This window comes from Tenrec ecaudatus, chromosome 13, assembly GCF_050624435.1.
Source record: "Tenrec ecaudatus isolate mTenEca1 chromosome 13, mTenEca1.hap1, whole genome shotgun sequence".
Lineage (NCBI taxonomy): Eukaryota > Metazoa > Chordata > Mammalia > Afrosoricida > Tenrecidae > Tenrec > Tenrec ecaudatus.
This window is the reverse complement of record NC_134542.1, coordinates 10057362-10129450: the sequence shown is the minus strand read 5'-3', so window position 1 is coordinate 10129450 and position 72089 is coordinate 10057362.

Genomic DNA, 72089 nt, shown 5'->3' with positions numbered 1-72089 from the left:
TAGTTTGTGGTCTTTCTTTATGACAACTCTAGCAAAGCTACGCACCCCATGAACAGCTTTTACTTCCTCCCACCAGCCATTTGTGTGACTCCTCCTTCTAGACTTTTTAGCTCAGGCTCCTTGTATTACATGTGGAAACCCGGCATCCTGCGTTCTGGAAAACGCTTGGCCAGTGCTCTCGAAGCTATTGTCCAGACCACATCAATAGTTGTTAACCTTGCCCCACAGCAGCCACCCACGGAAAGGCTCCTGCTTGCGTGAGCTGAGCTTCTACGGACTATGGAGCTGGCCCTCTGGTTCTAACGCAGCGGTTCTCAACATGTGGCTGACAATCCCTTTGGGGGTTGAAGGACCCTTTCACAGGGGTCGCCTAAGACTATATTTCCAATGGTCTTAGGAACCGAGACACCGCTCCTCTATCCATCTCCAGGTGAGTCCACCCACATGCATAGATGCCCACATATGGGGTCCCACGCCAGAGGAACTGTATTAAAGGGTCGCGGCATTAGGAAGGTGAGAACCATTGTTCTAAGGGGAGCAGCGGCTGTCACAGTCAATGCCAGCTCTCACTCCAACTTACTGGGCAAACTGCTGGCTGCCTGGCAGTTCTGTTTCATATCTATGGTATTTGTGCACTCTAATAATCTAACATAACTTTGGTAGTTATATAATCTGTTGTCTAATTAATAGTAAATGGACAGTATCTAGTCTGTCAATCAGGTCATAGCCAATCAGACCTCTGTGTGGGTATGGCCATCTCCTGAGGATTCTGGGAACTCCTGTATTAGTCCCTTGAGGTGAGAGACACAGTCCCCGTCTCTCTCTGCTGATGCCCTGAGAAACATTGCACCTGACATGACACACAGAGCTAACCTAGTGCCCTGAGCTGGAGCAGCTATGTGCAGACCCACACCAGTGCTGAGATGATCACAACACCACTGGATCCACAAGACTTCCACCCACTGGCCTGTGATTTTCCTGCATTTTGTGTCTTTGCATGTGTTTTGTGAGTCTGAAGAGGACTTTATAGATTGTTATCAGACATATGGGCTAATATCGGACTTATGGACTTGATCTGGACTGGGCTGAGGTGTTTTCTTAATGTATAATTATTCTTTTTATAAAGTTCTTTCTTATATACATATTAGTGTCTATGAATTTGTTTCTCTAGTCTGCCCAGATGAACACAATAATGATCATGGGATTCATGCTACATGTCTACCTTGGCTCTATTACTCATCATCATATCTTTACTTTTAGGGACTGGGAGGAACTCATTGAAGAACCTCCTACATAAGAGTTATGAGGCACCACTTTGAACTCTTACCCATCCACTTTCCTTGCTCAGAATACTGTTACCTCAGCCCCACAAGGTAGTTTTATTTTCAATTGGATGTTTTGTTTTTCTTCTCTAAATCATTACTAGGCTTCACCAATCCCTTAGGGATTTCTCCCCAAGTCTTTGTCAGTAAAAATGTTCTTTTCTGTAGCAAATGTTGTTTCTTTTGTACTTTAGTGTATTTCTAATTATGAAAGTTGACTTTGCCTGGAAAGGAACTTACCTCTCAGAAAATGTCTCTAACCTAGAACAGGGATGCAACTGAAGACTTTAGGAAGGCAAGGGCTAACTGGAAACACAGCTGTCTGGTTCTGCTTTATCCAGAATGAACCATCAGCATGATGGAGCCCTGGGAGTGTAGTGATCACATGATGGGCTGAGATCCACATAATCGGCAGTTCAAAACCCCCAGGAGTAACACAGGTGAAAGAATGGGCTCTTCACTCCCGTAAACAATTACAGACCGGGAAACCCACAGGGAATCACTATGAGTCAATGGCAGTGAGAAGAAACACGAACTATTCTTTTGACCCCCCGCCCCTTCCAGAAGTGCCTGGGCCTCCATCACTAGCAACTGGCTGATCTGAAGAACACCTGTAGAGTGGACAACAGAACCCTAGGAGCACTTGGCTGTGGAGGAAGGAGCCTATAGACTCTATGCTGTGTCCTGCGCTTATTCCTCTTTCCTTGTCTTATGACCTGTGCTTGTAAAATCAGAATCTGGCACTGCAGATTGCTCTGATGCTCTGAGATTCGGCAAATCTCTGATTGTGACTTCTGCTACCGATCTTGGTTATTGTTGTTGTTTTGTTTTTTTTAAACTATGTGTATAATTAATTGCTTCTCAAAAAAAATAATTAGACATACACAGGGCAGAAATGTTCATATGCTTAAGTGTAGAGCTTGGCAAATTTTTACAAGCTGAACAATGCCACATACCAGGCACCTGGATAAAGAAACGGAAAATTTCATCAACCCAGAGCTCCTCTGCTGGGTTCTTCTAGCCAACACCTCCCTCCCCAAAAGGCACTGTAATAATACCAGCCAAAGTACTACTCTCTGCCATTGATTTGATGCCAACTCATAGTAACCCTGTAGGAGAGAGTAGAACTTCCCCATAGGTTACCCAAGGCTTGAAATATTGTACAGAAGCCGATTGCTATTTCTTCTTGACTTGGAGAACAGGAGTGGGGGCATAGCTAAGTACTTAAGGACTGCTCTATGCTGCAGCAGGGGAGGAAAAACAGCCCCTAAAATGTTACTAGGGGGCTTTATTCAAGAAAAAAAGTGGGTGAAAGTACATTTGAATGAAGTGATACAGCAGGCTGCATAAATGAAAACTAATGACTTCATGACTAATGAGTCCGTGAAGCTCAATGTCGGGTTGTCATCTATGGGATAACTAACAAGTTCAACTCCCGTGTGGTTGGCAAGGGTCCAAAGATTAGCCTTGCTCACATCCATGCACACAGCTGCCAAGAGGTAAATGGCAGGTTTATTAAAGCATAGGATCACTTCAAAACAGACCACGCAGGCTCCCTGTCTCAAGTTGAGAAGGGACTTTGCCTAGGGGAATGCTTGCAGTTTTAAGTGGCACTTCCAAAGAGGAGGGAGGGGTTACTGCTCTGCAGATGGTCAAGCAACTTTCTATCTAATTAGTTGCTTGGTCCGTCCTTGAGTCTCATGTGTAGTTTCATTTTATGTCAACTCTGGCTCAGCTCCAGCTCAGTGTGTTTGGATTTACCTCCAGCGACATTCCTATAGCTGGATGTTCACCAGGGCCTAGCTTCAAGTTTAAGGTGTTTACCCAGCCTGTTCTCAGAGTTTTTTGTTTATAGCTTGTTCTCAAGGGGTCCTTGGTTTATAGCTTGTTTCTACGAGGTCCTTTTTTCATTGCTTTGGCTGCAGGGCAGAAGCCCCTGTTCTGTCCATCACTATCAAAGACAGATATAATGCTGGGAACAAAGAAATTATAATACAGTCATTTGAGTGGTTAATCTTTGGATGTAGGTCACAAGGAGGATGGGCTAGAGATGGTGTGATAGTCTGGGTACTTTGGAGAAACAAATCCACGGAAGTAAGTAGCAGTGCACATCAAGAAAACATTCCAACCCAAAGCTGCCCAAGCCCACAAATCCAAATATTAGCCCATATGTCCAACACCAATCACAAATTTCTCCTCCATCTCACAAAATATACACTGTGATGCCAACTGCAGGAGGAAATATGAAATAGTGAGTGTGTAAGCATCTCAGCGTTGGCAGGGGTCTTCACACGGGCTGCTCCAGCACCCAGGGCTGCATCAGGGTAGGTCCATGTGGCTTCTCCTCAGGGATGTCTTGCAGGAAGTGAGCCTTGCCAGCTGAAGCAGGGAACTGGCTAAGGCAGCTGCACCCTGCTCTGACCATCAGAAAGCAAGAGACCCAAGAACTAGAAAGGTGAGACTCACCAAGCCATCTATCTCTCTGTCCTTCAGTTAACTCCACATGTGTTTATTGGCCAGGTTGGCACAATAAACTAACTACCTCCTATGGGTACAGACCCTTACAATAATTTATGTCACTATTTACAAAGGTTTTCGATCATAAGTCCTTCAGGAAGGACAATAAAAGCACCACTGGTTAGTGTGTAAACAGCTTTAACCAGATGTTTCAGGACCTTATGATAAGCATTTGGTAACAGGAGCTCATTTTTCAGCAACAGCTGGCTAAAAGAAAATTCTTTAATTTGTCTGGAAGCTTTCTATATCATTGGCTCTAGAGTCTTCCCCCCACCGTCTGTGTATTACAGCATTGTCTTGGGCATTGTCATACAGAAATATCCCCTAGAGCCACCTTTTATAGAAGAGTGGCCAAGATCCTCTTCCTCACAGTGTCCCTTCACACCTAGCCTGAGCACAGAGCTCCACTCTCTCAATCCTAAAGGCCTCCAGCAGGTACAGAGAGCTGATTGTCAGGTGTGTGCAAAGTCACCAAGGGCTCTGTGGAATGCGGCTCAGCAAGGGATTTAAGAAGACCAGCTGGATTCAGCAAAAACGGAGTTTAATTCATTTTGTTCTGGTCACAAAGATTTCATGAACTTATCAGTGATGGCCACCATGGCTCCTTCAAAGTCCCTCCCACTGTCAATAAGTCTATTCTAAAACATAGGGCTCTAGAGGGCAAAGAAAAAACATGCTCATGGTGTTTCCAAGAGTAAATTGGTATGGGATCTGATAGTCTCATCCCAGCCCCCCACCGCCACCCCCAGGGAACAGCTGATGAGTTTGAGCTGCCAACCTAAGGATTAACAATCTGATTTTTTTTTCAATCATTTTATTGGGGGCTCGTACAACTCTTATCACAATCCATGCATACATCCATTGTGTCAAGCACATTCATACATTTGTTGCCATAATTATTCTCAAATTTTTTGCTTTCTACTTGAGCCCTTGGTATCAGCTCCTCATTTTTTTCTCCTCCCTCCCCGCTACCCCTCCCTCATGAATCCTTGATAATTTATAAATTATTATTATTTTGTCACATCTTACACTGTCTGACGTCTCCTTTCACCCACTTTTCTGTTGTCTGTCCCCCAGGGAGGAGGTTAGATGTAGATCCTTGTAATCGGTTCCCCCTTTCCACCCCACCTATCCTCCACCCTCCTGGTATTGCTACTCTCACCACTGGTCCTGAAGGGATCATCTGTCCTGGATTCCCTGTGTTTCCAATTCTTATCTGTACCTATGTCCATCCTCTGGTCTAGCCAGATTTGTAAGGTAGAATTGGGATCATGATAGTAGGGGAGGGGTGTATTTAAGAAGTAGAGGAAAATTGTATGTTTCATCCTTGACACACTGCACCTTGACTGGTTTGTCTCCTCCTCGAGACCCTTCTGTTAGGGGATGTCCCTTTACCTACAGAAGGGCTTTGGGTCCCCAATCTGCACTCCCCCTCATTCACAATTATATGATTTTTTGTTCTTTGATGCCTGATACCTGATCCCTTTGACACCTGGTGATCATGCAGGAACGGTCTGATTCTTAACTCACCATACTAACAAGGATCTTCAGTGTTCCATAAAATATGTATTGACAGAGGGAGAAAAGTAGAGGCCATTTTATGATGATAAAGGGGTCCATGTGTCAGCAATGGGCAGTCGTAAATTGGCACCCTTTGTAATGGAGCTTTGTAGTGCAAAGAATACCAAAACTCTGTCCTGTTCTCCAAGTAGAAGAAACAGAGAATCCTTTGCTGGAGGGTTAGCCACCCTGAGGGTTGGGCACTGCAGCCTCCCAGCCAATGCAATGCATTAAACATATAAAACAGGTACCAGGCCATGCCTGTCTTCCTCATGGTGACTTTCCTTTACATTGTGTTTATTTTTGTTCCACCCACATGAAAAGAAGTCAAGGTCTCAGCACTGTGGACTCCTGGGGAGGGCTCTAAGGGAGGCAATGCCCATGCCTCTCTCCCAGCCTCCAATGACCACAGGCAATCCTTTCATTGCTGCTTGTAGATGTGTCTTCATTTGGCATCACCATCTATGTCCCTCTGCTCCTCTTTACGAGGCACCCGTCATTTAAGATTAGGACCCACCTACTCCAGTATGATTTCATGTAGGTGAAAATATAGTCAAAGAAAGACCCCTATTCCTTCACTAACACATTACCTTCACAAATTGTAGGGCTATGAATTCAAGTTATCTTTTGGGGAGGACACAATTTAATACACAACAACCGAAGAACACAGAGCTTGAATAATGAGTCAGTCGCTTTTGAAAGGTTTTCAAACCTTATCATCCATGAATGGGGAAGGGCGACCAAGAACTTCAACCCCAAACAACATGACACATTAAATGCTAGAAATACATACCTTCATTTTTAAGCAGCTAAACATATTTGAAGAATTAAAATACAACAAGGGAGCATGTAAGTGTATCATCCATGAGTGTTAGAATATTTGTCTATTTCCCCCTAGAATCTCCATGCCCATTGCCAAATCTGAACACATCTGGAGGGGCTGTCTACCTTCTAAAGACATGTAGAAGGAAAGGCGTTGTGTTGGGGAGATGTCCGGAACTGGAGACATTATCACCAGGTATAATTTGTGTGTTTTCATACAGATCTTCCTCTTGCCTCTGTGCAATGGTCTGGAGCTTTTTGATAAGCACCAGATACAGGCACACCTCGTTGTATTCTGTACCACAGCGAAGATTTGTCTAACAAGTTGATGGGCACCATTTTCCTAACAGAATGCATCTTGATGTTACAGTCTGGTCCTTCTCACAGTATTTCAAATTGTCCAGAATGTTATGATACATTTCACAGACCACAGTCAGGCATCATAGCTGTCATATGCACGAAGAACCCAAAACACTCGTGTGCATGTGGCTTGTTGGATTGCACTAAGCTCTGTATTGCACTGCTCTGGAATCCAATCTGCAGTATCTGTGAGGCCTGCACGCACAGAGTGGGATGTACACCCAATAAATGAGCTGACAGTTGCCTTTACCAGATTTTAGTACTCGCTTCAATTTCAAGAATTTCTTAAAGAACTCCAGTGAAGAGAAATGGGCTTGGTTTTATTTTCTGGATTTCTAAATATATTTTCAACAGCTCAACACTTCAAAATGCTAGTTTGCAATTGGAACTGACAGAACTGTGGAACCTGAGCCAAGTCAGTTACTGTTCAAACAGGGAGCAAAGCCATCACACTGTTGAAACAAAACATCTCCCCAAACTCAAGGACATTTCTTCCCCCATCCCCTCATGTGTGGTCTCTCTGTTTTCCTTTTGGGGTGAATATGACTAATATTTATTGTCCTGAAACCAACAAACAAAAACAAGCAGTCAATCTGCTCAAGCAATCTAAGACTAACCAATCTATCCTCAATACTTTTTTAGATACTTTTACATATACAGTATATACTTGAATATAAGCCAACCCGAGGATAAGCCAAGGTACCTAATTATTACCTGGGAAACCAGAAAAACTGAATGACTCGAGTATAAGCCTAAGGTGGAAAATGCAGAAGTAATTGGTAAGTTTCAATAATCAAAACAAATGGAAATCTAAAATTGAGACATCAGTGGGGTAATAATGTATTTAAGTATTTATTTTAAATAAAAAACATAAATAAAATGACAACAAGTCATTTATCATTAGTAAACCAGCACAGTAAGTGGAAAATAGGTTCAACAAAAACAATAAGGTATCAACCATGATACCTTAAGTGTACTATTCCCTGAGCTCAATCAGCAACCAAGCTAAAATGGAAAGAGCTAAAATCCTTCAAAACTGGATTCCTCATCATCATCCATATTCCAATGCAGAGCTTCAGCTTGTGTGAGGTCATCATAGACGCTGTCCTCACTGAGATCACCGTCATCACCATCACTGCTGTCATTTTCATACAAAGCGCAGTCTTCACTGCCATCCATAGCGTTACTAATACTACATTTCTGGAAGGCACGTCACACCACATCTTCTGGAATGTCTTCCCATGCATCTTGAACCCACTTTGCTATTAACTCTACGTCAGGCGTCATGAGATTTCCTCCTTTAGTTAGTCGGGCTTGATCAGATGACATCCATTCATGCCACTGACCCATGTATAAGTCAAACCCCAGTTTTCAGCACATTTTTTTGTCCTGAAAAACTTGGTTTATACGCGAGTATATACGGTATCTCCTATTTGTAAGTTTGGGGGTGGATTTTTTTTTTAATTCATGAGAACTCATTTCTTGTCATAAAATAAAAGCTGTAAAAGCTGTAGATAAAGAAACCTTCCTTGGGTTGTGAGCAGTATAGTTGGATAGTGCTTAGTTCTTAACAACGTTGCCCTTTATGATTGGTTAGACGATTTGCTTGTGCATTTTCATCATGATGCTGATTTTGCATGATGCCTATGGCAACACTTGATACAAAAGAGAAAAGTGCAACAGTGAGACCCCCACGGAATCCTCTGCAGAGTGTTAGATGGGTTCTGGGTGAAATAAGAAAATCCACTTCAGGAGATTTGTTTCATTTCCAGACTCCCAAGGGAGAAGGGGAGGTTCTAAATTGAATCCTTTCTTAGTAGTGACACATAGCAAGGGCAAACAAGAACGTAGAGACTCGTACACTGGAGGATGAGCCCATTCAAAGGGTCATGTCTATGTCAAAGAAGGCCAAGGAGCTCTCAGGGTTACCAGCAAGAAGAGAGCCCGACAGCCCTGCCCTGACTTTGGACCTCTAGCCTATGAGATAATATGTGCATCAACCACCCACTTAAGGCATTTTTGCTACAGCAGCATGAGGTAATTAAGGTAGTGGCTGATTATGGTCCTTAAACTATGGAGATTGTCTTGGTTATTTGAGTAGGCTCAACTAAATCACAATAAAAAATCCCCCCCAGATGGTCAGAGAAGAGGAATCTAGAGTCAGAATGTAGAGGAGAGATCAAAAAGATGTGAAACATGGGAAAGATTCCACTTGTTGTCGCTAGCTTTGAACACAGAGAGAGGGGTTATAAGCTAAAGGATGCGAGAAGACTCTGGAAGGTGAAAATGATACCAAGACAACAACTAACAGGGAAACACAGACTTCAATCCTGAAATTCCAGAGAACTGAATTCTGGAACAACCTGATGGTGTTAAGCCAGGATGACTAGAGAAACAAATCCAGGGAGACTCGCGTGTGTAAGAGACAGGTTTATATCAAAGAGCAATTGTATATTGAGAAAACATCCCAGCCCTGTTCAGATCAAATACGTAGTCTGAGATTAGCCCATCAGTCTGATACTAGTCCATAAATCCCTCTTAGGACTCACATAGTCACATGTAATTATTCAAAATGCAGGAAGATTACAGGATAGTGGGTGAAAATTCTTGTGGATCCAATATCCTCCAGTGGATCCAGCCTCCAGTTCTCTGAGTGTGGCTCTTCAACAGGAAGGTGCAGCAGAGGTACAGGGAGGCTGGTCTCCAGAGAGCCATTTATCTCAATCGCCCTCCATTCAATCTGTGACCCGATTGACAGGCTAACCTCCACCCCTTCAATCTCCCTCAAGTTGATTGAGCTTACAAGCAGATTCATCTCCAGAGCCAACCAGAAAGGGAAACAGGCCTGCCAGAACCTTGAATTTGGCCTTGAGAGATCCTGAGTAGAGGACCAACTGAGCCAACTTAAAGAACTGTGCAAGAATAAAGGAGTTTTGTTTTCAACCACCGAATCAATGAAAATATATAATGGCAGAGCTAGAAAACGAACATGGGCAACGACATGAACAATCCCATGGGAAAGGAAAAGGAGAGACGGCAAAATAAAGGTGATCTGATCATAGGTCCTGAGGTGACGAAGACGAACAATACTAAATTCGACTTAACCAATAACTAGTCACCATCAAGTCCATTCCCACTCGTGGTCCCCCCACGTGTACCAGAGCCAACTGTGATCCAGGAGCCTTCCAAGACCCGGACCTTTCAGAAGCAGATCACTGGTCCCGTCTTCTAAGGTGCTTCTGGGTGTGTCCCAGCCACCAACTTTTCAGCACATGGTTGAGTGCTCAGCCATTGGCACCACCTGGGGACTCCAGAGTTTGGTTTATTGGTGGTAATTCAGATTTGTTAATACAAGGAGGTAAGATAAAAACACTGCTTGAGAATCTGACAAGGGTTAAGGAAGCAAAATGAGACCTTTCTCCACCACCTACTGGACAGCAGAAAACCCAGCACGAACAAGATCTTGGGGAATGAAATAGGCTGAGAAGTTCCAGATTCCCAGGCACAGCCATCTCATGCTTGGCTGTCTACAATCAGTAGAAGAAGAGTCTGTGTTCTGTCTCCTGAGGGGGTCAGAGGGAGTGTGCTTTCTGCTCCTGTCTGTCTTCTCTGTGACCTTTCCGCACCACGGTAAATGACAAGACACAAGTTCTCCTTTATGCCCTTCTGTAAAATTGAACCTTTATATTTTTCATTACCAACCAGAGCAATAGGGTGGGTTTGTATTGCGGAAAGAAAGGTAAATGTTATCAGAAATATAAAAGTAAACAAAAGCAGAAGTAACAGCCAGTGGTGTAAGGTTCACCTGAATTGGGAATTGAGAAAAAGGGGTGGGGAAGGCAGAAAAGCCACTAAAATGCTAACATGACTGTACTTAAAAAAGGGCTTGTTAAGTTCAACTAAATATGGAACGAAGCAAAACTAGCAAAACAAAGTCTGTGGCTCTGTGTTCTGTCACACACAATTATAAGGATTTTAATTTGTCTTCTGTCACACATAATTATATGGGTTTTAATTTGTTTATGATATTAATTTATTTATAGAGAAGAAATTTATACTCTCCTAGATTGAAAGCCCACACCTGATCTGTCTGTCATGCTCTGGTTACTGACATGTTGCTGTAATGCTGGAAGTGATGTTCCCATGATTCTAAATACCAGCAAGGTCACCTGTGGTGGACAGGTTTCCACAGAACTTCTAGGCGTAAATCAGGAAGAGAGTCCTGGCTCTCAACTTCTGAAAATGAGCTAATAAAAACTATCTGGATCTCAACAAAACATTTCCCAATGCACTTGTTTTAGACACGTCATCAGGATGGGTCAATTGCTGGAGGAGGGCCTCATATTTTGCAATGTATAAGGAACCCTGGTGATGTAGTGGTTATTTATTCAGCTGTTAACCATAAGGTAGGCAGTTTGAATCACTGGGAGCTCTGTGGAAGAAAAAAGAGTTTCTACTCACATATAGAATTACAGTCTTGGAAGTTCAAGAATTACAGAGGAATTTCTACCCTGTCCTATAGGATTGCTATATGTTGGAATTGACTCATGGCCATGAATGTCATTTTGAAAGGAACAACAAGGTCAAGGAGACACAGAGAGATGGATTGACCGGATAGTCTTAACAGCAAACTTGCACATATTGATGATACAAGACCAGGCAACATATTATTCTGCTGTCCAAAAGGTTACCAGGAGTCTGAGTTGACTTGTGACAGTAATCATCATCATAAGATTAAAAAATAGACAATAAGATGGGCAGTAAGCAAGCAACCTCGCGGTCTACACTTGTTCAATGTTAAGAGAGCGAGAATACCCAGAGTACATAAACATTCGCAATGAATTTGAGTTTCAAAACACTTCTGTCACCAGGGTTCTGAAGTGTAAAGGAAATGTTTGCCAAGCTTCCTGTGCTTTCTCTCACTGTCATGGAGTCTATTCCCATGACGTCACTGCTTTCATGACCCTCTAGGACAGAGTAGAGCTAACCTTGTGAGTTTCTCAGAGGATAACTATTTACAGAAGTAGAAAGTCTCATATTTATCATCTGGAGAAACTGGTAGTTTCAAATTATAGACCTTGCTGTTAGCAGCCAAATACACAGTCACCCCAAAAGTAAACTCACCTCTGTTGAGCCAATGCAACTCACAGCAACCTAATAGGACAGAATAGAACTGTCCTTTTTGGGTTTCTGTGCCTGTAAGTCTTTATAGAAACAGACAACCTTACCTTTCTTCCTTGGGGCATTCGGTGGATTCAAATTGCTAGCCTTGAACTTAGCAGTCCAATGTGCATCTCAGTATGACAGAGGGCTCCTTCTATGCCTATTCTACTTGCTACATAAATATGTAGGGTGGTGGAGAGGTAGGTAAATGGAGAAAGAAACAGCAGCCTGACCATTATCTCAACACTCCACAAAAGATAAATGGCTCATTAAGACAAAAGCCAAGTGTGACACAAGTTGAGCTCCACAAAGGTCAGAGTTGGCTTTCATTAGCAGAGGATAACACAATTTCTCTTTCCCTGAAATGCTTTGCAGTTTTCTTTCAATATTTGCAATTGTCCTCCAAGCTCTTGTTCTCAGCTCAGTCTCCAGGTTATTGTGGAAGGTTTTTGGAATGTAAGATGCCCTTGGGCAGGAATTAAGCCAACCCCCAATGTCCCAATATGGGTACTAATTCATTACAATCTTATCAGCAGAGTGCAGAAGCTCTAACTAATTGAAAAGTCTTTCTCTTTTTTAGCAAAGGGGAGATCTGAGGAGATGAGTCAGTTTCAGGGAGGGAAACTATGGGCAAGGTCTTAGAGTTACAGGATTGAAAAAATTTTAATTATTTCTGTCAACAACAAAAAAGTAAAATTGAGTTTTTAGAGAAAAAGTACTAAATTATTCCAAGGTCAAGCAAGGTTCATGTTTGAGTATAGTTGGATGAGCATAATTGGGTTTTTAAATAAAGGTTAAGATAATGGAATTTAGAGACAGAAAAACCTGGTTATAATTCAAACTTCACTGCTTGGTAAAAGTTTGACTTTGGGGAAGTTACTTAATTGTCCTAAACCTTGTTTGCCATCCATGGGATGGACATATTGACATCCAAATCATTAAACTTTTAAATATTAGATCTTATGTATGCAGAGAATTCAGCAAAATGTCCTGTTAGAACAGGCTGCCTTCTGCCTTGAGACAAGAGAGTATGTGGCTACCATTCCTTAATGTCCTGATTGTTAGGATCAGCCACAAGTCTGTATGACCCATCCCAAACTATTTTACATGATAATGAGGTATGCAAGGCGTGGATTATGAGACCAATCATTGTGCTGACAACATTGTGTGACTGATCAGATGCAAGAATAAGAGCCAATAAGAAAGCACTACAGGGACCGAGGTGAGTCAATGGGGGGGTCCCACCAGCAACCACTATAAATTCCAATGTTGCACCCCCTTGACAAGATCTTCTTCAAGTCGGGAGGCAACCATGTTTGTGATTTCAGCCACTTTGCTCATTAAATATTTGCTTCTCTGCTGTGTTGCCCTGCTGTCTTGAGTGTGGGGAAAAGCCTGGATACATCTGCTTTGGGCACAAACAAAGATCAAGGTACCAGTAGATATATCCTGATAGAATGGGAGAAAAATATGGAACAGAACTTCATATTTTCCAATAAGGCTGATTTATTGGAATCTTTGAGGTGAGCAATCCTGAGACTACTGGTCTGAGTTACATTTTTAAACAAAAGTGCAGATGAGCTCAAAGCCAAGAATATCACCCACCCTGAGAACTCACAACTGCTATTATTCAACATAAACTTTGTGAGATCAAGTGGTCAACAAGCGGTCACTCTTACTGGTTTGGGGACTATGAGACTAAGTTAACTAGTGGAACAGCTGGACTGGAAGGAATGAGTACAGAACAGTGAGCGGATATTAGGATGTAGCTGATGGTGCTGAACAGTTTGTGTGAAAACGGTTGAAAGGAGTCTTGTTTCCACTGTGCCCACGTTCACTGAAAATATAATAGAATCCTTTTTTGAAAGATCACCCTTCATATCTAAAACCGAACTTATCCCACAGCTCAATTTTGAGCCAAACAATCAACAGGTCTATTAGGTGGATCAGGATTACTTGAGCCTATTATTATCAACCCATCTTGTTAAGGTCTTCCTCTTTCTGCTGACCTTCTACTCTATCAGAATGTCCTTCTCCAGGAACTGCTCTCTCTTGGGAACATGCCCAAAGTCCACGCGATAAAACGTGGACGTGTTATTATCAGTTCTAAAGAGTATTCTGATTGTAGAAGATTTATTTATTCATTCTTTTGACTGTTCACAGTATATTCAATATTATTTGTCAACATCATAATTCAAAGACATCAGTTCTTCTATGGTCTTCCCTATTCAATGTCCAGCTTTCATATATATATATATATATGGAAGCTAAAAACACCATGGCTTCTGTTAAGTGCTCCTTAGTCCTCATATTCTAAAATCAATCCAACAACAACATATGCATTCAACAACATTATCACTGTCAGCATAATATAAGGGGGTACCCCCACCCCCCTTTGGGTTTTTTTTAATGTGAAAGGGAGAGTGCATTTGGAGTTCATTCTACCAGGTTAGATTGTTAACCAAGATTTCTATTGAGAGGTTCTGAAAAGATTGTGTAATAGTGTGTGACACAAAAGGCCTGATTTGTGGCAGACAGGAGACTGGTTTTGCCACCATGATAATGCACCTGCTCATGCAGCCATCTCAATGTGCAGTTTTGGGCAAAAAACAAAACAAAAACCAAGCTTTCCCCACACACTTTACTCACCTGACCTCACTCCATGTGACTTCTTTTTGTTTCCTCGAATAAAGAGGGACATGAAAGGACAGCTATTTGATGACACAGACAAGGTGAAAGGGGGGGGGCAGTGCTGTCAGCTATCCAAACAAGAGTTTGAAAACTGTTTCCAAGAATGGAATTGCATATTTGACAAATATGTTAAGTGTAATGGAGAGTACTTTGATGATGATAAATTTGTTGTTTTTTTAAAAATGTATATGCATAGCTTTTTTTAAAAATTCCAGTTTGGTGTGTGTGTGTGGGGGGGGTACCCTCTCGTATGTCTATAAGTGTTGGGCTGGTATTTCTAGCCTGCTTTTAAAGCTCATTTTCTATTGAATAAAACCATAGAACTAATGTGGTCTTCTTTAAATCTTATTTTTCAAACAGTTCCAAAAGATCTCATCCAGATATGTTTATAATTAATTAAATGAGAAACTTAATTAGGGTTTAGAGTGTACTTTTAGAAGACAGAACTCAAAACTTCCATATACAGAATATTTCCCTTGCTCTATGTAAATAAAATGCTTAATTGTTTTCTATATTCTTTCTGACCTATACTTTTTTGGGAGAAAGAAGAAGCTTTCTACTCCCATAGAGACCTGCAGTCTCAGAAACGCACAGGGGCAGTTCTATTCTGCCCTGTGTGGCCATGGTCACTATCACTCTAGGCTTTGCGGGGAGGAGGCTTATGCTTCTTTAATAAATTCTTAGAACACTTAAAGAAAATTTAAAATATATCCATTTATCTATTAAATCATTTTATTAGGGTCTCATACATCTCTCATCACAATCCATACATACATCAATTGTGTAAAGCACATTTGTAAATTCCTTGCCCTCATCATTCTCAAAACATTTGCTCTCCACCTAAGCCCCTAGCATCAGGTCCTCATTTTCCCCCCTCCCTCATGAACCCTTGATAATTTAGAAATTATTATTTTGTCATATCTTGCCCTGTCCAACGTCTCCTTTCACCCACTTTTCTGTTATCTCTCCCCCAGGGAGGAGGTCACATGTAGATCCTTGTAATCGGTTTCCCCTTTCCAATCCATTCTCCCTCTACCCTCCCAGTAAGGCCACTCATATCCATTTAATGGGAAGAATATAATCTGAAAAGTAGTTGCTTAGTGACCTTGATTCTCTGATATTGAAGAAAAGGGCTAGTAAAATAATATCTGTTAACTGTGGCTGGGGAGGCTTGTATAGGACTTAATAGGCTGGGTACTCTAGAGAAGTAATGCCAGTGATGCTTACATATGTATGTATATAGAAAGAGATGAGTCAGGTGGCAAACTGGAGGCTTCTCCTGACTTGTGTAGCTACAGCTGCCGATGAGCCAGGAAACAGGAAGATCACAGACCTAATGGATTCAAATCAAAGGAATCCAACTTTAGCAGTCCACTGATGCCTCCTAGGATTGACGAGCAGTATAATAAGAGGTCAGCAAACCAGATGCAGGATCTAAATCTAGCAGAAGTGAAGATCTTTTGCAGTCTCCTTAAAAGAGGAGCAGGGCACATTCCTGAGGAGTCTTTTTTGCATAAAGGCTGTAAAGTAATCAAGAAGGCTGCATTCCAAAATAGCAGCTGGCCACTCCAGTTTCTCTGATATGAAAAAGAATGTGGCATCAGGCTTGGAGGAAGGGTGATCAACAACTTGCAGTATGCAGATGAGTGAGGAGGACTTGCTGATGAAGATCAAGGATCTTCAGTGTGGATTAAAATTTGATGTAAAGAAGATGGAAATCCTCACAACTGGACCAATAGGTAACATCATGGTAAATGGAGAAAGATTGAACTTGTCAGTGATTAGGTCTTCCTTGGCTCCACAATCAATGTTCATAGAAGCAACAGTTTCATTACGGTAAATGTGTTGCACAAAACGTCTTGAAAGTGTTGAAAACCAAGGATGTTGCTTTGGAGGACCTGACCTAAGCAATGGTCTGTTCAATTGTTTCACGGCCATGGGAAAGTGACTCACTGCCGTCCAGTTGATGCCAACTCACAGCAACCCTGTAGGCCAGGGGAGAACTGCCCCTGGGGGTTTCCAAGGTTGTAAGCATTTTTAGAAGTGGACAGCCCTTCCCTCACCCACAGAGCAGCTAGCATTTTCCAGCTGCTGCCCTTTCATATCACAGCCCAACTCAGAACCACCCCACCACCAAGGCTCCGCGAGAAGCTGAACACTGAACAGTAAAGCAGACTGAAGAAGAATGGGTGCATTTGAATTGTGATGCTGGCGAAGAACACTGAAATTACCACAGACTGCCAAAAAGACAGATAAATCGGTCTTGGAAGAAGTCCACACAGAGTATTCCTTGGAGGCAAGAACGGTGAGACTGAGTTTCACATACTTTGGACATGTTTTTAGGAGAGGCCAGTCCCTGGGAAAGAACTTCATATTTGGTAAAGTTAAGGGACAGTGACCCAGAGGAAGGCCCTCGGACAGACGGACAGAGTGGCTGCAACAAGGAGCTCAAGCGCAGGAACAGTTGCAAGGATGGTGCAGAAGCAGGCAGCGTGCCCTTCTGTTGTGCACAGGGTCACGTGGACCTGAACTGACTCCATGACGCAAACAACAACAACAAGAGCTGGCTGCTCACAGAATTGATTGTGTTATGTTACATCCCATCGTGGAATGGATGACATTGTCTTAGATCGTACCAAGAGAGATTACTGCTAAACTAATGAGAACCCAGGTTCAGCCACATTGACACAACGCCTGTCACAGATCATATTAAAGGAGGGCTGAGTTGTCATCTGCCTAAGATTTATAAGGCCCTCTAAAAGGGACAAGCAGCCAATTCAATGAAAGTCCCTCCTGTGCAACATGTGGGATATAGTCCTTTATTTTGAATGTATCTATTTGCCAAACATACTGCTGTTGTTCTGGTTCTTACTTGGTTGTTAGTTGTGGTGGAGTCTGAGTCTACTCATAGGGACCCAAGTGCAACAGAATGAAGTTCTGGTCCTGCACCATCTTCACAATTGGTTTCATGTTTGAGCCATGTTGGCAAGCACTGTGTAATTTCATCTTGTCCTGTTTTTATTCATTTATCCTACCCCTCTATTTTGTTAAGTGTGATTTCCTTTTTCCACAGACTGGCCTCTCCTGATAACATGTCCAAAGCATGTGAGGTGAAGTCTTGCCATCCTTACTTCTAAGGAACACTTTGGCTATGTTTTTCCAAGGCAGATTGTTTTGGGGGTTTTGGCTGCCTATAGTACTTTCAATAGGAGACCTGGTAGCTTACTGGTTATGTGTTGGGTTAATAACTACAAGGTCAACAGTTCGAAACCACCAGCTGCTCCTCAGAAAAAGACAAAGCTTTCTACTTCCATTAAGAATTACAATCTCAGCAACCCACAGAGCAGTATTACCCTGTCCTCTAGGATCACTAGGAAGAGCCCTGGTGTGTACTGGTTAAGCATTGGGCTGTGAGCTGCATGGCCAGCAGTTTGAAACCACCAGCAGCATTACAAGAGAAAGACTGAGTTCTCTCCTCCCATACACAGGCAGTCCCAGAAGCCCATAGGGGTCACTGTGAGTGAGCATTGACTTACTGGTAGTGAGTCAGTTTATGGAACATTCTATATTCTTTGCCAGCATCAAAATTCAAGTGCATCTGAATTTCTGTGGTCTTCCTTATTCAATGTCCAACTTTCACATGCCTGTGAAGCAATAAAAAATATCATGACTTGAGCGAGGTATGATGTAGTCCTCAAATAGCATCCTTGCTTTTCAACACTCTAAAGAGACCCTGTGCAGCAGATTTACCCAATGCAATGCATCCTTCCCTAAGCTTGGATTGTGGATCCAAGAAAGATGAAATTCTTGACAACTTTAATCATTCTGTTCACACTTATCATGATGCTACTTATTAGTTCAGTTGTGAAGATTTGGGTCCTCTGTACATTAAGTTGTAATCCATACAAACAACTGTAACCCCTGATCTTTTTCAGCATGTGCTTCAGGTCCTCCTTACTGTCAGAAAGCACGGCTGTGTTGTCTGAATACTGCAGGTTGTTAATAAGCCTTCCTCCGATGCTGATGCTACATTTTTCTTCATATTGTCCAGCCTCTCTGATGATTTTATTATCATACAGATTGAATAAGAATGGTGAGAGGATACAACCCTGACTCACACATTTCCTGATTTTAAAGCATGCAGTGTTCTCTTGTTTTGCTTGCCTATTGATCCAGGGGCAGGTTGTACATAAGCACAATGGAATTCCCACTCCTCTCAAGTCTACCCATAGTTCATTGATCCACATAGTCAAATGCCTTATCATAGTCAATAAAATCCAAGTAAACACCTTTATGGTTTACGCTGCTTTCAGCCAAGATTCATCTGACATCAGCAATGATATCCCTTATTCCATGTCCTCTTTTGAATCCGGCCTAAATCTCTGACATCTCCTTGTCAATGTCTTGTTTTAACTGTTGTTGAGCGATCTTCAGCAAAATTTTACTTGCATGTGATAGTATAGATATTATTCTGTAGCTTCAGCATCCTTTTGAGTCACCTTTCTTTGGAATGCGTTCTTGAGACATTCAAAATCCAAATGGGATTGCTCAAGGTCATATGTTGGCTCTCATGGACTTGTTTTAATTTTATACCATTTCAACCTAATTAGCATATCAGTAATTTATGGTCTTTTCCACAGTCAAACCCTGGTCTCCTTTTAACTGCTGATTTTGGGTTTCTTTAACATCTCTTCTCACAGATGTAATCAATTTGATTTCTATGTATTCTCACTGGAGAAATCCACTTGTATAGTTGCAATTTGTGCTGTTTTAGAAAGGTATTTGCTATGAAGAAGTCCTTGATCTTACAACATTCTACCATGTGATCTCCAACTTCATTTATGTTACCAAGGCCATATTTCCCATTTATGGTTCCTTCCCCCTCGTTGCCAATTCTTGCACACCAATCATCAATAGTTGTCAATGCAACTTGATTGCATGTTGTATCAATTTCAACCGAGGACGCTGCTGGATTTCTTCAATTTCTTTATCACTAGCTTTTTGTAGTTGGTGCATAAATTAGAAAAATAGTCATATGACCGGATTTTCTTGTGTAGGAATAGATACCTTACATCCCAGAGAGCATTGCATTGGAAGATAGATCTTGAAATAGCCTTTTGATGATGAATACATTGCCATTCCTCCCGAATCCAGGCAGAGTAAACTACCATATATACTCATGTATAAGCCGAGTTTTCAGTACAAAAAATGTGCTGAAAAACTGGGGTTCAGCTTATACACGGGTCAGTGGCATGAATGGATGTCATCTGGTCAAGCCCGACTAACAAAAGGAGGACATCTCATGAAGCCTGACATAGAGTTAATAGCAAAGTGGGTTCGAGATGCATGGGAAGACATTCCAGAAGACATGGTGCGATGTGCCTTCCAGAAATGTAGTATTAGTAATGCTATGGATGGCAGTGAAGACTGCGCTTTGTATGAAAATGACAGTAGTGATGGTGATGATGGCAATCTCAGTGAGGACAGCGTCTATGATGACCTCACACCCGCTGAAGCTCTGCATTGGGATATGGATGATGATGAGGAATCCAGTTTTGAAGGATTTGAACTCTTTACATTTTAGCTTGGTTGCTGATTGAGCTCAGGGAATAGTACTCAAGGTATCGTTGTTGATACCTTATTGTTTTTGTTGAACCTATTTTCCACTTACTTTGCTGGTTTACTAATGACTTGTCTTTCATTTATGTTTTTTTATTTAAAATAAATAGTTAAATACATTGCCCCACTGATGTCTCAATTTTTAGTAATTTTATTTTCATTTGTTTTGATTATTGAAACTCAACAATAGCTTCTGCATTTTCCACCTAGGCTTATACTCGAGGCAATTAGTTTTTCTGGTTTCCCAGGTAGTAATTAGGTACCTCAGCTTATACTAGGGTTGGCTTATATTTGAGTATACACGGTATATTATTTTCTGCTTCAAAATGCCAATATGAATCCATCTCAGCTCACTAACACCTAGGATATCAATCAGTATGTGTTCCATTTCACTTTTGTCAACTTCCAATATTTTTAGATTCCTAGTTTACACATTGCAATTTCCAATTTTTAACAGATGTTTGCAGCAGTCTCTCCTCATTTTGAGTCATATCCCAGCAACAACCGAAGGTCCCAAGGCTTTATGCCATCTGACTCTCCTTTCAGAAGGCTGCACTTCCTCGGTCAGTTTTGGAGCCCCTTCAGCCACATTCTCTGCCAATGTTCTGCTACTGTGCATAATGAGGTTATTTTTCTTCAGCATTTGACAACATTTTGATGCTATGTCTAAGGTTTTCAGTGGCTAATTCCTCTTAACTGCGTATTCCTTCTTTATAGCCTGGTCTTGTCTGGAAGCTCTACTGAAAACTGTTCTCTTTGGATGACCCTGCCGGTATTTTAAAACACTAGTGATATGCTTCCAGTATCACAACCATACACAAGTCATCACAGTACAACAGACTTACAGACAATATTGGTACCTGTAACCAAATCTATTTACTTTCTGACAAGAGAATATTTCATTTGCTAATTGAAACAAAACCTTTGTCCTAGGGAAACAGCTTATAATTTACCAGTAGTAATAAAGTGATGAGGTGAGCATATTTGGTAGCAGAGAGACGTATGGAGCTCAACTTATTTCTGTCCGGAGGGACAAAGTACGGAGGCTAAGATCCCACACAATAAAGGCTCTTACTGGAATGCAGGGAGAGAAAGTAGACACAAGTCCTGTCCTTTTATGGATAGATGTATTCTCTATATCCAAATTAAATAGATATCATTCTATTTTACATTGTATAAGGTATCTCTTCTTGTCCTTTATATATTGGAGAATCAGGACCACCAATGGTGTCAACAACTGCTTCTCATAAAATCTTTGTCCCACTTAGACAACGTATATTTTTAACTCAGCCTACTTCTCAAGAGATCGAGTGTTCAGAAATGTCATTAATGGGCTATCTAGGAAAATAAATTGTTTTGATGCTAAAGTATTATGAGGGAGTACCCCCCCAAAAAAAATCAGAATTTTTTTCAAAGGTATATTTAATTTTTTTAAAGAAAACAACCATATTACCTTCAAAGTACACTCCATTGCACTTAAGTATTTGTCAAAGTTGTGATTCCATTCTTGCAAACAGCTTCCAAACTCATCTGTTCAGATGACTGAGAGAACCTCCTGTGCTTTTTTTCTTCACCTCTTCACCTCATCAAATTGCTGTACTCTCAAGTTCCTCTGAATTTGAGGAAACAAAAAGAAGTCTCACAGAGCAAGGACAGGTGAGTAAGGTGTGTTGGGCAAGAGACGAATGTTGGTTTTTGTTTTTTGCCAAAAACTGATGCACTGAGATGGCTGGGTGAGCAGGTGCATTGTCATGGTGGAAAAAACAGTCCTGTCTACTACAAATCAAGCCTTTTGTGTCTCACACTGCTGTACAATCTTTATAGAACCTCTCAATAGAAATCTTGATTAACAGTCTGACCTGGTGGAGTGAACTCCAAATGAACTATCCCTCTCACATTAAAGAAAAAATGAGCATCATCTTGACCTTGATTTCATTTGAGGAGTTATTTTTATGGATGAGGTGATGATGGTGTCTTCTACTGGCATGATCGATGTTTCCTTTCGGGGTTGTAAGAATAACACCATGTCTCATCACCAGCAATGACCTTGGGGGAAATGTCTGGGTCCTTTTAGAGCTGTTCTTTAAAAGCACAGCATGTTTCCACTTGACACTTCTTCCTGGTCAGTCAGAACCAAAGGCACAAATTTCGCAGCTACCCTTTTTGTTCCCTAATCTTCTGCTAAAATTGGATACACCCAGCTCTAAGATAGCCCAGATAACCTCCCCGCCTCGTTGATGGTCTGTCATCGGTCTTCAAGCACAAGTGCACGAATTTTGGTGACATTTTCATCCATTCGGGAAGTTGATGGACATCTAAAACGAGGTTTGTCATCTATGGACATTTCACCTTTTTTGAAATGAGAAAACCACTCATACACTTGAGTTTTCCCCACAACACTGTCCTTGTAATCTGAGTTCAACATCACAACTGTTCCTGTGGCATTTTTCCCAAGCAGGAAACAAAAACTCACAGCCACACGCTGTTTTCTTAAATCAGCATCACACACACACAAAAACGAGGTTTGAGTGAAACTGCTTTTACCTTAAACATTCACTGTGACCAGAGAGAACCTTCCCAGGAGATGCCACTGGGTGCACTAGCTCAGAGGGAATTGCTTAATGCTTGCCTTGTGGGAAAATGTGTGCTATGAAAACACTGCCCAGTGGAGATTTTTTTCTGTTTTTTTTTAGGGTACTCCTCATTTTTTACTGAACTCCTTTCCTAAATCTAATTGGTCTCTTCTGTTGAGGTAAATACTGAGTGAGATACCCTACAACTTTCCCAGCAAGGTCTCCCTCTCTCATTCATGCTGTTATTTATGGTTTTGGTGTTTTTTTCTCACTTACTTTTAAAATATATCCATTATTTCCTGGAAGCTTAACCCACAATGGTCAGATTAGTATAGTGTGAGGCATTATGACTAAAGAAAATCAAGATACAAAATTTCATAAAAAAAAGAAATAGATTTTGATGGCTATAGGAGTGGGGGGTGGGGATGGAGAGGGAAAGGGGGGTGATCAGCTGGAGAGCAGACATGTGTTACTTGATGAAAGGGAAGATAAAATCGCACAAGGGGAAAATGGACCCCAAAAAAAAAAATCAAAGCAACAACCATGAAAACCAGGCTGGGAGACAGGGTAAGCGATGGAGAGGTTTGATAAGGTATTTAAATTGTTGAATACAAAAATGACTGATATATTAATCCCCACCTACTCCACAATAAAAATTTATTTTTTTAAAAAGTTGAAGCAGTACAATTTTGTCTAAAATAAAGACAGCATGAGACTATGCACTATTATTTTTCTTATTATTCACACTAGCAAGAACCCTACTAAAAATAACAGGGTTTCCAATGTATCCTTTCTCCTAATTATTTACATATCCTGAATGATATGCTCAGGCATAAGAACAATTGTGAGGATGGCACAGGACTGGGCAGTGTTTCATTCCATTGTACATGGGGTCACTCTGCACTGGGACAGACTTGACGGCACTAAACCACAACAATGACAACAAGCATGATATGCAAAAATAGGGATTTATGACACTGCCAGATGCAATCCTGTGGGCAAGCTAACCAAAAAAAATCATAATAAAATCACCATTCAAAACCACCAGCCACTTCGTGGAAGAAAGACAAGGCTGTCTCCTCCCATACAGATTTACAGCTTCAGACACCCCATACTGGGCCACTATCAATCGGGATTGGCACACTGGTAAAGACTTTAGTACTTTGTTTTCTTTTTTTAAGTGGGAGCACTGGGTAACTTTATCAGTGAGAGATCAAGGAGTGAGGCAGAACCCGTGGGAGACAGTGTAGGAGACAGGTACTGAACGCTTTGTAAGCAAGTGGTTTATGGGATAATGGAGGCTGTCTGGCAAGGCAAAACCTCCAGGCTATAGGGATGGGTAGATTGCATGCATGTGACCAAAAAAAACTAACGATTCCTACAAAGTCATTCTTGGCCCAAAGCTTCCCTATCCGTAGGAGGATATAGTGAACACATTCATTCCAACGCAGTTTATAATAGCAAAATAAAAATCTCTCTCTTATAAATCTCTCTCTCAGCCATAAATACTAAATAGGGATTTATTCAGACAATGCAATTCTGTATTACAATAAAATGGTTCAATAAAAAGAAGGAAAAAGAAATTCTACAATACAGCTGGAAGTGGAGATAGATGGACCTGCATGATTCAAATTTGAATAAATCTCAAGCAATGTTGTATGAACCGTCAAAGGAGTTTTCCGAAGTTAGGTAGCATGTGGTACTCTGTATTCAAATGTGAAAAGTGCATCGACGAGGGAGTACGTAGCTTCAGGATATGCTGATAAAATGTGACTATATGCTAACATAATGACTTATGAAATAGTTTATTTTCTGTTTATTTTAGTTTCCTGTGACTGGCATAACAAAACACCACAGACCAAAGTGTCTTAAAAAACCAAAATGAATTATCTCGAAGATCAGGGGTCCAGGATCAAGGGGTTGGCAAGACTGGGTAATTCTGGAGGCTTCGCGAGAAAAGCCATCCCCGACCTCTTTCTGGTCTTCTTTGGGCTGTAGACGCATTGCTCCAATCTCTGCTTCTATCTCCCATGCCTTCTTTTCTGTGTGCTCTGGATCTAGGTTCTCCTTCATCTGGCATGAACCCACCCTGATCTGTATTTTCCTTGCATGTGCAGTGACCCTATTTCTCAAAGATGCTCAGATGCTGAGGTTGTGGCTCTACATGAATTTGGAGAGAATACTATTCAATCAGCTATGATGTACTCTACTGCCCCCCTTTCCTTTACCCAACCCTTAGAACCCCTGGTGACACTGCCTGGTACCTTTTGGACTGTTTATCTCAAAGTCTGTGCTTCAAACCCACCAGCTGCTCCAATGAAGAAAATCGAGACTCTCCACACCTGTAAAGATTTGCAAAACCTCAGACACCCTAGATAGACAATGGGATTTTGTTGTTGTTTATCATCAATACTAATGACTATTTTCACTATTATTTCTATTTCTCCTGTTATACTTGGTCATACTATCACTGCTATATGTATTTGTACATAAACTTTCACCATCAATACTTACCTTATGTTAAAGTTTCAGATGTATTTCAGGGAAATCCTCTAAAGCATTCTGGTTTTTTTCTAGTTGAGGAATAAGCAATTTGGAGAGACTAAGTGACAAGCCCAGTTAATTACAAAGCCAGAAAGAAACTCTAGTTTGTTTGTTTGTTTGTTTGTTTACCTTTTCCTCCTCTCCTCTACTCTCCCCTCCTTTTATTTTCCTTAACTTCTACATGTATAAGCCAACGACACTAATTACATTCAAGTTGAAGCATGGGCTTCTAATGATACATTCCTGCCTTAACAGGCAAGGAAACGGATGCAGAACCCTCGAGAAACTCCCAGATCCTACAAGGAAAACTCACTGTGAGTGAGTCGACTTTTACTCAGAACAACCCTATAAGACAGACCTGAACTTCTGACCAGGATTTCAGAGACCATAAATCTTTACAGGAGCAGACACCTCATCTTCCTCCCTTGGAGGGACTTGTGGGTTTGAACTGTTGACCTTGCAGTTCATTTCCCAATGTGTAACTCTAGCTCCAGAGACCATACCCCAACTGCTCCATCATTCCACCTCATTAAAAAAAAATAGATTTTGTTCCACAACCTCCTAGGAAATAAGGAAATAGAATAAAGCAGAGTTTTCTGAAGACAGTTCTGTATTGACATGTGACCATGAAAAGCACTCTCAGAGGGATTCTTAATGCTTGTTCATTTAATTTAGCTTATTTCTCAGCATGCCAAGGAATGGTTGTCAGTAAAAGAAAATATCCCCAAACTCAACTATCTCAATAATCGTTTAAAGGTTGCTTTCAACACTCGTTTCGATCATTTTCTTATTGCTGTACTGGTTTTTTTTATTCTAAAGAGTGCAGAGGCACCCGGGTAGAGTAGTAGACTATGAGCCGGGCTGCTAACCACAAGGTCAGCAGTTCAAAATCCCCCAGGGAGAAAGATGAGGTTTTCTGCTCCTATGAAGAGTTACAGTGGGAAAACCACAGGTGTTGTTCTACTCGGCCTTCAGGGGTCGCTAGGAGTTGGAACAGATGCAATGACAATGAGTAAGACAAAGCGCAGGCGACCTGTGCCACCAACTACAATGGTGTCTCCAACTAAAACCCCAGTTTATGACTTGAACAGCTACAACTTGACAGTTGATTCCCCCTCTGACGCGTGCCGAACCTGACCTGCTTTCAATGTTATCTGCATTTTTTCTTTGTTCTAGTTTGGGTTTTTGTCTGTTCATATTAAGGCTTATCTCAGAAGTGTCATGTCATTGAGGGTCATCTTTTGTGTCTGTCTGGGTAGACTAGAGAAACAAGTCCATAGAAACTCATATGTGTATAAGAAAGAGGCTTATATATAAGAGCAGTTGGGTATTGAGAAAACATCACTGCCCAGTCCAGATCAAGGCCCTAAGTCTGATATTAGCCCAAATGTCCGATACCAATCTGTAAAATCCTCTTCAGAATCACAAAACACATGCAATGATACCGAATGCAGGATGATCACAGACCAGTGGGTGGGGAGTCTTGTGGATCCGGTGGTGTAAGCGTCTCAGCCCTGGCAAGGGTTTGCATGTGGCTTTTCCAGATCCTGGGTTCTGGCTGCATCAGGGTAGGTTCAAGTGGCTTCTCCTCAGGAATGTCTCTCACAGGAGGTGAGAGAGAAGTCTTCTGCCTCCAAGGAGGAAAATCAGATTTCCCAGAATTCTTAGGAGAAAGCCATGCACACACAGAGGCCTCATTGGCTATGATCTGATTGATAGACTAGCCTCCACCCTTCACTCCGAATTCTCTCAAATTGATACCAGATTATGTATCTACCACACCCTCTTGAAGTTGTGCTATATATTTTTCTGTTTTTCTGTATAGGAAGTCCAGGATTGATGAACCAATAGGAAAAGCAAATAGAATATGGGTTTCCGGTGGGAGCAGCTACAGTGGTGGGGGGAGCAGTAAAAGGGAGACCATGTCATGGAGTTCAGGAAAGAAAAGAATGTTTGGAAACTTTTTTGTGGTAGCAATTGTACACTACTGCTCGAGGTGAACTGATATATGCATGAACTCCCAATTAATAATCATTTTTAAATTGTTTAATCTAAAAAATTTAAATAAAGAGAGCAGTCTTCATTTCAGAGTTGGTTTGAAAGAGAAAGAATGATACACAACCAAACATATTAATAAGCATCATCCTTATTTAAAAACAAATACACAACATCAGCTTAGACAGGGAGAAGGCAGCACTAGGAGAGGAGGAAGGGAAAGCAGAAGCAACAGCAGCAGCAGAGATGCTAAAGGAGCAGTAACCTCATCTGCATACTTTCCTTTTGGTAGAGAGGGATGGGGGTGGCCTCGGGGGGGTGGGTCTGGGGTGGGGGAGCTTCAAAATGTTCCTGGGTAAATTCCATGATCTTTGTTCCATGGGTGTTCGATTTTTGCACAGGGATTTTCTTAAGCCTTCTATTATTCTACCCCCACAAGTGTTCCATATAACCTTATATCTTTCTGCTACATGCTTACACATCGTATTTTCCACTCGTTCTTTCAAGCAACTAACTTCAGTCATCCTGTAGTTTTAGTTTCTAGTGCAAAAAAACCTTCTTTTGTTGTGAACTAGAATCTTGGATATTCTGGACTCTTGTTTCTTCCTCACAAGGTAATGACTCCATGCTGTTATTGTTGTTTGAAGTCCTATGCATCTCCTCCAGGGGTTCTTCTTGTGTCCTGGGTGCCTGCTCTGTTTGAACCTCTCTTGTTGGATGATTGGACTCCTTGGGTGTGTGGTGATAATGCTTGGCGATTCCTTTAAAACTCAGCTCTGATGTTCAATGCACCTGTGATGTGAACTAGACACTCCAATGTCAGGTTAGGCGGGGCAGAGTCCAACCTATCAGTTGGGCTTTATCCTGAGGACACCTCTGTGGTGTCATAAGCCTTTTGGTATGAGAGAGAAAAATCAAGTAGGATCAAGTCCACTTTGTCCCTTCGCCATTGGCTGAAATGGGATGTGATGTCTGATTCCTGGATCTCCGGTTGTGTTGCCTGCTGCTCCCAGGAGCCGTCAGCAGAGGAACATTGATGAATGCATTCAACTGACTTCGGACCTCTGAATCCATCAGCCTGCACCCTCTGCTGTCTCTGCTTTGTCATCCTGCTACCTGTTCCTCAGTTTCCACAAGTCAGGAGAAGAAGCCTTGCTTGAACCTCACTGAACTTGCCTGGTACTAAAACTGTTCAAGCCATTTCTTGATATCAATCACTTTCTATATGCCAACACATACACCTCACTGGTTTGGCTTCTCTGGAGTGCTTGACCTAGCACAGTACTGCAATCAGAGGGACTCTCATAGGGGATGTACGTTGGCTCGACATCTATCTACTTCTGGGGTCTAAAAGGGGCCCTGATGATGATGTCAATTAGGGATGAAGCTGCTAGCTGGTATGTTGACAGTTGGAACTTACCAGCTGCTCCATAAGAGAAAGATAAGGCTGGTGCTCCCATAAAGACTTCAGCTCGATGGCATTGGGTTTGGGATTTTTGTTCTTGTTGCTCTGTGGACTGAAGGTGTAACAATAAAGCCCACTGATGTGGAATCAATTCCAATGCACAGTAGCCCTCTCAAACTGTGTAGAACTGTCCCACGGGATTTCTATGACTATAAGCTTTCCAGAAGGAGTCCAGCACATCTTTCTTGTGAATTAGCGGCTCCGTGTTTTAACGACTGTGAAACCATGGCTCCTTAGCCATAGAGAGACAGCAGAAAAAGTCCTACACATGATCTGGTCTTTTAATTCACCCCCAGCCTTTAGAGAAGAAAGGACTTGGCTCAATTTTATAACTCTGCCTTGTATTTCATTTGTGCATTTTTCATGGCAGTGAAAATTTACATCACAAAACCAATTCAGCAATCCACACATCTACAATTCAATTATATTGATTATATTCTTCATGATGTGTCCCTTTTGCTCTGTTGGCCTTGTCATTGGGTGGCTAAAGAGAATTAGCTTATTTATTAGCATGCGCACACACACACATGTTGACCCCTCCAAATCTTCAGGGCTCTACACATTCCTCCAGACAGACAACCTTGTGTGCAATATTCTTCACAGTCTAATGTTTCTTGGTCCAGGGCATCTATTACCAGGATCTCCCGTCACATACAAGGAAGGAAAGCTCTTTACCAGCGCGTAGAGGAAGTTCTTCCCGTCAATCTCCAGAGCTGAGATCCACTCTCATAGTCAGGAATCCACTGTCTCCCATCGTCAGGTTAGCCTCATAAATTCTTAAAACTGGAGAGAAAGAGTCACGTATTCTCATGATTTCTCCAGAACCTCTGTCTTTTATCTATGTTCTTTCCTTGTAACTTTTATTAAGCCTTGCTGTGTTATACAGGGTTCTCTAGGGAAACAGGACCAGGACACTTGTGATTTTATAGATAGATGATAGATAGATAACATAAGAAATAAACAGCTAATTAGTCTGTAGAGCACTACAAATGGCTCAGGGCAACTCAATTCTGTAAGACAGTTAATACACTGGCATTCCTCCAATTCATGAGAGCTGCTGGGGACAAGTCAAGGAAGCAGAAAGCTGAGTCTTCTGTAGAACAATTTAGGGAATTCAGCCACAGGCAGCAAACAGCAGGGCAGGTCACCAACAGTGAGCCAGATGACAGCGTCCAATAGTCCCCAGCTCAAGTGATGTATATACCAGCAGTGTGGTGAAGCAGGTCTTGAAGGATCCTCAAACTACAGCAGCACAGTCCATGGGTTGGGTTTCCCACAGGTAGTGTAGCTCATAAGTTGAGGCAGAGAGCCAGCAAAGGCAGCCACACACTGATCTGATCATCAAATAGCAAGAGACAAGAAAGGCGAGGCTTGCTGAGCCATTTATCTCTCTGCCCTTCAATTAATTCCATATGTGCTCATTGGCCAAGTTGACACAATAAACCTACCCGTCACACTTGCTAATTAAATAAATAACTGAAAATGATTTTTAATATCTATTTTCCACTCTCCACTGCTTGCATAATTTCTTGATGTTTCTCTTACAAATTGCCTGTTCTTATTTATTGTTGTCTAGGAGTCCATGAGGAACCTTGGTGATACAGGGGTTAAGTGTTCTGACCTGCCAGGTGCTCCATGGCAGAAAGATAGGGCATTCTGTTTTTGTAACGGTTTACCTCCTTGGGAATCTTCTGGAGCAGTTCTACTCTGTTTCATAGGATCAATGTGAGCGGAAATCCCCCTATGTAGCAATTAGTTTGCTTGGGGTTTGGTAGGAGTCATTGGGTGACATAAATGGTTAAATGTCTGGGAACTAACCTAACTAGCCAATGGATTAGCCATTGGGATCCACTGGAGATGCCTTAGGACACAAAGGAATCTGGTGATCTGCTTCTGAAAGGTCACAGCCATGAAAATCACATACGGTACAGTCCCACTGTGGGGTTGTCAGAGCTGGAATCCATTTGAGAGCAATTAGTTTTGGGGGTTTTTTCCTATCATTTTCTTATTTATCTACAATGTTAAAGGACCGTGCAATAGACTCCATAATCAAATTCGAAGTCATCTCAGTGTTGTTGGAAATTATCTTAACAATTTTCGGTCTTCCTTGTAGGGAACAGATGAGTGCCTCAGGTAACCATAGTGCAAATCACACTGTCACTTCTCAAGTCTCCTTAGAACTGATAACTCAACAAGCCACAGAACGCTGTGAATCCTCATGGGTCAATGTCAATTCAAAGACATGCATGCTAGCCTTTCTAGGAGGATGAGTGGCGCTGATAGACCCAAGGATAGAAGGGGATATATTTGCCTAACCACGTATGAGCATAACTGAAAACCAAATGACCGCCAACAAGCAGCCTTCTATTAAACAGGAGGTGAAATGTACAAGAATGAGAGAAGTGGGGGGAAAGCCACATTCGTGATGTTGTGTAGCTGTGTTTTGACCTTGACTGACATTTCAACTAGTGTTCCCATCTACCAAACGATCTCATTAGCAGCATCCTGGAACAAGCCTTGGACCTAAACAAATGGACAGAAAGACAGACCATCTCATCAGGGATTTTTCACTCCTCTAATGGACTGCTTCGTATACCGCTGGGGGTGCAGACATTTTAAAGTCAAGGCCAGGAAATAGATTGCATTTCCTGTTTCATTCTACTTAGAATAGAAGCAGTAGCATACAAAGTTATATTTCCTTAAACATCCCTCACCCCTAACATCATTTTGGAACAGAGAGTGGCTTCAAATTAATCCCACATTGTATGTAATGAATCCTCTGATAAAATGTCTGAAGAGAAATAGTGTATTAAAATGAAAAGAGAGATAAAAAGGAGCAAGCCCTTTAAACAGTATCTGCTCTCAGGCAGTGGATTTAAAAAAAATTATTATACTCCTTTTACCAGAAAAATCCGTGGTACCATGACTAACCATTCAGCTGCTCATGGAAAGGTTGGGTGTTTGTGCCAGTTGCTCTGGGGGAGAAAAGATCTGACGGTTTTCTTCCATAAAGAAAACAAAGCAGGAAACCCACCCCAGTGGGCAGTTGAACTTTGCCATTGGAATCCATGATAAAAACAGCAATATGTCTAGTACAGTTTGGTGGTGACAGGAGCTAGTGCGAGTTCCGATTTCAAAAGCAAGAGAGCAAAACATAAATACAGAAATGTACTAATAAACTGCAGGGGACATCCCCCAGCCCACTGAAATGCACACCGTAACAGGGTGTGGGAAATGCCTGGTCTCCTAGCTCTGCTCTGTGATGGCGCCCTGAGCTTGGGAGGCCCTGGGGCTTCCCCCTGTGATGTACTCACGAATAATTCAAGCGAACCCATCGTGGGAACAACTCCCTGGGCATCACAGCAGAGTTACTGCACTGGTGTCTTTGAAGAGGGTCCTCAGCACAGCCGTGTACGATAAGTGGGGATCTAGAAGCAAAGACGCACTTTTATGAAGCTAGCGCTTTTATTTTTCCTAGCTATGTACAATCCTCCCTCTGCGACTTCCTGGCTGAAAGCCCACCTGGAGATAGAATCCAGGCTAGTGAGACTTCAGTTCACAAATGTATTATTAGGAAAGACCAGTCCCTGGGAAAAGGCCAGCATGCTGGGTCAAATAGAAGGTCACTGAGAAGAAGGATGAGCCTCAAGGAGATGAAGCGATACAGTCGCATTAACAATGGGCTCAAACATATCAACCACTGTGAGAATTGAGCATTGCTGTCGGGTACCAGGCCTGAGTGGGAACCAACCTGAAGGCACCAACAACAATGACATCTGTATTGAAAGCTGGACAATGAATCCTTTCTCCCTCACTGGAGGAAATTTGGAGGATGGAGACAGTCCCATGTGGTGCGATTGGTTCAAATGGTGACAGATCAATGGGACCCGCTCACTGCCATCAAGTCAATTCCGAGTCATAGAGGCCATATGTAGTCTTTCTTTCTTTCTCTCTTTTTCTTTCTTTCTTTCTTTCTCTCTTTCTTTCTTTCTTTCTTTCTTTCTTTCTTTCTTTCTCTTCTCCATTCTATTGTATTGCTATAGCTTTTTAAAAATGTTATCTTTGCTCTTTTTTTGTTTTGTTTTAATAGACTTTCTGAGACTGAAAATATTTCTGGGAGTCAGAGATAGTATGTAAAGTAGGTGCAAAGATACCTTTTGATTACTTGACAGTGAAGGCTAGAGCTAGGGCCACACGTCATGCCATAAGGATATAAATATGAGCATATTTTTCTTTTGTTTTCCATTTTAGGATAGAACAGCTTGAAATGTTTCAACTCTAGAATGGAGGCCCCAGCTGCCGATGCAGAGGGAAAAGTGTTTGATTGTGATAGGAGAGTGAAGATTCAGATCTGTCTTTGTGCCTGGTGTTAGGAAGATGTAGCTGTTGCTATATGTTTTTGTGTGAAGGAATCTACCATGTTCTGCTGACGATGAGGAAAGAACAGGCAGGCTTGGTGCAGGAACGAGCAGACTGGGGAGTAAGGATGCAAAGGTTGCAATAGTTACCCAGAGATAGGAAGAGGGATGGAACTAAAGTAGAATGATTGAAGTGTTGGGGAAGTGCGGAGAGTCCCAGTCTTCCCCTCACTGCTGCCCTCCTATCTATATTCAGCTTTAAAAATGGTCCAGATCTTATAGCATCCTCGTAGCAGAGTGTAAACACCTGTTTGTTGTATCTCCCTACATATGTAAGGAGCTGAGGTAGTTAGTTTATTGTGCCAAGCTGGCCAATAAACACATGTGGGGTTATTGAAGGGTGGAGGGATAAATGGCTCAGTGAGCCTCACCTTTCTAGTTCTCAGGTCTCTTGCTTTCTGATGGTTGGACCAGGGTGCAGCTGCCATAGCCGGTTCCCTGCTTCAGCTGGCAAGGCTCACTATTTGCAAGACATCCCTGGGGAGAAGCAGCATGCACCTTTCCCAATGTGTCCCTGGGTGCTGGAACAGCCATGTGGAGACCCTTGCCAGCCCTGAGATGTTTACACGTTTACTGATTTGGCTTTCCTCCTACAGTCGGTTTCATAGTGTGTTTTGTGAGATGGAGGAGGACTTTGTGGATTGGTGTTGGACATATGGGTTAATGTTGGACTTGTGGGCTTGGGCAGCACTGGATTGGGATGTTTTCTTGATGTGCACTTAACCTTTATATAAAACTCTCTTATACATGAGTTTCTGTGGATTTGTTTCTCTAAAGTACCCACACTAACACAGAAACTTTGGCGGCACAATAAAGTACTCCGGTGTTTGAATTCACCAATCATTTCATGGGAGGAAATGAAGCCTGTGCAAAGATGGACAGCCTGGGATTGCCCATGGGACAGTTCCACTTTGTCCTATGGACTTACTGTGAGGTGGAATTGACTCTGTGGCAGTGGTTTGACAATGGAACGCTGTTCAGTGGCAGTGATGTTGATGATTGTGCTGAGCAGAGGGCCCAATAGAGAAAAGGAGTGGGTACTCAATTTACAGATGTACCCTCCCCAGAATGCAATAGAAAGAACAAGAATATAAAAGCAACTGTCCCTGGTAGATGATAGCAAATATTTGTGAAGACCATGATGGTGAGGAGCCAAGGCTAGGCTGTCTTTCAGGTGATCCAGAATCTCACACGGTGCCCTGTTTATTATTTCCCAGCCAGATCCCAAAGCTTGTGCTTTAACTATGGAGACTGCATGGGTATACGTGGAAATGAAAATGATTCTAGGTAGGTGTTCACTCTTGGTAGCATCTCTCACCTGAAACCTCATGCTACTAGGCTGCCTCCCTGGATGAAACTCAATCACCTTTACAAAGTTGCTGGCATCATTGTCTTGGATTGTTTTCCACGAAAATGAGTTTGTTCTTAATGTCACTGAACATAATGTTTCTTATTCTTCACTTCCACCCCACTCAACCCCTGCAGAGAAATTTTAGACCAGTGGTGGGGAACTTCTTCAGGGATCTAGTATCCCATCTCAGGAACACATTTCTGTGAAATATCTTTGCACACCATCTGACCTATTTCTATGTTTTATTCTTCTCAGGTCCAGAGGTTTCAAAACATAAATAAATCATATATCTATTGCTTTTGAATTCAACTTGCATTTTTAACACTTAGAGGTAGGCACTTCAACAAAAATAATATTGTCTAAAACATTCTGGTTGACACTAGGGATTCAAAAAGAGGCAAAAGGCATTCACTAGCAATGAAAAAGGCAGAGCACAAATAAGAATAGAAACAAATACATTGGGGGAAACATTTAAAACTCACTACTATCAAGTCAATTCTGATTCAAAGTGACTTTAAAATGGAACTGCTATTTTCAGCTATAAATCTTCAGTGTATAAATCTCTACAGGAGATGAAAGTCTTACCGTTCTCCTTCAAAGCACCTGATGGGTTCAACCCCCTGACCTTGCTGTTAGTACTCCAAAGTATAAGCCACTATGATGCCAGTTCTGTCTGAAAGGTAGGAATAATATTTTATTCCCTCATGAGTTAATTAGCCTTGGGCACATTGATTTAACAGGCAGTCCCACATTAAGCAAATTCAAGAAAAGCCCAAAAAAGGGAAACATAATCCTGATAGATATAAATTATAGCCTTTCAAATACTACTATTAAGATTTTGATATATTTTACATTTCATTTTTCCACATTAAAAGGAAGTTAAGAGATATATATGTGTTCTACTACTGCTACATTTTTAATCATAGCATATATATATAGCCATTTTAAAAATAAAATTCTTTGCTTTTCATATTGTATTAGGCAAGGTTCTCTCGAAAAAACAAAAGTGGGTCACTTAAGGATGTGTGTGCATAGATGTATAGATAGCTATGCAGCAGAAATGAATACAATAGCAAATTAATTCGCATAGAAGCCCAGAGAGCTCAGTCCAACTCACTTTCATGGGACAGTTAATATACTGAGGGTCCTTTCAACTCATGCTGGCCACTCCTCCAAGGCTGAGGAAGCAGACAATAGGAAGATGAGATGTCCAGGCATTGTAGAGGCCAGTAAAGCAGCACAGGGATGCAGGTCAGTGGAGCCTCATGCAGTGGAGCGGTGATGCAAAGGGGCAACAGGATCTGGTGCAGTGGCAAGAGGGGTGTAGTCAGCCCGCAGGCAGCAGTCATGGCAAGGTGGGCCCACAGCATGGAACAACATGACATAGTGACGCGGTCCACCACAGTCCACAGGTTGGCTCTCGCACACGCAGCACACTACACTTGTAGAGGTAGGGCAGCTAACTCACGCAGCACTCTGGTCTGACCACCAGGGAGAAAGAAAAAGGTTGTGACTTCAAAGAGCCATTTATCTTGGTCAGGCCTCCAAAAGAGGTCATCAAGCTGCGACCCGATTGACTCACATATCCCTACGCATGCCATGTTGGCACGAAAGACCTAGCTATCAAGGGCTCATATAGAAAGCAAATGTATTGAGAATGATGATGGCAATAAATGTACCAATGTGCTTGACACAATGGATATATGTATGAATTGTGATAAGAGTTGCACAAGCCCTTAATAAATTGATTTTAAAACCCCACTATCACATATATCATATTCCTTTAACCGTTGTAGTTACTACACTTTGGGTTTTCCCATTTTGGCTGCGGCATAAATAGTAAAAAGTTAATACATACAATTAAAATAAATTGTAATACATACAATTAAAATAAAAAGTGAACAGCTTTCAATGTCAGGTGATTAATAAAAAATACAATGAAGAGACCCTGAACAATTGGTTTGTTAAAGAACAGAGCGAGATGTCTGCTAAAATTAAAGAGTTTATTGAAGAAACAACATGACCCAGTGTTAGGAAAAACTTCAGGAGGATTTACCCAAGTACTGAAACAAAGGGACATGTCCCCAGAGGTTCGATAGGGGGACAAGCCTGTTGGCTCCGTGGGCGAGGAGTTGGGCTGCTTGTAAACAGGTTGGCCGCCAAAGGGGCAGCCTATGGGTTGAACCACCCTTTTATAGGGGTCACACAATTCATAACAGAAGCAAAATGACAGTTATGAAATAGCAATGAAAATAATTTTATGGGTGGAAGGGGGGGTCACCACAACATGAGGAACCGTATGAAAGGGTTGCAGCATCAGGAAGGTTGAGAATCGCTGATCTATAGGGTCACGATGTGTTGTTGGTTTCATACTGGGGAATTTACAAAAGAAATTTTTATTGGTGGACATTTTAAAATTCCTCATTAATAGACATAAGGCATTGGCAAGACCCCTTAAGCGTTATTTTGCTAATCACAATTTGAGTCAGCTAACAACTTAACAAATGGGTATTTTGTAGGCAGCTTGAATGAATGTTCTTCCTGGGAGCATGCTTTCAGGTAAAGGAGCGGGGGTGGGGGGCTGTAGGCATCCAGAGGGATGCTGTCGCTCACAATAAGCAGAGAACAGGAAACAAAGAAACGGCTAAAACAGTCTAGCTTGTGCCACTGGCACAGTCTCTCCTTAGACGGAGCATGTAGTCGTTCAAGCTCCTCCACAGGTTCAGAGAAATAACAGATGATAGTTATGCATGCTGTAGGTGAGAAGAGACCTAAAATCTCAAGTACAGTTTAGGAAAACATGTATTGGTTCCAAGACAGGACAAAGACAAGAAAAAGACACAGCATCTGGACGAGACAGCTCATGTGCACAAAGTCATGTGGCATGTAAAGATTTACAGAGAGACATCCACTTAAAGAGGATATGGAAGTGCAAAAGAAGCTGCCACAAAAGCATGATCTGTGGCCCATCAATGCATCACAAATTCAGGCAGGTCCACAGAGACAAGGACGGACCCATGATTGGGAGATGTATGTTATTCTACAGAGAAGAGATTACAAGGTCTTTTTCAGAGGCTCTCCAATCAGGGTAGACCAGATATGAGTCAAAACCATGTGACTAGTAATCCAATTTCTATGAAAGCATCCTTACGCCAGCCTCTGCAGTGAGGCTGCCTCTCCCAGGGCTGGCGAAGGGAGTGGTAATATTCCATTTTTAAATAATTTTCACCCAAGGGCAAAACTTTTAATATTTCTGATCAATGGTCAGAAATAATTCAATAGAAACTCAGAAATGGATTTAGGGATCCCACTGTAAATTATAGCCTTCTGTAAACAAGCGCTCAAAAGTTAAGCTTCAATACCACCCCTGCGCTACTCCTGTACTTTATTTAAAATATCTTTGTGTTAGTCTGGGTAGACTAGAGAAACACATTCATAGACAATCATATGTGTATAAGACAGAACTTTGTGACCAGCAGCAACTGAATATTGAGACACATCCCAGCCTAGTCCAGATCAAGTCCATCAGTCCAATATTAGCCCATATGTCCGATACCAGTGTATAAAGTCCCCTTCAGAATCATGAAACACATGAGATGACGCCAAGTTCAGGAAGCTCACAGGCCAGTGGGTGGGAAGTCTTGTGGATCCAGTGGTGTTGTAAGCATCTCAGCGCTAGCACGGGACTGTGTGGATCCTCCGGCTCAGGGCACTAGCATAGTTCCATGTGCCTTCTCGACAGGGATGTCTCTCAGGGAGGGAGTCCTGGTCCTGCCTCCAATGAGCTATTTATCTCCTTAGTACCCCCAAATGAAGTCATCAAGCTGCAGCCTGATTGACAGTCACAACTCTACCCCTTCATTCTTAAGCCTCAAATTGACAACAGATTATGTAGCTACTACAGCCAAAATCACACTTGGACAACCATGCCTTTCCTACATACGTTAACTGACGCTTTCCTGGGATGACTGCTTGTTTTACAAGGCTTTAAGACTCCAGACATTGTGCTTTCAGGTAGGTGGACACCATCAGATTTATTTACTGTGCTTTGTTGCAGCACAAGCTTCTTCAGGGATTGTTTCAGAAAGTTAAGAATCAAGCAGGCGCTCCTTATAAGAATGAATTGTTTTCACATGAAGACTTATGCTTAAGGTTTGAGTTCAAAATGTCCAATCATACCGCTATGGTTTATATATCTATGCTTGTGTTATTCCATGTAGACTAGAGAACAAATCTTCATATGCATGTAAGGAGAGTTTTATATCAAAGAGTAATTGTATATTCAGAAAAAATCCCAGCCCAAATCCAGATCAAACCCATAGTTCAATATTAGCCCATATATCCAATACTAGTCTATAAATTCCCCTTCAGACTCATGCAGCACATGCAATGATGTCAAGTGCAAGAAGATCACAGGTCTGTGGATGGAAAATCTTGTGGCTCCAGTGAAATAATATCCAATGATTTCAAAGTCAATAACCTTAGGATAGCAATCCTCTTCTAAAGGCACCTCAGCTTTTAGCTCTCTGCAAACTTAGTGCTCAGAATTTAAGCTCAAGCAAACAGAGAGCAATGAAAGAGATGAAAATTTCCAAGAAAAACATGGCTTAGTCAGGTTGATTAATAATGGCATTCTTACAATAGCCATTTTAAATCAAGGCTTAATTTTAAACTGTCTATTGATGATCCACTACACAGTCCAATTAAAAATTCCACAGGCTAAAAATAAATCAGCTATATAAAGTATAAAGAGGAATGAATGAACTAAACATGACAAAAGCTGCTTTGCATCTAGCGCAGGAGAATCAGCTTCTAAAATTACTCACTGAAGATAACAACGCCAGACAAAACAATAAAGATGACTTCTTGAGGATCCAGTTTGATAGTTGAGACTGGAAAGAAGCCGTTCAATAGGGCAAGATTGGCTAAGTGCATGGGTTCACCATGAATCAGTGTTTTACTGCTTAGCACCTAACAACAGCATCTCACCCATCTTCAGTGAGCACGGTTTTTATGTGCTTTCCAGGCATCTTACTGTAAACATTGATAACTGAAAAGTACCAATAGCAGAGTCCCAAACCTAGAGAACCTCTCCAGGTAGAGCTCATCATGTAGTCAAACACTCTTAAAATATTCCTTATGTTAATTTATAGGTTTGAGTCCAACCTGATGATCGTGCTCTTATTTTAAACTCTCCATGTCCCTTCCCTTGTCCATTAAAGTGCCAAAATGATCAACAATTGATGTCCATGGAAGCAATAGTCAAGAAGCAAATGATTTATTGCATGGGGAACATCTGCTGCAAAAGGGAGAACTCATCAAAATGTGAAGAATCAGAGATTGCACTTTGATGACTAACTCAACGTGTGTCGGACTCAAGCCATGGTCTTTTAAAATGTCTCACGTGCACGTGAAACCTGCACAATGAGATGGCACCTTTGAATTGTGTTGGCAAAAAATATCCAAGCCACCAAGAACTCCTGGAAGACGGACCAAGTCTGTCTTAGAAGAAATGCACAAAATGCTCCTTAGAAGTGACAAGGTGGTACTTGTCTACGTACTTGGGGCATGTCACCAATCAGCAGAAAAGGGCACTCTTGGTAAAATAGATGGTCAATACAAATGTGGAGACACACCCTGAGATGGGTTAGCATGTGATTGGAGGACAGGAGAATATTTTATTCTGCTACACATGGGGTTGTTCAACATGAGTTGAGCAGACTTTATAATCATGAAAAACAACAATTACGTTAGTCATAACATAAACCTGAGAGGAAGATTGTAATGGCCAGTTACATTTCTTATTTCTCCAATTGTTAGAAAGACATAAATTATGTTTCTGTGAGCAATGGTGTACCACATAGGGCAGAGGAAGGTGTTGGCAAGCCTTATACGTGTGCAATTTTGTTTCCTGTCACCTGTCCCCCAAGTGTTCCGTGTTACTTCCTTCTTCCTTCAATCATGAAATCTGTATGGGATATCTCTCCCTCCTTTTTACTGCTTTTGAGTCAACACTGCCTCATCACTATCTGATAGGACAGAGTAGAACTGTCTCTGTGTGGGTTTCTGAGACTGTAACTCTTTACAGAAGTAGGAAGTCTCCTCTTAATCCTGAGGAGTTGGCTGATGGGATTTAAATTGTTGACCTTACAGTTATCAGCCTGACACAAAACTGTCTCGGCTAGCAGGACTCATTTCTCCCTCCCTAGTGGCCCACATGTTCCCGAGATGCAGTGTTTTATATGATCAATGTTCAGATCTACCTCATCTCATACAGGTTCTCAGTATTTATATATTTAGAGGAATGATTTAAATTAAGGGATGACTTTATTTGTGCTAAACAGATACTGGTGTCCTGTTGTCTTCAGAGTCTTTTTCTGACTCCTTTCCCTCGCGTGGGACCCAGAGCTGATCTGCTATATCTGACTGCAACCTTACTTATAGGTTGTTATGGATTGAATTTTCCATGACTATATAAAATACATCTTACAAACCCTAAATCCTTATACATGTGGATATACCTGGGAAAAGACTTTCTTTGTTATATTAGTGATATCATACAAGTACAAGGTGTACCTTAGCCAATCACTTTTAAGATAGAACTCAGTCTTAAAAGATGTTTAAGACTCAGAGGAAATACAACCAGAAAGACCCTTAGAAGTTAGGATGTAGACTGGTACAGATAAGAGTTGGAAACACAGGGGATCCAGGACAGATAAACCCTTCAGAACCAATAATGAAAGTAGCAATACAGTGTGGGGTGGGGAGGGGGAGAAGGGAGGAACCGATCACAATGATCTACATATCACTCCCTCCCTGGGGGATGGACAACAAAAAAGTGGGTGAAGGGAGACATTGGACAATGAAAGACATGAAATAATAATAATAATTTATACATTATCAAGGTTCATGAGGGTAGGGGGAGCAGGGAGGGAGGGTCAAAAAATGATGAGCTGATACCAAGGGCTCAAGTAGAAAGAAAATGCTTGAGAATGATGATGGCAACAAATGTACAAATGTGCTTGACACAATGGACGGATGGATGGCTTGTGGTAAGACTTGTACAAACCCCCAATAAAATGATTTTTAAAAATTAAAAAAAGAATTTAGGATGACTACGCTTCATTTTGTACACTTTGGCCATGCTATCAGGAGAGATGAGCCACTAGAGAAGGACGTCATGGTTAGTAAAGTAGCAGGACAGTGAAGGTGAGGAAGACCCTCAAGGGCGTGGCTTAAACAAAGGACTCAAGCAGCAATGTTCACAAGAATGACGCAGGACTGGGAGCAGTTCAGTTCAAGTGTATGTGGAGTCTAGATAATTCAGGACTAACTTTAGGGCACTGGACAGCAACAATGTATGCATTTGAAATTTGGACAATGAATTAAGAACTTTGAATCTTGGAATCATGGTGGTGGTGAAGCATACTGACTATACTATGGACTTCCAGAAAGGCAAGCAATTCTGTTTGGGGAGAAGCACATCTAGAATGCTCCTTAGAAGCCAGGAAGCATGGAAAGACTTTGGACATTTGACCAGCAAGGATAAGGAAGGTGTGTTAAACTCAAGCCTCAAACTGGAGAATGATGTCATGCTTGGTAAAGTGGAGCATTGGTAAAAACGAGGAAGGCCCTCGATGAGATAGATTGAAATGATGGCAGCAACAATGGACTCAACACACTCATGATTATGCAATGGTGCATTCCAGGAGAGTGCTTCATTTTGTTACATGTACATGATTTTACAACTTTTAGTTGGAACCAACTCTAAGCCAGCTAACAACGTCATGACAGAGAAAGGGTAGTGCAGCAGAAAGGATAACCCCTCACATGAAGATTGTCAAGAAACTGAGGAACGGAAGCTAAAAAGAGTTAAAAATCGTATCCTAGAGCTAATAGAAAGCTTTCCACTAGAAGTGGTACCATGAATTTCTACTTCTAGCCTGCAAACTGTAAGACAGTAAGGCCTCCCACTGGTGACAGTTGTCTAATGCCAGCAGCAGACAACTAACATACAGGTGATCAGAGTTTCATAATATCCTTTATTTCATATGGTTTCATGGGATACGTGGACGATAAATTGTTTTGCTTTCTTTTTTCTGTTTTTGGTGTTTGGTGAATGATTAAAATTTTTTTCACATCTCCATGATTACATGGCAAACTAGAAGTGATGATATGTCTTTTACAAATTCACTCTTACATATCATGATGCAAATAGATAAATCTGAAAATCTGAATAGAAAACAGGTTACTATATGAACTTAAGATTTGCCTCAGCATTGCTATGTTCTCACTCATAGCCCATCTTGCTTTGGCTTGGTTTTTGGTGCATATTATTATCTCTACAGATATACCTAGATAAGACAGACTGGATGAATAGTCTGGAGGAGAAAACAATGGGACCAATAGTCCCGGGGTGGGGGGGGGCAGGGGTAAGGAGGTGGTGCTGAACAACCCAGGGACAAGGGGGCAACAAGTGATCCAAAATAAGTGGTAAGGAGGGTGTGAGAGGCCTGGTAGGAATTCAGCAAGGGCAATGTAACTGAGAAAAATTAAAAGGAAATAGAGGAAAGAAGTAGGTGACAAAGGTTATTTATAGAGGTCTAAAGACTGGAATGTACATATGTAAATATGTTTATATAAGAGCAAATAATTTATATAAGATCTATGTGCATATATTTATAGGCTTAGTATTAAGGCAGCAGATGGACATTAGGCCTCCACTCAAGCACTTACTCAATTCAAAAACACACTATTCTATTAAACTGGCATTCTAGGATGCACACCTTCCAGAAAGAAAAATGTGTGCATAAGCAAATGTGTTGACGAAAGCTGATGGTGCCCGACCATCAAAAGATATGGTGCCTGGGGTCTTAACGATTTGAAGATAAACAAGCGGCCATCTAGCTGAGAAGCATCAAAATTCTGACTGACCACGAGATGTAGAAGGGACCAGTTATCACACATCATAGAACTAAAAATCATATCAGTGGGTGCCCAGCTTCCTGATACGATCACCGAAGACAAACATGTGCATAAGCAAATGTGGTGAAGAAAGCTGATGGTACCTGGCAATAAAAAGATATAGTGTCTGGGGTCTTAAAGGCTTGAAGATAAACAAGTGGCTATCTAGTTCAGAAGTAACAAAGCCCACATAGAAGAAGCACACCAGCCTGTGTGACCACGAGCTGTTGAAGGGATCAGGTATCAAGCATCAAAGAATAAAAATATCATATCATTGTAAATGTGGGAGAGTGCAGAGTGAAGACTTAAAGCCCATCTGTAGGCAACTGGACACCCCCTTACTGAAGGGTTGTGGGGAGGAGATGAGCCAGTCAGGGTGCAGGGGTAGCAATGATGAAACATATAACTTTCCTCTAGTTCTTAAATGCTTCCTCCCCCACCACCCCACCCCCCCGCTAACTATTATGATCCCAATTCTACCTTACAAATCTGGCTACACCAGAGTATGTACATAGGTACAAATAGCAACTGGAAACACAGGGAATCCAGGACAGATGACTCCGTCAGGACCAGTGGTGAGAGAGGCAATGCCTGGAGGGTGGAGAGGATGTGGGGTAGAAAGGAGAAACTGATTACAAGAATCTACGAATAGCCTCCTCCCTGGTGGATGGACAGCAGAGAAGAGGGCGGGGGGAGATGTCGGACAGTGTAACATATGACAAAATAATAATAATTTATGAATGATGAAGGGTTCATGAGGTAGGGGGGAGTGGGGAGGGAGGGGGAAAATGAGCAGTCGATATTAGGGGCTCAAGTGGAGGGCAAATGTTTTGAGAACGATGATGGAAACAAATACACGTATGTGATTGACATTATGGATGTATGTATGGAATGTGATAAAAATTCTACAAGCCCCTAATAAAATGATTTAAAATTTTTTTGCCTCAAATCCCACTCAAAGGAGCTTGCGATAAGTCGTGGCTTTTGCATACAGGAACTTGAAGAAGTTATCTTAAAATGTTCACGTGACCACTGGTTAAATTGGGTATCTGCCATTTTATTTCCCCCTTGGATATTTGCTGAACTAAAGGAATAGCTCAGGAAGCAAACCTTCCAGTCTTGTGTTTAAGATTTTCCCGTTTGCTTATTCTTTCTTAATAAATCCATGAAAACATTGACTTTTAAATCAAGGTATAATTTTGCAGAATGAAATCAGATCATCACATTTATTTTCTGATAATAGCCAACAGGAATTAAAGAATACATTTTGCTTTATAAAGTTGAAGAGCGGCAGAGTATAAAATACATTTCCCTTTTAAAATAAAATAATTACTTAAAACAAAATTATATCACTGTGTTCAGTGGGATCGGTTCTAACTCATAACAGCCCTGTGCATCCCGGAGCAACATACGGAGCAGCTCTGAGTCAGCTTTATCATCAGTTCTGTACCTGAGGCCACTGATGCAGTCACTGTGTCCAGGAGCTTCCTTTCTATTCAACTGCAGCCCAGGAGATGATGGGAGGCAGTCCTACTCTGTGGAATGCCTTCATTGTGACTTGGAATAGACTAAGCGGCACCCAGCAGTGACAACATTAATGCAAATTTTGCTATTTCCTCTATGTACTGCAACCTGCTGGGTGTGGAAGTGGGGAATTCATGCACGTCAAGCCAATTCAAATGATTATTCAAAAGAAACGCATTTTATTTCCAAGTCTGATAGCTATGTTTATTCCTTCCTGCTCACCAGTACATCCCCCTAAATCAATAACAACCAAAAGTATGTAGTGTTTAGTGGAAAACAAAACCGCTATGAAAATGCATAGGAGGATCCTAAACCTTCTAAAAACTGTCTACCAAACTGTGGACAAATTGATTTTGGTGGGGTTGGGGAGAAAGACTTTAAAAGATGGGATAGAATGATTTGTCTGAGAAATAAACCAAGTATTCAATAACTTCCTCCAGCTAAATTGTGGGACACTGGGCCTCCATCAATCTCAGAGATAAAGAAATTGGTTCACAGATCAATCCACAAAAGCAATAACGACAACAAACAATGCCAGTCTCATAATTTTTAAATTCAAAGGTATCACCAGGTACACAACTCCAAACACAAACAAAGGACAGCCAACAGAGAATACCCTTTCCCACTAACTTCCTTTTTCAGATCCCTCTCTACCTCAACTAGGTCTTCCTTCATAAGCTCCCTGGGCTCGGGAAGACACAGGGAGTACTGGAAATAGAAAAAGAAGGATTAAAGGAGAAATCGAGGTTGTTCTCAGTGCTCTCATTAACTAGGTAGGAAATGTAGAAGTTAGGAATAATACTCGGGGGGAAGCACAATATAATTCTCATGGAATCACTTTTAAATTTGTTTTTTATTGTCAATGCGGTGGTGGCGTATAGAGCACATCCTCACTTTTGTCTTCAACAGCATTTCAAGCCTCCCAGTGGCTCTCCCTGTTTGACTCAGAGGGTTTTAATTAAAAAAATAAAAGCAATGGCTGAATTTCAGTCCCAGCCTCTTTTTCCTATAACCAGTCTCTTCAAGAGACAAGTTTAGCAAATGTCTTTAGGCTACAAGACCACTGAGAATCACAGGAATAATAAACCTGTCCCATGAGCTAAGGACAGTGGGGAACAATGTCACCTTCCTCACATCACATGATAAGGAATTCAAAAGTTTACAAAGGAGAACAGACAATCTATATCAGACACAGCTATTGTGTTTCTTGGATCTTAGAGTAGTGCGGAGGAAGGACATTTTATAGCAGACTGCGGTGAATAAACGAAAGACAACACAGATGTTGGATAGATTTTGCTTGGACTCACAATAAAGAAATTCATATTAATACACATTGCTTTTGGCCACCTCCAATTTGTTACTGTGCAAGTGTATCCCCTGACAATACTTCAGGTTAAACCATCCAGTGTTGAGAATGTTGTTTAAGAAATTAAAAAATCAAGTCAGTAACATTTTAGTCCTTTTCCGTTGATGGCTCAATTACCATCTGACCTCCTTTGTGCGCATGTCCTCGTCTAGAAAAGAGGCACTTGTATAAAGAATCCCATGTGCCAGAGTTAAGGGATAATTCAGTTGTGCAGAATAACCCACAATTAGTGAGCTGTTCTTTCCCTTAGTGATTTTTCTTCATTTTGTTCAAAACATTTAAGACGGGGTCAGAAAATAAATGAAACGTGGGTGAGGTGCTAGTACTTTATCTTCCTACTGGTCGTATTAAAAATGTTCCAATTATAACTCAGAATGATAAGGGCGCATATCTGGGGGATGAGAAGAAAGGTTAAAAAAAACTTGGCCAGGCTAATGAAAATGCTCATTAATTTTACTTAGGAAATTATGTCTCTTTGGATATAGAGAAGAAATTAGACTATACTGTAACTACATATAAGGATCCCTTGTGGCACCGTGGGCTAAGCATTGGATTGGTAACCACAACATCAGTAGTTCAAACCTATCAGCCACTCAGGCAACTTTTGATCCCATGAAGATTTACTCAGAAGCCCTATGAAACAGTTACACTCAGTTCTATCACCTCTCTGTGAGTATTTTCCCATCGCACAGAGTTCCTATAAGGCTCCAAATGCTTTCTGTATGCTTATTGTATTAGTCCAGGTTGGCTAAAGAAATATAGATATACTCACATATTTGTAAGAGAGAATTTTATATCAAGAATTATGCACTAATAAAACATCCCATCTCAGTCCTGATGACGTATAATATTAGCCCATGAATTCCTCTTCAGACTCACACAGAACATTCAATGATGCTGAATGCAGGAAGATCACAGGCTGGTTGGTGGAAGGTCCTGTGGGTCCAATGGCAGTGGACACCCCTCCAGGGCTCTGGCTGCCATCAGTGTGGCTCCATGTGGCTTCATTTTTGAACTTCTGGTATCTAATCCCATTGACACCTCATAATCACACAAGCTGGTGTGTTTATTCCAGTGGGTTTTTGTGGCTTCCCTGCTAGATAGCCGCCTGTTTAACTTCAAACCTTTAAGACCCAATAGCCGGGCACCATCAGCTTCTTTCACCATATTTGCTTAGGCTCCCATTTTGTCTTCAGCAATCACGTTGGGAAGGTATCATACATGGTCACATATTTAGAACAAATTGTTCTGTACTGAGGTAAGAAAGTCCATCTGCTTCCTTGTAGATAGAGTACATAGATGATAGAAACATTTATATTTATATGTTTCCATATGTACATATCTATATTCATACATATATATGTTTACTTTCTTGTTCTTTCCTCTATTTCTTTTTTCTTTTATCATTCCTACAGATCATTGTGTTTAGTCTAGCTTTCCTCCCCAAGATATCTGGTCTTCAGTCCAGGAATTGTGCAATATTATAATTTTCCCCTGTGCCCATTCTGTGGTTTGAACTTCCCTCCGTGGATTCGTGTTGTATTTGTTCTATTGTGTTGGCTAACTTAGCTCAGCATAATGTCCTCCAACTCCTCCCAGCAGACAAGGTGCCTCATTGTTTCAGCACTGTTTTTTAGGGATGCTTACTACTCCATTGTATAATATACCAGAGTTTTTTCGTCCATTTGTCTATTGATGGAAAGTTAGGTTGTTTACAACTCTTTGCTGTTGTGAACTGCACAATGAACATCGGAGAGCAGATGTCTGGTCATGGCCTGTTTCTTATTTCTTCTGGGTATATGTCCAGTAGTGGAATTGCTGGGTTGTAAGGTAACTCAATTCCCACCTGTTTTAGGTATCACCAAGTCATGTTCCACTGTGGCTGTACATATCTACAAGATCACCAGCAGTGAATGAGAACTCCTCTCTCATCACACCTCCTCCAACATTTGTTGCTTTATGTTTTTTTGAATTGGGCTCTCATTGTGGGTGTTAGGTGGTATCTCATAGTTGTTTTGATTTGCATTTCCTGCATGGCTAATGATGGGAAACATTTTCTCATGTTTGTTGGCCATTCAGGCTTCCACCTTTGTGAATTGTATATTCAGGTCTTTTCCCCTCTTTCTCAGTGGGTTGTTTTTGCCTTTTATTTTCTTGATGTAAGCTTGCAGGATTCGTAGATTTTAGTAGTAATCCCTTTGTCTGATATGTCATTACTAAACCCTTTTTCTCATACTGTGGGCTCTCTTATTACTCTCTTGATAAAGTGTTTGAATGTGCACAAGTGTTTTATCTTTAGAATGTCCCATTCATCTATTTTATCCTCCTTTGAGTTTGTATTCTTCCTAATTTCTGATAGCCCATGTATTCCCGGCACTAAGGTGTTTTGCTTTGTCTCAATCCTCTCATTGATGATCTTAATGGTTTGGGGCTTTACCTGGTGGTCTGTGATACACCTTGAATTTATTCTTGTGCATGGAGTGGGACAGGGGTTTTGTTTCATTCTTCTGCATGTGGATACCCAGTTTTTCCAGTGCCATTTGTTGAAAAGGGCATTTGCGTCCCATTTGATATTTTGGGGGCCTTTGTCAAAGATCAATTATGTATATGATGCTGTTTTACTTTCTGGATTTGCTTTGCTTATCCATTGGTCTGAGTGCCTATCGTTGTACCAGTACCATGCTGTTTTGACAGCCATGGCTGAATAATACGTTTTGAAGCCAGGGTATGCAAGCCTGACTACTTTGTTCTTCTTGAGGATTTCTTTGCCAATCCTGGGATTTGCCCCCATCCCTATGAAGTTGGTAGTCATTTTTTTTTTGCCATTTGAAAAATGTTGTTGGAATTTGTATCAGGGTTACATTGAATTTATATAGTACTTTGGGCAGACTTGACATCTTTACAATATTGAGTCTTCTGATCCATATGCATGGGATATTTTTCCAATGGTGAACATCGCTTTTGGTTTCTTGTAATAATGCTCTGTAGTTTTCCTTGTCCAGATCCATTATATTCTGGGTTAGGTATATCCCTAGATATTTAATTTTATGCTTGAATATTGTGAAGGGTGCTACCTTCATGATCTCTTTTTCGGTAATACCATCAATGGTATATAGAAAACCAATTGATCTTATATCCTGCTACTCTACCATATTCTTCTGTCTTTTCCAGCCATCCTCGTGTGGAGTCTTCGGAGTTCTCAATATATAAATTCATGTCATCAGTAAACAGAAACCATTTCACTTCATCTTTCCCCAGGCGTATCTTTGATGCCCTCCTGTTGCCTTATATTATTAGCTAGGACCTCCAAATGATGTTGAACAGAAGTGGGGACAAGGGATATTCTTGTCGGGTCCCCTTATTCAGTGGGAATGTTTTTATTTTTCCTCCATTAATTAGAACTCTGGGGGTTGTTTTTTGTATATACCTTTTATTTTTAGGTACATTCCTTCTAATCCTATCTTATTAGTGTCTTAATTAGGAATGGGTGTTGAATGTTGTCAAAGGCCTTTCCTGCATCTAGTGATATTTTCATGTGGTTCTTGACCTTTTTCTTGTTAATTTGATGGATAATATGGATGGTTTTCAAATGTTGACCCATCCCTGAATCCCTGGTATTAATCCCTCTTGGTCATGATGGATTATTTTTTAATATACTTTTATATTCTATGGGCCAGAATTTTGTTGAGGACTTTTGCATCTATGTTCATAAGAGATATCAGCCTGCAATTCACCATTCTTGTGGGATCCTTGCCCAGCTTTGGTATCAGTATTATACCAGCTTCATAGAATGTGTTTGGGAGTTTGCCATCCTTTTCTGTCTTCTGGAAGAGTTTAGATATGATTGGTGTCAGTCAGTTCTTCCCTGAATGCTTGGTAGAATTCTCCTGTGAAGCTGTCTGGACCAGGGTTTGTTTTATTTGGGAGTTCCTTATAACCTAATCTACTTCTTCTTTTGCTATGGGTCTGTTCAGGGTTATGATGTCCATTTGAGATAACTTGGGGAGGGCTTGTTTTCCCAGATATTTGTCCATGTCATCCATGTTGTTGAATTTGTTGAAGTACAGTCTTTTGTAATACTGTGGAGTAAGTCATTTAATTTCATGTAGTCCATTGTAATTTCCCCCGTTTCATCCCTCATCCTGGATATTGACATCTGCTCTTTCCTGTCTTTTGTAAGGTTTGCTAGCAGTTTGTCAATTTTGTGATCCCTTCAAAGAACCAGCTTTTTCCCAAGCTGATTTTTTTCCACTGTATTTTTGTTTTGTTTTCCTGTTTGTTTATCTCCACTCTAATTTTATCATTTATTTTCTTTTGCCATTAGATAGATTATTCTGTTGACTCTGTTCCAACTGCTGAAGATTTTTTTGATAGCGTATCGACCCTAAGTCTCTCTCCTTTCTTTATTTATGCATGTATCACTATCAAGCACCCTCTGGTGACTATGTTTGCTGTATCCCATAGATTTGGGTATGATGTATTCTCATTATTTAAAAAAAACTGCCTAATTTTGTTTCTATTTTGGGGCTACTACCCAGTCCTTTTTCAGAAGTACGTTATTCAGTTTTCATGTATTTTCTGTTCTTTTTTTCTTTACTTCCAGCTGTATGGCATGGTGGTCAGAGAAGGAGTGCTCTGTGACCTCTACATGTTTATATTTATTCATGCTTGACTTGTCCCCCAGCATGTGTTTTGTTTTCGAATATGTGTCATGCACATTGAAAAGAATGTGTATTTTTTTTTATGCATCTGGGTTGACAGCTCAGCCTGATGGTAACATTGCTTGATTGTAGAGTTTAGTTCTCCAGACTCTTTTCTTAGCTTCTTTCACACTGATGTCTCTCTTGGAGCAGTGTGTATTAAAGTTTCCTACCACTATTGCCAAGCCTGTGATTTTTTTTTTCACCTTTTGGAGGATTTGGTTGACAAACTTGGTGTGTCTCTTCTTGGGCATGTATACATTAATTATACTCGTGGGCTTTTGGTCTCCTGCTCCCTTAAGCATTATATAGTGCCCATGCTTATCTCTTGTTATGTCCTGAACCTGGAGATCTTTTTATCAGAGATTAGGGTTGCAGTTCTAAAGAAAGATATGTTTTCTTTAGGTTTGTTTGAGATGTTTTCTGTCAACTTTTAACCCTCAACCTGTGTTTGTCTGTGAAGTTGAGATGTGTCTCTTGCAGACAGAAAATTGATGGGCTTTGTTTCCTAATCCAGTCTGCTAGTCTTTGTCTTGTAATAGTTGAGTTCAGACGATGGATTTTTGGAGTAATGACATCCATCTGTGGGTTCTTTGCTGCCGTCTTGTACCTTTTGTGTTAAGTATGTTTCCACTCCCTTCCTCAGCTGTGTGTTGTGTAGGTGTAGAGCTTCATACTTGCCTTCTTTCCTCCATGAGTCAAAGAAAACTTGGGCATTGAGCGCTGTGTCTACTGGATAGTGTTTCACTATATGGTGGTCTCATGCGTGTGTTCTGTGGATGTTGGTCTTTTGTCCGAAGTGAATTGGAAAGTGGTCTTGGTAGTGCTGGCTTTCTTTTTACACATTCTCTAAAATGCTCCTTTATCTGAGGAAGCTCAAACCTCTCCTATTTTGATAGATAGCTTGGTGGGGTAAATGATTCACAGGCTACAATTATTCTCCTTAATCTTTCTGAAGATGTTACTCCATTCTCTCCTTTTCTTCATGGTTTCCATTGATAAGTCTGAGCATATTCTTATCTGATTACCCTTATAGGTGACTTCATTTTTTTCTCTAGCTGCCCTTATGATTTTCTCCTTTTGTCTCAAAGTTCAATAATTTGACTAGTACATGCCTTGGTGTCTTATTCCTGGGATTCAGTATATGTGGTGTCCTTTCTGCTTCCTTAATGATGATTGTCAGACCCTCTTTTATTATATTGGGGAAGTTTTCTTCCAGGAATTCCCTCGCTATTTGGCTGCTGATTTCTTTGTTACATCTTTTTCTGGCATCCCAATGATTCGAATACTGTTTCACTATATAGCATCACTCATTTTTCTCAGGTTTCCTTCAGCTCACTTATCTTGTTGTCTTTCACATGTGTTCAATTCATGGCATCTTCAAGGTCACTGATGTGGTATTCTGCTTCTTTCAGCCTGCTGTTGAGGTCTTTTATCTTCTTCTTTGTTTCTGTTGCATCATCCCACAACTCTTGTATTTCACTTTGGTATGTGAACTCAGTCCTCTTTTTTTAAAAACATTTTATTAGGGGCTCATACAACTCTTAACACAATCCATGCATATACATACATCGATTGTGTAAAGCACATCTGTACATTCTTTGCCTTAATCATTTTGGGTTTTTTTTCTTTTCTTTTTTTACATTTTATTAGGGGCTCATACAACTCTTATCACAATCCATACATATACATACATCGATTGTGTAAAGCACATCCGTACATTCTTTGCCCTAATCACTCTCAAAGCATTTGCTCTCCACTTAAGCCCTCTGCATCAGGTACTCTTTTTTCCCCCTCCCTCCCCGCTTCCCCCTCCCTCATGAGCCCTTGATAATCCACAGATTGTTATTTTGTCATATCTTGCCCTATCCGGAGTCTTCCTTCGCCCCCTTCTCTGCCGTCCATCTCCCAGGGAGGAGGTCACATGTGGATCCTTTTAATCAGTTCCCCCTTTCCAACCCACTCACCCTCCACTCTCTCAGCCTTGCCCCTCACACCCCTGGTCCTGAAGGTATCGTCCACCCTGGATTCCCTGTGCCTCCAGCTCCCATATGCACCAGTGTACAACCTCTGCTCTATCCAGTCCTGCAAGGTAGAATTCGGATCATGGTAGTTGGGGGGAGGAAGCATCCAGGCTCTGGGGGAAAGCTGTGTTCTTCATCGGTAACTCTGTCTTCTTTATTATTTCATTCTTTTTCTGTATTGATTCCCTAATATCCTGCATGACTAAGCAGCATTCTGAAGATTTCTTGCTGTGGTGGTTCAAAGTCTGCTCCTTCTTTGTACATTTCTAGGTTCAGGTCTTCCTCTGACATTGACCTTTGTTTCTCTTGCTTTCTTATAGTTGATGCTGAAGTAGGTTGTTGTCTCATGTCATTTTGTTGGGACTCAGCGCCATTTTCTTGGGAGTCTAGTCCAGTCAGCGTAGACTGGTCCTGGGAGAGGTGAATGGGCAAGGGAAGTAACTGACAGATGTGTGGTGCCCAGAAGGTAGTCGTCAGAGACTAGAGGTTTTCAAGGTGTGTTTGGAGTGCAGAAAGTGGCTAACGGGTGCAGGATGAGACTAGCAAGTCTCAGGAGTCTGGGAAGTAGCCAGCTTACACAGGAAGTGACCATTAATATAGGGAGTCAGGTAAATGTCATGTAGGCACAGGAAGTGACTGGCAGGCATGTGAGGGTCCTGGATCCAGCCTGCAGGGACGGAAAAAGCCCATGTGTACAGGGAACTCTGGAAGAGTTTGGAGAGTACAGAAAACAGCCTGTGTGTATTGGGGGTGGGGAGCAGGAAGGAAACAGCCTCAGGGTTTGGGAAATGGCTGGCAGGTGTAGGAATCCCCAAGGAGCGGTCTGCAGGTGCAGAGAGTAGCCAGTGAGTGCAAGGATCCAGAAAAGCAGCCAAGGGGCACAGGAAATGGCCAGTAGCCGTGGGCAGATGCAGTGAACTTAAAGTGTCACTGTGAGCCCTCAAATTGCTCTGTGGGAGAACACGGTAAGGGAAAGTCTAAACCACAAACCTCGGGACACTGCCATTGTATTTCTAGTACTCAGCCTCCCAATGTTGGCCTCCTTGCCTGTTAATTATTCGACCTAACACTAAGAGCACTGGACAGCTGATTCTACCTGGACAGCACCCTCTTGAGGACTCCTCTCCACAAAGGAGAGGCTCTACCTCTTCATGGGAGTGTAAAGGCTATGCTTTGTCCTCATTAAACCCTCCTAACAGTGAGTATTTTCTGTGAGTTCTGTGTGGCTGTTGCAATGAATTATTGATCATAGCAAAGAAAAAGAGTGCCTTGGAAGGAACGGTTGGTGACAAATTAGGTAAAGAAGACTGGAGTGTGGAGGCATGACTGACCCCTGTCTGGTGGCAACATGGAAGCTAGGGGAGGTCAGATATGGGCCACTTCCTTACTATTTTCGAGGAGCATGAGATGTATCTCCTTAGCTTACCAATCACAGCATCCTGGACCATATGAATGTCCAATTTAAAAATGGCCAATATCAGTCCCTTTTATCCCCAAAATGCCTGGGATATCAATCTTTGCGTGTTCCTTTTCATTTCTGATCACTTCCGATCTTTCTAGACTTGTACTAGGTATATTTTACATTTGGTACCGATTACTAATGGGTACTTTGAGTGGTTTCTCCATCATCAAGTGGACATGGACATGGACTCCATCCGCAAAATTAATGTGGGCGCTGCTTGGAGCAGCAGCTGCAGTCTTTTTCAGTATGATTAGTCGTATCTTCCAAAGGGTCTTACTTGCTAGCCCTACATCAGACAATGTTCTGCTGAGATGCATAAGGTTTCCACTGGCCCTTTTATTTTAAGAAATAGATCACCAACTGTTTCCTCCTGCCCATTTCCCTCCCCAAATTCAATTTTTGAGTTGCAGTATTGATGGAGTATATGGGCAAAATAGTTAACTCTTTGAAGAAATACAAACCCTCCTCATTTTCCTGCAGAGTGGCTGGTGGTTTAAGTGGCCTTAAGGTTAGCAGCCCAAGGCGTAACCACTGCGTGACCAGGACTCCTGATTGAACAGTGTGGCAAGCAACAAAAGGAAGATAAAGGTTTACACAGAGCTGCTGTACCAAAAAACCTGATTGATGTTCAGTCATTTCAAGAGGCAGCGTCTGATCAAAATTGATAGTACTGAAGGATTAAGTGTAAACTGCACTAAAGCCATTGCTGAAAAATGTGACTCCAGGAATTGACTAAGTACCAATTCCAATGTCTCAACTAATAAATGATACAATCCTAGAAGCTCACTCATCCATACTGAGACATCTGGAAGGAGAAAGGAGCTAGTGTCTTTACAATAAGCTGAATGAGACCAATAATGGTAGCAATTTCAATGAAAAATGATGCACCAGAATGCAGAAACATAATTAATCTCACATTTAAGGAAAACTTTGCAACAATCCATTGTCAGGCAAATTCAAGCCAGTCTCAGAAGAGACCATGGAAGGAGGAATACCGGTGCTGATGTCAGGTGCATCTTGGTTAGAAGCTGAAAATGTCTGCCTTTGTTTATTTGACTGTGCAAAAGAATTCAATTGGGTGGATCATAAAAGGATTATGTGAACAATAAGAATTCCAGCACACTTAATTGTGCTCATGTGGAACTTAACCATGGACCAAGAAACAGTAATTTGAACAGAGGAAGGAGATACTTCATTGTTTAATATCAGAAAATATGTGTGTCAGTGTTGTAGGTTTTCACTATTTATATTTAGTCTGTTAGCTGGGCAAAAAATTCCAAGAATCTGGACTATATGAACAAGAACACAGCATCAGCACTGGAAAATAGCTAATTAAAATGTTCAATATGGATTACATTGCAATATAACAGAAACAAAAATACAACTGGTGAATAAGCAATGTCATGATGATTGAAGAAAATAAATATTGAATTTGCAAAAGGTTTTATTTTATGTGGATCCACAAGTAGTATCTGTGAAAGTAGAACTCAATAAATAAAAAAGTCTGATTGCATTGGACAAATCTGGTGCACAAAAAGCCATTCAAAGTGTAAACATATAGGTATATAATTTGAAAACTAAGCTGGTCTTGGCCCAAGGCATGATATTTTCAATGGCCTTCTATCTACAAGAAAGCTGGATGATGGCTAAGGAAGACTCAAGAAGAGTTGATGAATTGGAATTGTGCTATTGGCAAAAAATACTAAATATGGGATGAACTTCCAGAAGCATGATCAAAGTTGTCCTGAAGTGCTACAGTCAAACTATACTCAAATTGGTCCTAAGCATGGAGAATGGTAAGGCTTTGTTTCACACACTCTGGACCTATTATCAGAGGGACAGGTCGCTGGATAAAGTGTTTCTGCTTATTAATATAAATGTTCAGTGAAAAGGGGGAACACCCTCCATGAGATGGGGTGACACCGTTGTAACAATGGGTGCAGCATAGCAAGGATTGTTAGGGAAAGTTTTATTTTGTTGTGCATAGGGTTGCTATTAGTAGAAAGCAATTTGATACCACCTAACATAACAACAATAACAACAAACTTAACCGAACCGAACATGTAATGCTGTTGAGCCTATTCTAACTGTAGGAACACCATAGGCCACAATATAATTATCTCATAATATGCCCAGGGCTGTAAATCTTTACCAAAGCAACGTGTTACTATTGTTCTGATTCTATAATCAGTGGAGTCACTGGTGGGTGCATGAGGGGAGGACCACTGACCTTGGGCCTAGCCGTTGAGTGGATAACTTCTCTGCCATGAGGACTCTGTAGTCACTCGCTAGGATTAGGAAAACTGCTCAACCCCCATCATATTTGGCTTGAAAAGATACCATTTGGACCCTCGTGTTGGATAGGAATCCCAGGGGATTGAAAAATGCTGAAAACTGGCAGCAGATTTTGTCCCATGTCCATGGACAGATCCTTGGGGTAAACAAATGCCTGGGATCCTATGTCTCTCAGTCCCTGGATGCTTGGAATCCCTCCACATTGATCCTCTCCACCAGTGACACCAGAATGGCCAAATCCCAGAGTCACAGATGTACCACAACTTCCCCAACTGCACGGTCAAAAATGTGTGCAAGACGGCCATCATTTTATTAATTTTCATTTTACCGTGTCCTTGGGAAATAGATTACAACCTATGCATTCTCTCTCCCCTTTGCCCCAAGCATCCTCTTGCTTAATTTCTTATAGTTCTTGGAGCCCTTGACTCTCTTGGCTCATCTATACTATTGTCACCCAGGGGACCGGTAATGCAATTGTCCTTTATGGACTCAACCCCCATACTGCAGAGTCCTCCCCTCAGGTACCCACATTCTCCAGATTTAATAACATTTAGGATTCAGCTATTCCGTTATTTTCGTCACCACAAAGAACACCAGTACGAAGCCTTTCATTCCTCTGTACCTCCTTTATGGCCACACAGGTGCCTTGAGTGGCAGAATAATAAATCTGGACTGAGCCTTGGACTTCAGCCATTTCCTCACGCTGAGTCAGCCTCTACCAACTCTTATTATATTATGCTTCCAAGGCTCTGACTAGATTGTTTCAGCGTCACTGCAAACTAGGAAATCTGTAGAGAACATTGAATCTTGTGGCATCAAGTTTTGCTTTTCTTTGAACACAGCACCCCATCTGCCCTGGCCCTTAGAGGCATTCACCCCATGCCCACCCCATAAGAAGGAATCAGAACAAGAAAGATCTCTTGGAATTTCCTTTCACTTTAGGAAGGCTTGTTTGAAATGGTGAAACTGTCCAACCCATGAAATAAATTCTATTCACTGATAAGGACTTTCCCAATTTTTATATGATTTTATATTACCAAAACATATAAAGTTAAATACCAAATCACATAGGGTTGAATGATAGCCACTGGAAATAATTCATGTTTTGTTGTGAGGTGCCATCCAAGTGGTTATGACCCATAGCAACCCTATGTAGAACAGAACAAAACACCGGCTGGTCCTGTGACATCTCACAATTGTTCCCTTGCTTCAGCCTATTGTTGCAGCAGCCATGTCCCTTGTTTCATTGAGAGCCTTCCTCTTTTTCTCTGTCCCTCCACTTTACCAAACAGGATGTCCTTCTCCAGAGACTGGTCTCTCCTGACATGTAAAAAGTATGTGAGACAAAAATTTCACCATTTTTGCCTCTAAGGAGCACTCTGGCTATACTTCTCAGACAGATTGGTGTGTCTTATTAGCAGTGCACTCTCTTCACTAGTCCCATAGTTCAAGTGCATAGTCTTCTTCAGTCTTCCTTATTCAATGTCCAACTTTCACATATGTATATGAGCCCATTGAAAACACCATGGTTCAAGTCTGGTAACCTGTAAATGTTACTTTATATGACAAAGGCTCTTCAGATAAGATTTAACTGAGGATTTTGAGATGACGTGGTTCTCCTGACTGTGCTAGATGCACATATCTTTATAAGAGGGAACTTGGGGAGAATTGACCTCACAAAGTAGAAAAGAAGTTGTGAGAGTAGAAAAGAGAGAAACAAAAAGATTAAAGATTGGAGAGATGTGGCCACAGACCAAGGAGTCCTGGCAGCATCCAGAGGAGGGAGAGGCAAGCGTCTGAATGGCTCTGTAACCATGATTGTAACCCAGGAAAATTGACTTTTGGAGTCTGTCCTCCAGAAATGTGCGAGAATAAAGAGCTATTGTTTCCCATCACCAAGTGCTGGCTATGATTTACAGAAGCCTTAAGAAGCTAATATAGTGATAAACTAACACTCCAGAATAAGAAGTTAAACCAAAGTAAACCAACCCAAACTTTCTGCCATCGAGTACATTCTGACTCATAGCAATGCTACAGGACAGAGTAGAATCGTGTCTGTGTTTCTGAGACTGTACCTCTTTATGGGTAGTGATTGCCTCATCTTTCTCCTGAGAAGCAGCATGTGGTTTCAAACTGCTGACCTTGCCGTTTGAAACCCAACAAGTTAACCACTCCACCAAGAGGGCTCCCCCAGGGATGAAGTAAAGCCACCAGAAAACGATTCCTATGAAAGAAAATTCACGTTTTCTCAACTGCAATTTAATGAATATTTTTCTTATCCCCCAAATAATATTTATTGCATACCTATGCTGCATTTCATGCCATACAACTTGCTTCGTGTGCATTAGTTTACTTTAGAGAACATTATAAGTCAGCTGTTTGCTCATTGGGCATCGGAGGGAAACAGCTTTGAGGGCAGTTATTGTGCTGACGAAGAATACTGAAAATTCCGTAGACTGCCAAAAGAACAAACACATCTGTCTCGGAAGAAGGTGAACCAGAATGTCCCATAAAAGTGAGGATGGCAAGACTTTGTCTCAAGGACTTTGGACATAGTATCAGGAGAGACAAGTCCATGGGAAAGACCTTATGCAGACGTGTAGCAAAAACTAAGAAGACCCTCAATCAGATGGCTCGGCCCAGTGGCTGCGACAATAGGCTCAGAGCTGAGAACAATTGTGAAGATGGTGCCGGTTTGCCAGTGCTTCGTTCCGATGCCGTAGGAGCTCTGTGAATTGGAGCCAGCGGTGAGACACCTAACAACAACAACAACAACAAAAATAATGTCTTGCTCTTACAGCTCTTGGTGGGTTTCTCAAAAGCGATTTGAGTGTACGTTTGTGGGAAGCAGCATGTTTTGTTACCGACTCTCTGCCAAGGTTATTGCTGCTGCTCATTGTTGTTGGGTTGGCTTTGACTCTGGTGACCTCGTGTACAACAGGACAAAATACTTCCCAGACCTGTGCCATCTTCCTGGTGGCTGTACATTTGAGTCCATTTTTGAGGCTATTGTTTCAGTACATTTCGTTAAAGGTTTTCCTCATTTGAATGGTCCTCTACTTTATCAAGCATGATATCTTCTTTGAGTGATTGGTCTTTCCTGAGGACATGTTCAAATTAAGCAGGATAACGTTTTGCCATCCTCGCTTCTATGGAGAATTTGGGTTGTACCTCTTATGAGACTGGTTTGTTTCTTCTTCTGATGGCCTGCTGTATACTAGGGCTTCTAACAGCTTGTAGAAAACGTCCATCATTTTTTTAACTCCATTTTCCCCTGAGTCTTTTGGAAGCTACCTCTGATATTCCATGTTCTTCATCAACACCACATATGGAACAAGCCAGTCGCCATCTTCCATGGCAGTGTGTGGTAATCCTGCAAACTTACTGTGCTTTGTTGAGCCCTAGTTATTGACTGTTGACCCTGAGCTGTGCACTAGGATAGCCTATTTGCACCCATTATTATTGACATAAAAGTCAATGGTTATTGACACAATTGCACCCATTATTATTGATACAAAAGTCAACCTTTTATGTTGTCCTACTGCACTATAGTGAGTCAACCCAAGGTCCTGTCACCTCACATTCCTCAGTTTCTCCCTGGCCCGTGCTACCTCACTGAGCTGTCACTGTATTCTCCTGTGTCACCACATTCTCCTGTGATGATACACTATGCTACGCCATCTGACTATCCTGTGTCACCTCACTCCCTTGTGTCATTCTACTGTCCCGTGCCATCCCATTTCCCTGAGTTGTCTCACAGTCCTGTGTCACTACCTATTCCTTTGTCACCACATTGTCCTGTGATGCAGCATCTGTCACCCCACTGCCTTCAATCACCACTCTGTCCTTTGCCACCGCATTCTCCTATATCACTATTCAGTCCTGTGTCACCCCCACTGCCCCATGTCCCCTTGTACGGACAGTGCTATTTAGTGACACTCATGTTTAGATGGTTTTAGTATGAAAAGAATTCCAGAGCTATCATTGTTTTACTCAGAACTGCTGACACTAGTAGCGCCTTGTAAATCCACTGCAATTGCTTGATTGCCCTTCCTCATTTGGGCTCCATCATCACCTCCAGCTAAAATATACTAAACGTTTAATGGAGCACTAATAGTGAATTAGCAAATGTTGTGACCTGATCTCTGCATTTTTAGCTGAGGGGACAGACTAATTCAGCAATTAAGCCTATAATAGAAGAGAGGCATTAAGCTAATATGTATCATGAATATGCAGTGCTTTTATAATTAAGATCATTTTAAAAGTGCGCTCTCATTCTGCCATCCAACTAATTTGAAAATGACCCACCTTCACTGGAACATACTGAAAATTGGCTAGGGGTTCTTGCTTTCCTGCTCATTAACTTAAACAATAGCAAAAGTATTTGGTTTGCATAACACATCACACAGAGCATCTGAGGAATGAAGATTGTCACTTACTAGTGAGAGAAATCAGTGTGTTCTAGCTGTCAATTGATCTAAAAATATTTTGCAATTTGATGACTGTGTGAGGCAGACACATGTTGACTAGAAGTGGTCAGCTGAAGGAATTTAAAATTTAAATGAGGCACCTGTTTCTCTACTTTCTACTGACATGCCTGTTTATGGTTTCTTTAAACCATTTGGTGTTTCAACATTTTATCCTCTCTCTATTTTGATTTTCTGCCTCAAGCAGACTCTCAAATGTTTCTGTGGATGAAAGATGGGGTTGTGATGGAGCCTAAACAGGCCATAATCTGTGGACATCTGCTTTCTGGATCTAACTCCTTCCTTATGATTGCTGCATTGTTTGCTGGTTGACTCTTGGCTTGTGGAGACCTCCAAACTGACAGTCCTTTGTGTTGCCCAGCAGTTGCTGTGCTGACAGTTGACCCCACACCTGGAAACGGGGAAGGAAGGACTCTACTGCAAAGCCACTGCAAGTTAGAAGCAGGCTCTCGGTAGAAGCAGCGGTAGAAGGTAAAGCATACAGTCCACTCCATGGATCAAGTGTCTGCCTTCCTGAGCAAGAGAGGAAAACACTGAGGTAAAAGTGATGGCAGACAGCAATGTGTGAGGGGCTCTTTTGTCCACACATCCCTTGAAAGAGTTCTCGCACATTTCTGTTCCTGAGACTCTCCGTGAGAGGAACAGCCTAATAGTCAGATGGCTTACCAGGAGTCTGGAAATACGATAGCATAACCCTCTCAGTAAGGAGGCCGTTACTCAAAGGGTTAGGGGCTCAATTATGAACCAAAACGTATTGGGTTTCAGTCTATGCAGAGGTGCCTAGTCATCTAAGTCCAGAAGATCACAGTCCTCATAACCCTCTGGAACAGCTCTTCATTGTAAAAGCTGTTGTGAGTTAAACTTATCTCTACAGTAGCAGGTTTGATTCATAGATCTTTTAATGAACAATTCAACATATTTTGTTTCAGCTCATCATTGCATTCGTCTCAACGTATTTTTACTTATTCAACTTTATACCTATCGTTTTATTTTTCCTAACTCTCAGTCCTGTCACTGGATAAATGTTGCCCTTTTGAGGCAAATTATCACTATTTTTATTATTATCACTATTAATTGGGAATCAACATACACATACTACATCATTCCACAGCTCAATCACATCCAGCAGAACAGGACATCTGCTACCACAATCAGCCTCTAAACATATCCTTCCCATATGCACTCCTTGGCATTGTCTCCCCTCCACTCTGCCAACCCCACTGTACCCCTAAGCCCAACCCCCACTCCACTCATCCCCACAGGTTCATCACTCCTAGGCCACATATACCGATAAACAAAAAACATACAACACAACTTCAAGAGGGTAACCTCCAATGACCCAACTCCTCTGAGAGACCCCCTAATGTGTACCAACAAAAACCCAACAAAACAATACAAACCAAAAACACAGAAAATTCTGGAAATCAGATCTTGTCCAGCATGCATCATAGGGGCAACTGCTGACAAAGTTTTCACCATTCAAGTGCAATGCATGCCCTTGATCTTCCACACTCAACTCTCCAATGCACTTTGCCCCATGACTCCTCTCCCCCCACCCTCCAACTGTGGACAGAGGGAGTGCAGCAGGGGCCTACCTCCCGTGTAGTTCCTTCCACAAAGGGGTCTTGGGTTACCACTGTCATCCATCACCTTCTGCAACCAGAGTCCCACACTTGATGCTCTGATACTAATCCCTCCTTCAATCTCGGATCGTATGCTTCACAATCTTTTCGTGACCAAACTCACTGCCATTGAGTCCACTGTGACTCCTAGCAACCCTATAGAACAGGGTAAAATTGCTCCTATGAGTCTCTGCGACTATAACTCTTTTTTAAATCATACAACAAAAATTGTTGGAGTCAGATTTGCTACATGAATTATGCTTTGAAATCACGTTTATATAGTGTCAAATTTACAACAACAACAAAATCATTCTGGGAGAGTTGCTGTACTGCTGAAGTTCTCTGGTGTCATCACTCTCACCACATCATACCCCTTCTTTTATATTAAGGATGGATGTTTAAGATTCATCAAAGTAGAGCTGCACTCTCCTTTGGAAGTAAAGAAAAACTCCATGGCTAGATGAACAATTTTACCACATATCATCAGTTGATGTAGAAACAGTGTCATCATTTTTTGTACTGATTCAGTCTATTGTAAACAGCTTCAATATGCTTGCCCATTGACCCCCTGGTGGGAGGCTAGAAATGTTTTCACTCGCTAATTTGTGCATCCCATGGACTAAGGAGACTGCAACTCTTTATGGGAGTGTAAATCTTGTCTTTGTCCTGTGGCTGTTGATTTAAAACTGATGACTGTGAGGTTAGCAGCCCAACCACTGCACCACCAGAGCTCCCTTTTGATCTTAAATGATTGAATATTCACCACAAAGGGGAGTTCAGTTCTAGACTTGAAATGTGTGACAGCCATGGTCTCAGGGATCCCACCTATCTCTATGCAATCAATAAACATGATTTACTTTTTGAGTATGAGTTTTGCTCCACATTTTTATGCTAAGGTCTTGCCTGGACCTTCTACATGATTCTTCACAGAGTAATTGGTAACAGTGAGAGGGTGCCATCTAGTCTGACCTCAGGCCTGTTAACACTGATATTTATATGGTTCATTAGTCCTATGGACTGAGTTTCTCCGTGTGTTTTGATGCTTATTCTTCCTGTTTTCTCAAGACAGGAAGGGAGGAATGGTGGCATCTTAGATGGCTGAGATTTTAAGACCCCAGTTGCTATTCATCCAAGTAGGATAGAGAACATTGCCTTTGTGAACTATGTAGTGATAATAGGTCTTGGTGCCCATGAAAACTATTGTTATGAAGAGATGAATATACTTTTGGCTACAATCCACATCATGTACAATTTGTCCCTATTTGATATCAATGCCTCTTGAATTTTCATTAGTGATAATTTTCAGTTGAGCCTATCCTTTAATGGCTTGGGTATTGTGGTAGTTACATAGTCTGTTGTCAATTTGAGACTTAAGAGTGAAGAGGTGGAGTTTAGCTTGTCAGGAAGGTCACACCTCATTTGGAGGTGCTAAGAAAATAAATAGCTCATTGGAGGTGGGACACACACTCCCTGTGAGACATTCCTATGAACAAGACACATGGAGCTACACTAGGGCCCTGGAGTTGAAGGAACCATGTGGAAACCCCTGCCAGCACTGAGATGCTTCCACTACCACTGGACCCACAAGACTTTCCACCCACTGGCCTGTGATCTTCCTGCATTCAGTGTCATTGCATGTGTTTCCTGAATCTGAAGAGGAATTTATAGATTAGTATTGGACATATGGGCTAATATTGGACTTAAGGACTTGATCTGGACTGGGATGTTTTCTCAATAATCAATTACTCTTGTATATAAAGCTCTTATTTTAAACACATATACATGTCCATGAATTTGTTTCTCTAGTCTACCCAGACTAATGTAGGTTTGTTTTTGTTTATTCTGAGATCTTCATGCCTTAATTGTGAACAACAGAATTCACAGACTTTCCAACTTCATGCTGTTTAGTTATCCTTTATGTCACTTCTCAATCGATGTTTTTCCTTTGCCGTTTGCTTCAGCTATCACTTGTCTCTTATACATGTGAGGGTTGGACAATGAATAAGGAAGACTACAGAAGAACTGGTGTACTTGCATTATGGTGTTGGTGAAAAATATTAAAAGTACATGGACTTCCAGAAGAACAAACAAACCTATCTTGGGGCAGATAGCCAGAATTCTCCTTTCTAGTGAGGATGGTGAGACATCATATCTCATATTTTGAACGTGTTATTAGGAGACACAAGTCCCTGGAAAAGGTCATCTTGCTTAGCAATGTAAGGGCTAGGGAAAATGCTGAAGATGAGATAGACTGACACATGACTGCACCAATGGGCTCAAACATAAGAACTACTGTGAGTAGAACACAGGATCAGGAAGTCTTTCATTCTGTTGTACATGGAGTTGTACATGACTCAGGGTACCTAAACACAGAAACATGTATTACACCATTATACACCTAACAGTGCAACCTCTTTGTATACAAGAGATTTGAAATGCACATATTTCATGGAGGAAGATATTGTCTTTGCTAAGTAATATTCTCTGATCAAGAATTCTATACTCCATTATAACCTTGTAGGACTACCTATGCAGTAAGGGGTCTAAATAAATCATAGTTTAAAACAATTAGAGAAAATCTTCCACAGCTTAATGAATAATAACTAGGTAACCATTCAGGAGGCTGAAAGAACACCAGCCTAGCCTGAATCCCAAGAAGTCACCAACATATATAATAGTTAAACTATCCAACTTTGAGGAAAGGAGAAAATCATAAGAGCAGGTAGGGGAAAAATTACCTATAAAGGCACCCGATGAAGCATATGCTCTTACCTATCAGTGGACACTTTGAAGAAGAACAGTGAAGTAACATATTCTGAAAATTGAAGGAAAATAACACAAATCACGAATACTCTATCCAGCCAAATCATGTTTCAAGGTAGATGGAGAAATAAGAGTCTTCCCAAAGAAAAACTCAAAGAATATATTAAAATAAACCCATCCGTACAAAATATCCTTGTCAACCCAGAAAGGGTAGAAAAAACAACACTCACTGATCACAAATAAGAGACTGACATGTAGAACAGCCCCACCTATGGCAACAAAGAGAAAACAGCCCCCAAGATAGCAGTGGCTCAATGGTAGAAAGAAGGCAGAATGAAAAAATTAATGCATCTAAAAGTTAGTTCTTTGAAAGAATTAACAGAATCAACAGACCGCTGGCAAACCTAACCAAAGAGAGGAAGGAACAGATTTCAACAGCAAGGATGAGAGGTGAGACAGGAGACATTACAAAGGACCCTAATGAAATTAAAAGGCTAATTACATAGTACTCCAAAGGCCTGTACTCCAATGAATTCAGCAATTTGAAAGACATGGACAAATATTTCGAAAAACAATCCTCCCTAGACTATCTCAGATGGACATCAAAAATCTCAACAGACCCGTACCAATAGAAGAAATAGAAAAGGCTATGAAGGGCCCGCCACCCCACCCCCCCAAAAAATCCCAAGTCAGATGGCTTCACAGAAGAATTCTACCAATGATTCGGGGTAGAACTGTTACCAATCCTACACAAACTCTACCAAAACATAGAAAAAGACAGCAAACCTCTGCACTCTTTCTATGACGCTAGTGTAACTATGATACCTAAAGCAGGCAAGGATCCCACAAGAATCGAAAACTATAGACCAATATCCCTAATGAGCATTGATGCAAAATGCTGAACAAAATATTGGACAATAGAATACGAAAGTATATAAAACAAACAATTCACCATGACCAAGTGGGGTTTGTACTTGGGATGCAGGGATGGTTCAACATACAAAAGACTATCAGTATTATTTGCCACATTGACATGGAAAATTATAAGAACCACATGATAATATCGATAGATCCATACAAAATTTTCGACAACATCCATTCCTGTTTAAGACACTCAAGAAGATAGAAATGGAAGGAAAATTCTTCAAGATAATATAATATGAAATATGTAAATATTTCATATATATAATAATACATATAAAAAACCAACAGTCAATGTGGTAGTCAATTGTCCCCACTATTATTTAACATTGCACTGTAGGTCCTAGCTAACAGCATAAGACAAAGAAAAGACATAAAAAGTATTTGTCTAGGGAAGGAACAGGTGAAACTATTGTTATTCATAAATGATATGATTTTATATATGGAAAATCCCAAAAGCTCAGAGGGATATGGCAGAGTTTCAGGATACAAAATCAACAAACAGAAGTCTATCGGACTGCGATACACATCAGACAAGACCATGAAAGAGGGGATCAAAAATGTAGTACACTTCATAATAGCCAATCACAAATTGAACTATCTAGGCATATACCTGAATAAAAAACCCAAAAGATTTGTCTGAAGAAAACTACAGAACACTATTATAAGAAACCAAGAGTGATCTCAACAAATGGAAGAATATCCCATGCTTGTGGATCAGAAAACTCAATATAGTAAAGATACCAGATCTGCAAAAAGCATATATAAGTTTAATGCTCCCCCGATACAAATACCATCATCTTTTCTCAAAGAATAGGAAAAACTGATTACCAACTTTAGGTGGAAAAGGAAGAAGCCCACAATTAGCCGAGAACTCCTCAAGAAGGACAGCGTGAGAGGGATTGCTTTACCTGTCTTTAGAAACTATTATACAGCCACAGTGGTGAAAACAGTGTGGTATTGGTATAATCACAGCTACTCAGACCAATGAAAAAGAACTGAAAACCCAGAAGTTAAATCATCAGCATACAGACACCCGATCCTTGATAAGGGCTCAAAAAATATCAAATGGGAAGTGGATGTTCTCTTCACTAAGTGGTGCTGGAAAAAATGGATATCTACCTATAGAAAACTGAAGCAAGACACTTAAGTTCAAGGTAGATCACAGACCTTGAGGCAAAACCCAAACTATTAGGGCCATCAATGAGTGGATTGGGACAAACCTGAGAACTTTGGTGCAGGGAATGCCTAGGCTATTTGAAATAAGGAAGGAAACAAACACAGAGGAGACCCAAATTGACAAGTGGGATATACTGAAGATAAAACACCTGTGTACTTCGAAAGAATTCACCAAGAAAGAAATGAGAGCCCACAGATTGTGAAAACATCTTTAGCAATGACACATCAGAGAAAAGTCTTATTACTAAAATCTACTATACTCTGCTAACTTACAATAAGAAAAAAACTAATTTCCAACTCAGAAGGGGGCAAAGGACTTGAACAGAAGTTTCACAAGGGCAGAAATCTGAAATGCCAATATACAAATGAGAAGGTGCTCCTGATCATTAGCCATCAGAGAAATGCAAATTAAAACAACAATGGGATATCACCTAATACCTTCAAAGATAGATGAATTAAAAAAATCAGAAAGTAACACATGTTGGAGAGGCAGTGGTGAAATAGGAACTCTTGTCCACTGCTGGTGGACCTGTAGGTATGTACAGCCATTATGGAAATAAATTGGTGATATCTAAAACAGATGGAAATAGAGCTACCATAAAACACAGCGATCCCCCTATTAGGCATATACGCAGAAGAGGCAAGAAACAAACCACAGCCAGACATCTGTGCTCCAATATTCATCATGGCACAGTTCACAAACACAAGGAGTTGGAAACAACCCAAATTTCTATCAACAGATGGATGGATTAAAAACTGTGGTACATATATACAATGGATTACTACACATCCCTAAAAAGCAGTGATGAATTCATGAAGTACATTGCTACATGGGAAGAATTGGAGGAAATTATGCTAAACAAAGTAAGTCAAGCCCCAAAGGACAAGTACAATACGAGTCCGCTGAGGTAAGTTTAAAAATGCAAAAGGGGCATGAGATCCAGGGACTATGGCAGGGGCCAGACTCAATACAGTGATACAAATGACAGCCAATTAAAAAGGAGGAGAAAAGACAGAAAAAAGAAAGACATGGATAATGGGGGAACAGGGCATTAACCCACCTAACGGTTGGGTATTGTTTATATCTCCACAGGAGATGGAGAGGGAACCAGACTTCAACCCCATTCATCAAGATGTGAATGCAACAAACTCGCATGAAACAGCTAACAAATAGAGAGGTCTCAGGGCTGGCCTCAATTCCAACTACATGGACCTGCTCCCCCATCCCCACCTCCCAAGAATGCTCTTCAGAGGACAGCACTGAAGCTACCGCTCAGGGAGAGGGGCACGCCTGAGCAGAGCACACGAGCAAATTAAGAGAGAGAGAGAGAGAGAGAGGAACACATCCTGGCATACCAAGCCCCAAGGATGATATTCCTGTTTGGAGCAGGCAATGCACAGAGAGGACCATAGGGCCAGCCCCACCATGAGACATGATGTCCTTCACTGACCCATAGTGTTACCGAAAACAATACTGAGACACCATGTGGGAACTGTGCCTGATCTGACCCCACCACGCTGGGGTGAAACACTAAGGATGTGCAAGGGAGCAAAGCAATGAAGTCTCCAAGGAATACCACAAATAGACTTTGGGCATGGCACCCCATAAGACTTGACCAGAAAACACTCCTAAAAGTCAACAAACCAATTGGAATTATTTATAGGCTTTCCTTTTTTTGTTGTTATTTTGGTTTGGTTTTGCTTTGTATTGTTTTTGTTATTATTTTCAGTGATTGTCTATCTAGATAAGATAAGCAGGATAAAAATTCAGAGGAGAAAACTATGGGACCAACACTACTGGGGACATGGGAGAGGGAAAGGTGAGGGAAAGATGTGTATGGGGGGGGGTGCGGTGTGCCAACAAACCCAGAGACAAGGGACCAACAAGCGATCTAAAATTTATGGCGAGCAGGGAGTAGGATGCCTGGTGAGGCTTGACCAAGAACAATGTAGCCGAGAGGAATTACTGAAACCTGAATGAAAGCCAGACATGGTAGTGGTAAAAGAGGAAAGTAAAAGGAAATACAGGAAAGAACTAGGAAGCAAGGGGCATTTATAGAGGTCTAAATACAGGCATTTACATATGTAAATATATTTATATATAATGATAGGGAAATAGATCTATATACATATATTTATTTGGTACGTATTAAGGCATCAGATGGTCATTGGACCTCTACTCAAGTACTCCCTTAATGCAAGAACACTTAGTTCTGCTAACCCAGAATTCTGTGATTCTCACCTTTCCAACATATTTGCAGAAGACAAAAATGGGTGCATAAGCAAATGTGGTGAAGAAAGCTAATGGTGCCTGGCTATCAAAAGATATAGCATCTGGAGTCTTATAGCCTTGAAGATAAACAAGCGGCCATCTAGCTGAGAAAGTGCACATGGATGAAGCACAGCCGCCTGTATGATCCTGAGGTTGTCAATGGGATCAGGTATCAGGCACCAAAGACCCAGAACAAAAAATCATATCGGTATGAATGGGTGCATAGGTGCAGTGGAGACCCAAAGCCCGTTTGTAGACAATTGGACACCCCCTTACAGAAGAGCCCCAAGGAAGAGACGAGCCATTGGGGTGCAGTATAGCACCACTTAAACAACTTTCCTCTAGTTTTTAAATGCTTCCTTCCCCCCGTCCCCCACTATCATGTCCCCAATTCTACCCTACAAATCTATCTAGACCACAGCATGTACACTGGTACAGATCAGAAGTGTAAACACAGGAATCCAGTACAGATAAACCCCTCAGCACCAATAATGAGAGTAGCGATACCAGGAGGGGGAGTGGAAGGGGGGGAGGAAGGGGAAACTGATCACAATGATCTACATATAACTGCCTCCCAGAGGGGCGGACAACAGAAAAGCGGTTGAATGGAGACAACAGTCGGTTGTAAGACATGACAAAAATAATAATTTATAAATTATCAAAGGTTCATGAGGCAGGGAGGGTGGGAGAGGGGAGGATGAGCTGATACCAAGGGCTCAAGTAGAAAGAAAATGTTTTGAAAATGATGATGGCAACATATGTACAAATATGCTTAACACAATGGATGCATGTGGGGATTGTGATAAGAGCTTTAAGAATCCCCAATAAAAGATTTTTTTAAACATGAAATGTATCCCAAACATCATTTCCAAAATTGATGATAGAAATTAGAAGAATTTATCCAGGAGAAATGCATGTATAATAGGAAAGAATGTGTCTGACATTTCTCTGGCTTCCACTGCTCCTTTTGTTACCCAACCATGGATATTGTTAAACCCTGGAATCAAACAGACAGCGATGCTCTGGCTTCCTTTTTCTGCAGGGCACCTTGGAAAGTATTTCAACAGCTGCCTAGATTGCCCCGTTTTGAAGAGACTGGGTGAATGAAAGTGCCTGTAAGTGACTGTCTAGCTATTTATACAGACATAGATGAATGATGCATTCTCAATTGGTATACATCTGGTCCAGGCATAAGCATTTTAAAAGTTATTTTGACTAGCAAAGGAGCCTCCATTTGGGTCATACCTTCTAGAGTCTTTTACAAACACAAAGGACAAAACCTCAAATTACATAAAAACTCATCTTGCAGGCTGCGTGAAGGCTTCCATTTTTGTTTTGTTTCAGATATTTCGTCTACATAAATGCTTTGCCGCTTGTGTCCAAATCGTTATGGTCATTTGTAAAAGGTAAGCCTACAGTGCGAAGGCATGTGAAGGTTTATACCATAACCATGTCTTCATATGATGTATCATCCAATTGTGGATTTCCTAGTAATACAAGGGGATAAGAATACAGCCACGCAAAATTGTCATTAAAACTGAAACTTTCAAATAAAACCTTAAATTAAACAAAAACTTTGAAATCCAAAAATAGCAAAGCCACTCCTTAGATCTGTAAAGTTGTCATTTATAAGTAATTTGATTTTTACCTCTATTAATTAACTAATGATGATGGATTTTAGACGTTAAAAATCCAAAACAAAAACCACTTCACCAACTTACACTGAGTGAATTCTCACTCAGGGGTCTTTTATAGGGTTTCTGAGACTGTAAATCGTAACAGGAACCAATAGCTTCACTTTTCCCCCAAAGTTTGAACTTCTGAGCTTGTGGTGAGTAGTTAGATTAAAAAGGGTAAAAAAAATTTTTTTAAAACCTTACATTTTAGGAATATAAATAAACAATTGCATAATGCTTCTACTCTGTACGAAAAGTTTCAAAAGGAAAGAACAGTAAGTAATGCAAAGTATTTTGATGCAGGTCTTCCTGACTCTTCCCTTCTGGCTCTTGACTTCCCACCATCACATTGCCAGAACTATTGTGGACTCCATTAACATGCATACTTTTGGTCATGTCTGTAGTTGGGAGAATATTGACTCTACCCCACTCCC